The following is a 72,089-nucleotide window of genomic DNA, read 5'->3' on the forward strand; positions in this document are numbered from 1 at the left end:
CATACTGTGTTTGTGTCTTAACTTGGAGAAAGTTTGAGAGAGAGAGAGAGAGAGAGAGAGAAAGAGAAGAAAGAGGAGAAGAAAACTAAAAAACAATTGTAAGATATTTATTGATCTATTTGGCAATTTTACTAAATGTGAAGCTTTTACTATAAAGAGAAACGAGCTAACCATTTTCCTTTTAGTTCCACACACAAACACATACACATACCTACCTAACTAAACTTATTCCAAGAGACAAAATGGTGTGTGTGTGTGTGTGTGTGTGTGTGTGTGTGAGAGAGAGAGAGAGAGAGAGAGAGAGAGAGAGAGAGAGAGAGAGAGAGAGAGAGAGAGAGAGAGAGAGAGAGAGAGAGAGAGAGAGAGAGAGGCACGATCACCCTCAACAAATCTCATGGGGTTATAATGAAGGCTTGACTCTAGGATGGATGGCAAAGTACCCTCCACCCCAACAACACACACACACACACACACACACACACACACACACACACACACACACACACATTATGACCTTAGGCAAGGTTGAACATTGCAAGGTGCCATAAGGAAGAAAAACATTCATGGTAGCTCTGCCCTCAAGGAAAGGCTCTAATCCAATCAACCCATCAAATTTTAATGCTAGACTTTAACTACCATTCCCAACTTTTTCCTGAAAATTTAGCCGTCCTTGTGATGGTAATCGGGAGATTAATGCCATAAAATTGCAAAGCTTAATTATGCATTAAATCAATCTAAGCATTAACACATGCACATAGCACGAGTCAATTCATACCAACAATTAAACATATAAGACGGTCGCCTGAAGAAAACGTTTATGGAAAGAGACAAATGAATTGAAATTTGATGGCGTTATGCACTGGAAAATGCATTTAAAAAGAGACAAATACATTGAAATTTGTTGATGATGTGCACTAGATCAACTCAAACACAAGGCAACTTGAAATAATATTACATTTCATGGTCATGGCAATCCAAAGATTCTCTCATTTTGAAAGAGGCTCAAGAAATCCAAATACTAGAGAGACTCAAAATCTTTAAATGTAGGCAAATCCACAATCAACTTCCTATAGGAATATAAATTCCAAAAATGCAACAATCATTGCTTTTTGGCTAGCTAGTAGCAAGGCACTACTTGTTGTGCTCACAATGCAAGCCAAAGTCCGAACTCCAAATTCAAGACATAATTTACTAAATTGAGATGTGCTTCTATCAACTTTAACATCGATTGCAGGTAATCAATGCCAATAGATGTATGTTGCAACTTGTAGCTCAAATAAGGCTTGTGTTTTATACAATCATGTACACCCCTTTGCTAGGACTTGCCTTCTATCGACAAGGTTTCCTTTGCTTGCTGTCTCAACTCACGTAACTTGCCCACAAGACTATTTATGATCTTTACAAACTTTAAAAATTGTTTATGAAGGGATTTTATAAGGCATACACTTCCTTGGGGAAGATGCTTTCCTCACACTCTTCCTCGTGGAATGGCTTGTTGCGAAACTTGCCTACCGTTGGGAAGAGCTACAAAAGTTCGCCCATTTGGAATTCTCAAAGCAAGGCCAAGAAGGGTTGCAATTCATATTGGTGGTGCACTCATAAAGAAGGGGAATTCTCCTGTAAAGGTTTTTCTTACAGTTTGCCAAAAGAAATAATGAATTTCGAGTTTCCGAACAACAGGAGTGAAGTGGATGGCGGGCTACGATGAGCAGCAGAGAAGGAGGACCAAAGTTGCCAACAAGGGAGGCAGCCGTGCTGAGGGGCCATGAAGGCGCCGTGCTAGCGGTGCGCTTCAACTGGAATGGCAATTATTGCCTCAGCTGTGGCCGTGACCGCACCCTTCGCCTCTGGAATCCCCACAACGCCAAGCTCATCAAGATTTATAAAGCTCACGGCCGTGATGTCAGAGACGCAGATGCCTCCAGGTATCACATAAGAGCACACCACACCTGCACACATCTTTAAAGAGTAAGTTTCTGAACGCACTTTTTCTGGCTTGAAGCATGATGCCGATGCTTTTTTAAAGCCATCAAATGGTTCACCTTAACGAACTCTATTTGCATATATCCACTGTTACATTAAGGTTGTCAAGATGTAAAGATCCATTGGGTGTGTTATGGAAGCTAGAGTGGCGGGAGCAAACTCCAGCGTCAGGGTAGATCTGTGCACAGAGGGGATGTATGTGCAAAGGGGGGGATGTCACATGCTTGTGGAAGGAGCACCCAGACACTAGATACCAGCTACATGTTTTAAGCATGGCCTCTTGATGATTGGGTGATATTCCTTTGCTCATCCTGGCACATGCAAGGCATGGGTATGTCTTCTTGCCTGTAACATCAGAGCTAGAAGACCCTCATGTTAAGGCATCTGTGTTGTTTTTACCTTGTCTTTGCAATGCGGGAAAACTTCCTCAGCTCTTCTCTATTCAGGTCTGCCTTGCAAAGAGCAATGCAAAACCCCCTCTAATTCCTTGTTCTTGCATGCTGCGGCAACTGACTATCTAATCCCCATTCTAAAGAAGCAAGCCTATAGGGGAAGCCATTACTTTCTCCGCTTTTCTCAATTATTCAACGATTGTGTTTTTGGGGTGGTTTCAAGACACACAAAGCATAGTGCCTTTCAAACTTTTGTTTAGAACACTAGAACCTACGGGTCATTGCCATTTGAGCTTGTGATTGATGGCAAATGGCCTATCTTAACACATGCCTGGAGAAGAAAATGAAAGCATTTTCAAGAGAAAATTTGCTCATCCGACAAGTAACCATCTAGGGATGTGCACATAGTCCATCTAGTAGCCAAGCCGTCTCTGATACCATGAAATGTACAAACAAGGAGGATCTCCCGGCTTCCTCGACCACCTATGGCCACATGTCCGACTACCCACCCGACCATAGTCACCATCCTGCAACACCTGGAGCCGGCCCGTAGGGCGGTAGACTTTGACTTTCACCTGAAACTTTACTCTAGACTATAGGACACAAAGAAACTTGCAAATAAAACCTGTGATGGGAATTAACACTTCAACATACACGGCTTGGAAGCTAGAGTGCTACCAAGCAAACGCCAACACCTGTTGGCCCCAAAGACTGGCGCACCTCTTTATTGTATTCAAAGAGGGAATAAAACTTGTGATTTCGATCTTTAGGACCGAAACCCTAAACCTGCAAAAATACACAGCAGCCTGTATTTCCCTGTTTTGGGCTCCGTTTCCTGACTGGTCGCATCAGTAGCAAGTTCTCAAGCTCCCGCACGTGTAGGGCTACTTGCCGTTTCACTCGGATGAGATTTCTCGTGTAAAATCTCTCCGAATTTACTTGTACTTGCGGGGGATTAGCAACTAGCTATTCCAGTATCTGTGTAGGAGGCTCTTGCCTCGGCAATCGTCTATAATTGTACATAGGTCAAATGAAGAGCCCTCTTGTGGGGCATCACATAACTGCATGGAGGGGGGGAAAGACAGCAGTGAAAGCTGTGCAAGGCTTCAGTTTTTGCACTTCGCTGTACATAGAGGGTAGGCAAGCACACAGTAGCTTTGGTACCTGCAACAATCCACCATACGACTGAAAAATGCAGCCCACGTTTTATTTTAATGCCTCTATCTCTTAAGTTGGAAAATGCCCAAAAATGTGCCAAGTGGCACTCATGCATTAATTCCCCGCTTTAGACCTTCTGGTCTAAAAATATCTCAATCGGTTGCTCAGTTGACTTAGCTACAGAGTAATGAAATGTTCCTCTTGTCATTCCGGAGCTAATGACGCGAACAGATTTCATGGCCCAATATAGTAGCTCCCTAAATTTTAGGAGATGCTTCCATTGGACTCTCATTGGTCATCTTACCATCTTTCACCATTGGGACCACGTTTAAAAATGCAATGTAGCCTAGTTCTTGGGTGATTTTCTCTAGGTGACTCCACCTTGTCACTGTGCCTCTATGGAGTTAATTTCCTAGTATCCACCAACTTATTAAGTGCGTTGAGGGGACCTAGATGACTTTGAAATGAGTGTAGACACCCTTTTACTAATGGAACTCCGGTGCCGACCAACTTCTTGTCTGCGGGTGAAACTACTGTTTCACACTGGCCATACAATGTTTGGCCATTTACCACTTCAAAAAGAGGGTCTCAAAAATTAAACGAAAATCATCGGAAAGAAACCAACAACTAAGGTTAGCAGTTGCCACGTCCTCGTGACAACACCCCCTTGCTGGGGCCAACGTTCGAGAACGTGGATGTGCACCTGTAAGACCGGGCATTCCATATCACCCAGCCTCACCTCCTCGAGTTGACCTTGTGTACTCTTAGCCTTGCGGGCTAACCACTGGGACTTTGCCAGTATTGGTCAATAATCCACAAATGAGACCTTGACCTCTTTTTATGAAATTGACTAGCCACACTGGTCGGGTTCACACTACGTCCGTCCGGACAGTAGACACCAATCTAGATGGTGTCATATACTAGATCCCCTCTCCTATGATGAGGACATAACGTACTTCCCTTAAGAACCATTGATATCCTTCAAAGCTTTGATTTATTCCCAAGTAGCGAAGTTTTCAGATCGATCCTTCTATTCAATTAAATACTCAATGTAAAGCACATTGGCACGGATGATGGGTAAGGTGACCTAAAACAATCTCTGGTTCTCAAGGAATATACTCAGTTTGAATACCTTTCCAAACATTTTTGTTGAGAGGCACAATAGTGTTTGCTTCACCTAGTTTTTCTATAAGACGGCTCACATGAAACTTTGGATGCACAATAACGCCCGAATTTGAGAAGAAAGGTGCTGACATGGTGCCATAACCAACCTTTTGCTGGGCATAGAGGCATCAAGAGTACTTGAAAGGGGTGCGAAAGTACTTGCCTCAGCTCGAAAAGGATGTGGATGAGTTTGTACGCACTTGTTTGGTGCGTTAAAAGGTCAAATTTGACAAACACAAAGCACCAGAATTACTACAACCTTTATCTATTCCTAAGCGACCTTGGGAGAGTATAGCAATGGACTTTATCGTTGATCTTCCAAAGACTTAGAGTGGGTATGATGGCATTTGGACAATCATCGAACCGATTCTGCAAACAAGCTCACTTTGTTCCGGTAAAGAAGACAATGAAAGCTTATCATTTGGCCAAGCTGTTTGTCTCACAGGGGGATCTCTTCCCATCTTGAAGCAGAGGATGTTCTTTGATTTTCCATTGTCCATCTAAGGATAGCAGTTCCAGTTCCGGCTTTAGTTGACTCATGCTCATTCGGTATGCAGTAGTTCATGTGCATGTTCTAGGGCATGTGTTAGAGTTGGCCTTGACAGGCAGAGTGGGATACTTCTATCTCCAGATTGACTTCGTGTTTGATCCTCCGAATTCCCTGGATGAGGTTTAGAGGTGGAGCATGTGGTGCTAGACCCTTAGCCAACAATGAAAACAATTTGAGGAGGCTTTGTTGGAGTGTGGACCTTTCCTATCTCCATGTTCTCTCCTCCCCTGGTGGTAGCTTGGCCCTACAACCCTACAAATTTGGTCACTTCTTTGCCCTTTTGTGAGCTTGTCAGTACGAGTTGTGGGACAATTTATGACTTCTTGTGAGCTTGTCAGCACCAGTTTTAGGACAGGTTTGCAACCTTTAGTGGGCTGTTTTCTTGATGTTCAACCTTTGATGACAGGTTTGCACGTAGTGTCGACAGTTGGTGGGGACATCTAGTTCCTACTCCCACAGTCAGCATGTCACGTGCGCACTTCACTTGCGCTACATGGACATGCTTCTGTTGCAATCTAGCATGAGTCATTAGCTTAGGACTGAGCCTGGCACTTTGTGAGCCTCTAGTAGGACGTGCATGCCAAGGCCGGTCATAGTTGCATACCCTCTCTTGCATAGGACAATATTTGAGCATGTAGGTATTTGGTGCATGTGAACCACCTCTTATCATGCTATTTTTTAATAACTCATTTTCAGCCTATTATTGGCATGGTTGTGGGGCTGCCTTTGTCCGTGCTTGACTCAGATTGGGGAGGCTATGCAAGTGGCCATGGGACGCATAGAGAGAGAGGGAGCAAGAACACTAGGAGACCCGCAGTACTCACAGTCCCTCCAGCGTTTTCTCGAGCAGCATGAACCAGCTTTTTCAGCCCTAAACCATCAGCGTTTCAGATCAGCCCTTAGCCGCTGTACCGCACCCATCTAGTAGCAGATCCTCGTCATGAAGACCATCAACGTTTCAGCCAGAAGACCAGCATTTTTCAGTCAGCCTGATCAGTGTTTCAGCCCAAGACAGCTAGCGTTTCATCTTGAAGTGCCAGCAAATTTAAGGTAGATCCCTTGCCATCGGCATCGCTAGTAGATTCTGGCATTCAGCCTTAGTAGATTCCGGCATTCAGCCTTAGTGTCGTCGTCGTCGACACAGTACCTCAGTACCTAGCACCCCTTGTGCCTTGGCTCGGCATAAGGATCCACGGAACCCATCAGAACCTTGTCTCGTCGTCATTGTCATCGTCATCGTCATCGTCATCGTCATCGTCGTCGACATAGACCCATTAGTACCTCGTCGTCGACATCATCGTCGTCGACATAGAACCCATCAGTACCTCGTCGTCGCCGTTAAGGTGGTACCATACGTAATGTACGATACGTATCTGTACGTACTGTACATCATTCCGTATAGATAAAATTTTTATGTACGTAAAAATACGTACCTTTGTAAAAAACCAGTAAATGAGGGAACATTTAAAAAAAAATTCTATTATTCATTAGAAATTAAGAAAATGTATATCATGCAAACTAGTTGGGGACACATTACTACACATTATCAACTCGAGATTCACTAGCCAAGTACCAAGTAACGATCGTGTAAAACATACATTAAACATTTGTATCTGGTGACAAAAGAACGATGAAAAACCTTCAAGCATTTAATGAAAGTACCTGCTAACAATTGAACAATGAAAGTAGAGCATAGCTAAATAAAAACACCATGCTGAAATATGTGAAAATGTATGGACCCTGGTTGCTGCCATGAGGCCACCAAATTTATTTTAAAAAATAAAATTAAAAAAATCACCGTACAGTATGATCAATCCGTGTACAGTACGGATCAGTACGGACGTGCCGTACTGTACGGATTAGCATGTACGAACTAATCCAACCTTGGTCGCCGTGATCGTCGTCGACATAGAACCCATTAGTACTTCGTTGTCGTCGTCATCGTCGTCGACATAGAATCCATCAGTACCTCATCATTGTCGTCACAGAACCCATCAATACCTAAGCACCCCTCAGTACCCCGTAGTACCTCGGTACCCTGCAGTATCCCCTTAATATCCATCGATACCTTTAGTACCCGCAGTACCTTAGCACCTTCAGTACCCATAGTACCCTTCAGTATCTGAGTAGTACCCAACATCAGTAGCATCAATACCCATCAGCATCAACATTTCAACATTTAGTCATTGCATCAGCATTGTGGAAGAATAGAGAAAGTATTTACTCTGGCAACAGAGCAAGGGGGCCCTTGAGGGTTTGGGACCCGATATTCGGTCTCTCTCTCGCCGAGTTGCAGATCCCGGCCGAGGGGCCTAAACCCCAAGTGAAGAAGCATAAGCAACAGAAGAAGTTTTATCAACTTGCAAAGTCGTGCTGAGTGGACTATTTTAAAAGTGAAGTTCTCGCTAACTTATGGGACCCCATCTGTTGGGGCCCAAGTAACCCAAAGACATTAAAATAAAAAGCAGCTGATGACGTGGCAGCATTACGGACGCTCCGCAAATGCGTTGACATGCTGACGTGGCAGCTTGTATGGATTTCCGTGATTTGTGCTGTTGACGTGGCAGTTGTACGGATTTTCGTAAATCGCGCTGGTAGCTTTTGGCGCTTTTGGATCAGATGCTGTTGAGTTTGAGGCTTTTCACTGGAGCTGCTTTTCAGGCCAAGGGCCTTTAAAATTTTAAATAAGTGCAGGGGGATCAATCTCTGGCACGCTTTAGTGAGAAGGTGCAGAGCGCGAGTACCGGCATTGTACTAAGTTCAAATTGTTAGGGAATAATGTTTATAAAGGCATTTTAAGCCTTGAGTCCAAGGGCCCAAATGTGAATGGCCCTTGGACCCTTAGGTCACTTACTCATAATAAAGAGAAAGCCCAAACTCTAAAAACGGGCTCTTCTCCCAAAATCGTACTCTACTCTCTCTCTCTCTCTCTCTCTCTCTCTCCACGCCTGCTCCTGCTTCACGCTCCTCCCTTCTTCTCCATCGCCATCACAAGAGGCACCAAGTAGGCTTCTTCTTCACCTCCCCCACACGTGGTATCAGAGCCTAGGGTTTCCCACAAGAGCCATCTCGCGAGCACATATCAGAATTTTGATTTTCCTCGTTGCGCGCAGGGATTTCTACCAATTTGCCTCAAACTTGTCGCGAAGGAGTCTCCTCATCGTGTAGAACAGACCCACGGTGACCATTTCCGTGAAATTAGGGTTTCGAAAACTTGCGAACAACAGTCAATTTTTGCTGAAATTGACCAAATTCGACGTCAATTCGACACAAATTCAGCAGGGCGAGTCGCACAGGTCATACTTACAGGCATTTCCACTAGTACCGGTCTGAAAATTCAGCAAAACAGGTGTTTACAGGTCTGAATTTTGTCATACAACAGTGAATTTCAGCAAGCAATAGATGTATTACACCCTGTGGAAACCTTTGGTAAGGGTTTGGCAATGAATGTAAGCAGTTGTGGACTGATTTTGAGTGAAAATCGGTTGCTGTTTTTCTGGTACAGCAGGCTGTTTTTGGCCTATTTGCGCACATTTGGGTGTGTTTAAGTCGCTAAATCAGGGTTTTAGCATTTGCACTCACTTGGAATTGCTTCAAGCAGTGAAAGTGGCAATCTTTTGCACGTTCGGAAGCTTGAAAGGGCCCATAACTTTGCGTTATGGAAGAAGCAATGTTATAATGTGATGCTGCAAAAGAAACAGGCAAAACCGATTAAAGTGCAGGGACACTAACCTATTGACATGTCGGATGAGGAATGGGAGGAAGTGGACGAGTTAGCTCGTTCCACGATTATGCTTTCAGTGTCTGACAGCTTATTGTTCAATGTTGAGAACGAAAAGTCAGCTTGGGGTATGTGGAAGAGATTGGATGATTTGTATGCACAGCAGAGTGCGGCTAGTAAGGTTTATTGGCTTAAGAAGCTTATGGATCTCCGTATGAAGGAGGGGACGCAAATGTCGGTGCACCTCAATGAGTTCAACTCAATTTTCAGCCAACTCTCAAGTCTAAAATTTGAGATTGACGCGACGAGTTCAAAGCCACTTTTCTGCTATGCACATTGCCCGAGAGTTGGGATATTTTCCGGACAGCTCTCAGTAGCTTGAGTGCAACACTTACATATATGGATGTAGAGAGTTCTCTCTTCATGGAAGAGATGAACATGAAGAACACCAATGGGGGTTCTTCTAATGCATTGCACTTGAGGGGCAGGTCCCAACAGAGGGAGAAGTTTGACCATAAGGGCAAGGCACGCATCAAATCTCGCAGGAAAGATGTTGAGTGCCACCATTGCGGTAAGAAAGGGCATTATAAAGGCGAATGTTTCGAGTGGAAGAAAGAGAAAAACAAAGGTGCTGAAACAGATGCAAAGGACAAGGGAAATGCGAAGGACAAGGGAAATGCAAAGAAGAGCAATGTTTTGATTGAGGAAATAAACGTTGTAAGTAGCTGTGAGAGTGACAACAACAATGATGTACTCAATGCCTCTTCTTTTGATGCACATACCCTGGCTATGTGTTCTAGTGAGGACATGCATACTTGGATCCTTGATTCAGGTGCCTCTTTTCATGTGACACCTCACATGGATTGGTTTTCTCAGTACACAGGTGAGATGGAGGGCACTGTCTATTTGGGGGATAATTATGCATGTGATATAGTTGGAATTGGTAGTGTGCAATTCTCTTTTGCAGATGGTATGACCTTTGTTTTGCATAAAGTGCGTCATGTTCCACAACTCCAGTTCAGGGCAGTTGGATGATGCAGGCTATCACACCACTTTTGGTGATTGCAAGTGGAAGATATGTAAAGGGTTACGGATTGTAGCCAAGGGCTGCAAAGTGGACACCTTATATCCTTTGTACGTATCCAGTGTGTGTGACCATGTTGTTGCCGTAACCGAGCAACTGAGTGTTTCTTTGTGGCATGGCCGGTTGGGACACATGAGTAAAAGAGGAATGGAAACTGTGTCTCGTTGTGGTTATTTGCTGTGTTTGAGGTATGCTGATTTTTCTTATTGTGAGCACTGTATTTATGGTAAGCACACTCAAACACTGCACAAGAGATCTCTTTCTTTAAAGTCTGACAGGTAACACTTAATCCATTCAGATGTATGTGAAATGCTCCAATTGTCCTTAAGGGGAAAGAAGTATTTTGTCTCGTTTATCGATGATGCTACACATAAGGTGTGGGTGTATCCAATACGTGCTAAAGTGATGTTTTGGATACTTTTAAGAAGTTTCTTGCGTTTGTTGAGAATTATACTGGCAAGAAGCTTAAGTCTTTGCGCTCAGATAATGGTGGAGAGTATGTATCAAAAGCATTTATTGACTTTTGTGCCGCTAAAGGCATTAAAAGAGAGCGCACTGCTCCTTTTCATCCCTCCCAAAATGGAGTTGCAGAGAGGTTAAACCGGACTATCCGGGAGAAAGTTCGGAGTATGCTGTCACATGTTGCATTACCTCATGGTTTTTGCGTAGAAGCTGTGCAAACAACTATTCACTTGATTAATCGCTCACTGAGTAAGACTTTGGGTGGAAAGGTGTCCGAGGAGGTGTGGTCCGGCAAGCCACACTCATATGCACATTTGCGAGTGTTTGGTTGCGAGGCCTATGTTCACATCCGGAGTGAACTGTGCACCAAACTTGAACCCAAGTCTAGTAAATGTATTTTCCTAGGATATGGTGAGGATGGTGAAATGGGATATAGATTATGGGATCCCACATTGCGGAAAATCATACACAGCAATGATGTCATCTTCAATGAAAATTGCATGCATAAACAGCCCATAAGAGTCGAGAAAGTGCGGCAGGTTGTTTTTCGTGAAGATGTGACTTATGGACAGCCAAGAAGGCCCAATGTTCAGCAGCAAAGCATGCTGAAAATGGTGCTGAAAATCAGCCAATAGGTGCTGAAAATCAGCCCCAAGAAGTTGCCATTGATGCACCACAGGTTGGGGAACAGGTTGATGGCTATAGGCAGCCCGTTGATGTGATGCAACCGGCTGAACAGCCTGCTGTTTTTGATGACTTACAGGCTAAAAATCCACTTGCTATGGATCATTGGGTGCGTAGGTCTACTCGGGTGACGAGGCCTCCCGATAGATATGAACCGTCTCTGGACTATGTCATGCTTACTGATTGTGGTGAGCCGTCTTGTAAGAAATGGTTCAAAGCAATGGTTTCGGAAATGCAGTCTTTGAAGAAGAACCATACATAAGATTTGGTTGATCTGCCTAAAGAGCATAAGGCTCTGCCATGTAAATGGGTTTACAAGACAAAGGTTACATCTGATGCCTCTTGCACATTTGGTTGCTAAAGGGTACAAGCGAAAGCATGGTGTTGACTTTGATGAGATTTTCTCTCCTGTCGTGAAGCTTGCCACATTACTCCTTGTTTTGGGTCTAGTTACTTCTCAAGATCTGGAATAAAAGCAAATGGATGTAAAAACAACGTTTTTGCATGGTAATTTTGCTTGAGATAATCTATATGATGCAGCCAGAAGGTTTTGTGTCAAAGGGACAAGAGAAAACAGTTTGTAGACTCTTGAAGAGCCTGTATGGTTTGAAACAGTCTCCACGTGCATTCACAAGTTTGATACATTCATGAGGTTTCAAGGGTACCGAAGATGTAATTCCGATCACGTGCATGGTATCACAAGTTTGATACATTCATGAGGTCTCAAGGGTACCGAAGTTGTGATCTCGATCACTGTTTGAATACCAAAAAGGCCAGTGATAGAAGTCTTCTACTGCTGATTTTGTATGTTGATGACATGCTTGTTGCGGGCAGAAATGTCACTGAGTTGAATGCATTACAACAAAGCTTATGGAAACGCTTTGACATGAAGGATCTTGGTAATGCTAATCATATTTTGGGCGTGCGTATCTCTCGAGATAGACCCAACAGGCGTCTGTATCTATCTTAGCGAGATTACATTGATAAGGTGTTGCATCGTTTTCATATGGAAGGGGGAAAGGCAATTGGTACTCCGTTGCCTCCATATGTAAAACTTACTGCACATGATCGCCCAAAGACAGATGATATGCAGGTTGAAATGGCCAACATTCCTTATGCATCAGCCGTTGGCAGTTTAATGTACGCTATGGTTGCTATAACCGGCCTGTACAACGTAGAGGGCGGTACTATTTTAATTACCTGTTAACTTTACACAGAGCATTGAGAAGAAAAGAGAACACAGTTGCGTCCAGTGACTAGAATGTCACTGCGCACACGAGACCTACCCTGTAGGCCCCTTTCGGTATTTCTTTATTAATTTAAGGTAGACGATCCGACCACTTAGCACAAGCTTTCACAAAGCTGTCCAAACCTGACGAGGGCTGAAAACGCAGTTTTCGACCTGATTTCGGCAGCATAACGATGCAAAAACCCCTGTAGGTCAAAAGAACCTGTCTAGGGCGGATTCCCTCGCTATCTGGAAGCTTTCTGGTGAGCTGTCACAGAAATTCAGCGGGCTGTAATTCTCTGTTTTTCACTATCGGGTGCCCAAAAGCCTGTACACACATCCCAAGGCTCTCATCAGGCTCCCTTGTTGTTCCCTTGCAGTTTAGGTGCGAAACCCCAAACCTGCAGAAAAACACAGCAGGTTGTAATTCCCTGTTTCGGATCGTTTGTAGCGGAGCGAACACACCTCCACGTGTCTCAAGGGCTCCCGCACACAATGGGACAGTTTGTGAATTGGACGAGATTTTACGCGAGAAAACTCTCCAAACCCGCAATCTTTCGCGATGGAACTGTGCTACCTGTGGGGATTAGCAATTAGCTAATCTGATTCCTGTTCAGAAGGCTCTTGCCCTGGCAAATGCGCATAAACCCCCAGAACTGTACATGTGAGTAGCCCAACTAGTGGGGCATTACCATATGTGCCAAAGGGGAGAGAGAGATGCACGAGAGTAAATCATCGCGCTACATGAGACAGAGGAGAAGGGCAAGCTTTCCATTAAAGCTGTAGACCTGTACCCACTACTCACACACACACACACACACACACACACACACTGTAGGTCACTTATGAGTAAAAAATCAGCCCCTCTCTCTCTTGGGTGCTTCCTCTAGCTGAGGTGTCCTGCCGGCAGCTCTCCTCCTGCCAAGTGTCCAGTTTGCCCCTTTGAGTTAATTCTCTAGTTCCCACTGACTTATAAAATTATAAGTGACTTTCCGAGTGGCCCAAACTTCATTTGGTGCACACAGGCTTCAATACTCATCAGAATTCAGTGCTAATTGGCCTAACCAGTCCCAGATTGACCGACCTAGACTCCCGATGTGAGAAACCTGAAATAAATAAAAATATGTAGTACTTATTTATGGAAGGCAATAGGAAAAATACACCTCCAGTTGACACACCCCACCCTTGAAATACTGCAAGCGACCTCGCTTGCATACCAATAATACATGCGGTATCTCTTGATATAAATAAATAAAAATATCTAGTACTTATTTATGGAAGGCAACAAGAAAAATACACCTCCAGTTGACACACCCCACCCTTGAAATACTGCAAGCGATCTCGCTTGCATGCCAATAATACATGCAGTATCTCTTGATATCACACATATTCTATGATGGGAATCCAAGATATACATGCTTCCGGAAATGTAGCGTTGGACGATTTAACAATCCCACCAACTTGGCTACGATACATATTTGAAGCATAGAAGTCTTCTAGTGTACTCTCAAGCACAAACTTCTCTAGCTAAATTCTGTATGGAAAGAGTAGATACAATTGGTTAACTACTCTCTTGAGCATCATGAACCATGCTCTTGCCTTGCTCCAAAAAGGCTACATCAATTCACTGTGGGTTCAATCTGAAAGGCTTCAAGATACAATTGCAATAGCTGAGGTGAATCAACCAATCCAGACTCTTCCATCCATTTGGCATCCAACGATGGATAGTGTAAGGTGCAGCGGAATGAATGTTGTATTTTCTCAAGATTAGTGATCTTTATTTGCTCAAGGTTCCTTTAAGTTCTTAGGGAAAGAGAGAGCTTTCTGTCTGTAGAGTGCTGTGGTCACGAACAAAATGAGTGGATATTGTGCGTGCAAGTGAATGAGACTGAGAGAAGGAGAGAGAAGAGATACGACACCGAGAGGTTGTAAAACCCTCCTCCGAAGGCCCCACTCTCGTCGGCGAGAGTGGTCTACTTTGATTGCACAAAGGTGTACAATGCGTATGCAATGGACTGATGCAATGGGACTATGCCGACGACGACGACGATGATGACGACGACGACTTGATGGCTGAAATCTGGGATCTTCTAATCGCTGAATTCGGGGACTGTTTCGGTGGCTGAAAATGACTGTTTTGGCTGCGTTTGCTTGGCTGAAAAATGAGGTTTCTTAGGGTTGAAAACTGATGGTCTTTACGGGCTGAATCTGCTACACTTTAGGTGAATAATGCCGGTCTTAATTTGCTGCTGAAATTCAAAAACGCCAGGGGCTGAAATTGGTCCTTCTGTCGTCGGGGTTCTGCAAATGCAAAACGCTAGGCTGATCTGCTGTGTCATGATGACGCCGGGGCTGATCTGCTGTGCACAAATCGTCAAGGCTGATCTGATGCAAAAATGCTAGGTCTTTTGTGGAGAAAACGCCAGAGTAGTCGCGGGGGTTGGTCTTGCTGAGAAGTTGCCTATTGAGCAAGGTGCTTCTGTTGCCTCTTCTGCCAGAAAGTGCTAACTTGGGTTTGCTTATATATTAACTTAGCAAAATTGCCCTACCTACTTTTGTTGGAAAGTCACTTAAAAATAATAAGTGAAAATACCAATAAATAGGAAAATAGGCTAAATGCACTGGAAAATTCCCCTAACTTATGCTAATGGATTCTGATGGGAATTCCGATGATCATGCTGTGTGCAACCGGAGGATATGCATCTATGCTAAGTGACTGGGCATGCACGGTCTACGAATAGACTCACAAAAGTGCTAGATCACTGCTAATCTAGACTTGACTGAACTGACTGAACCCTGCTGTGGTGTAGCTTGTCCACGGACACATAGGGTTGGGATGTGTCACGTGACAGATAGTTCTTGAACTTTACCAAATAGCGTCTTGCAACCTTTCCTCTAACCGTTCTTTCCTTATGTGCCAATATCTGTTCAGGAACAAGGATCTCATCCAATTCTTCCACTTCGGGTTGTTCCTCATCAAGTATATTCTCTGGCACATTACCAACAAAGGGTCTTAGAAGGCTGACATGAAAAGCATTATGTATTTTCCAGCCTTCTGGTAGCTTTAACCTGTAAGCTACTTCGCTAATCTTTTCTAAAATCTGAAAAGGACCATAATATCGCATACTGAGCTTAGGAAACAAGCGATCCTTGCCTTTCGTTTTCCTAAGCCTGGCCTTTTCAAAGCGCAAAAGCACCCAATGACCAAGTGAAAATACAAGTTCACGACGGCGACGATCAACAACTTTCTTTTGCTTAGCCCGAGTCTTCTCAAGAGCAATCTTTATCTTCCTGTATGTTTCATCCACATCTTGTACATACTTGTCTGCCTCAAATATCTTGTCCTTAGTCGACAAAATGGGCGGGACTTTCTTCCCTCCTTTCACTATCTCAAATGGTGCCTTACCTGTTGACGTATGCACAGTGTTATTGTAAGTATATTCAACCAATGGAAGATGGCGTTCCCAGGTTGCCTTGTGCTCTGACACATAACATGTGAGCAGGTCCATGACAATAGAATTTTCCTCTTCTGATTGTCCATCAGTTTGCGGATGAAACGAAGAAGAGAACTTTAGCGTAGTGCCCATATTCTCAAACAATGCTTTCCAAAAAAGACTCGTCATGCGTGGATCCCTGTCACTGACAATTGACTGAGGTATCCTGTGATGTCTAAAGATATTGCTCATGAATATCTTGACCATGTGTTCTGACTTTATCTTCTTCCTCATAGGAATGAAATGGGCCTGTTTACTGAACCTACAAATGATAGTCCAAATCCCATCATTGCCTGTTTGCGTCCTTGGAAGATCAAAGATAAAGTCCATTGCTATGCTTTCCCATGGCCTATCCGGGATTGGCAATGGCTGCAACAATCGCGGTTGCTTTTGCTTGTCAAATTTGACTTTTTGGCAAACTAAGCACGATCTTACAAATGTGTCAACATCTTGACGCAAAGTTGGCCAATAGAAGAATGCCTCAACTCTTTTCACTATCGCATCAATTCCACAATGCCCGGCATAAGGTGGAGCATGACTTTCCGTCAAAATCTTTGGTCGTAACTGTTTAGTAATGCATAACTTTTCATGCATCATGAGAAAGTCTTTCTTAAGCATATAGTGCTCATGATGTTTCCCATCAACAAGCTCGTCATAGATCCTTGCAAAATCTGAATCTTCAGCATATCGTGTCTTCATTTTGTCTAGTTCACAATGGTACGGAATTGACACTGCTGAAATTTTGGGGCTTTCGTGACAACGCATCAGCCATCACGTTCTTTTTCCCTTGCACATGCACAATCTGAAAATGGAACATTGACAAGATGTTTGCCCATCGCATATGCTTCTCAGACAACTTCGTATGTGTGAGAAAATATCGCAAGGTTCGATGATCTGTTTGGACAACAAAATCAGCCCCTAGCAGATAGTGTTTCCAACTAGTGAGAGCATGAATTACTGCCAGCAATTCTCTCTCATAGACTTGCAAGTTCCTTTTAGTCTTCTAAAGAATTCTGCTCTCATATGCGACTACTCGGCCATTCTGCATTAGAATTGCACCCCGACTATGGCCACACGCATCATAGTGAACCACAAAAGGTTTTGAAAGATCTGGCAAAATGATTACCGGATCTGAAGTCAGCTTCTCTTTCAAGTGTTTGAACGCTAAAATTTCCTTGGCTGTCTACTTGAAAGTAACTCCTTTTCCTTGCAATGCATGGAGTGGAGAAGCAATCTCAGCAAAATTTCGGATGAACCTCCTGTATGAGGAACATAAGCCTAGAAAGCTTCGAATGTCATGGACGGACTTCAAGTCTGGCCATGACCTAATTGCTTCCACTTTAGCGGGATCCATGCGCCCCATCCTTTGAAACAATGTGCCCAAGGAAGCGAATGTCTTGCAAGAAGAATTCACTCTTCTTCACATTAATGAGTAGCTTGTTCTTACGTAACTCATTGAAAACTGCAGTCAAGTGATCCCTATACTCCTCTTCAGACTTCGAGTAGACAATCATGTCATTAAAGAAGGTACCCACGAAGTTTCTATGTGGTGTAAAAATTCTGTCCATCATCCTATTAAACGTGGCAGGAGAATTTGTGGGATTGTCTCTCTGAGTTCAATTCAGTTCTTTCAAGTGAAGTAAAGTAACCTTGTGTTTGTGTGCGGAGTACTAGATTCGAGCTAAATCCTTTAAACACTTCCGCTGCACCTTACATTGGTATCAGAGCTCTGTGCGTGCTTCGGCTTCGCAAACTCAAGGGAAGAACCCCAAGTACCCAAGAACTATCAAGAACCCAAAAGAACCTCTCTCAATTATTTTTTCCTGAAAGAATCTTTGAGTCCCAATTCCGGACTTATTAGCTCCTGTCTTCATCGCTATGTCTTTGAACGAAGATCGACATCGGATATACAACAATCCAGATCTTGAGGATTAAAATCTACTTGCCTCTTATGCTGATATGGAAGGAGTTGAAGACAGGCTTTGTAACCCTCTTTTGCATTTGCATTCACATGTAGCATGTATCCACTTCCGTCGACAAGAAACCCTTGGAAATACCTCTGAGCACCCTTACCTTTCAGCTTGACTTGCAATGTTTTCATGATAGGACTATTTGAGTGGTAGTACTTGCTCGCAAGGCAGAGTTAGCATGAAGGCTGGTATTGTGCGACAGTAGTAAGGCTACCTAGCAACTCGGTTGGTCTGTGCTACATTGCAACAGGACCTATATCCACAGTACCCACGATTTTGGAGGAGTTTTCATTGGTTATGCATCGATAAGCATCAGAAGCAATCAGCATCAGAAGTACAGAAGAATCCAAATATATAAGTTCGGCAGTTGTGCCTCACCTATAACAAGAGGTGATGCCACATGCTGTCACAAGACGGGCACCACGTGCCAATAGAAAAGAACAGACTGAACAGACTGAACAGACTTTGAGCACTTAAATAACAACTGAATTGAGAGAGAGAGAGACGACACGCGACACCGAGTGGCGGAATTCCACCCAAGAGAGTATTGGCCCCAAACCTTGTCGCCCCTTTCGGGATTTCTTTATATTGCATCAACTCAGTACAAGCTGGTACTCCAGACTCTGCACCTTCTCCAGGAAGCATGCCAAAGAATGAGCCCATGGCCTCATATCTAAAGGCTCTAGGCCCAAAAGTAGTTTACATAAAAAGCTTCAAACTCAAAAGCATCTGGTCCAAAAGCAATACTCAAAATCTGCTAGCACGTTTTACGGAAATCTGTACAACTGCCATGTCAATGTTAGAGTTACACCACCGTTGCTTCGCCATTTTGTACGGCGAGTGATTGTCTTGGGTTGGCCACCCATCGCACATCATATAGATTGCATGGGCGGGCACTTTTAGCACGTGTCCGGCTGATCATTTTCTAAGCCTGGCTGGGTGCACACATTTTTAGCTATTTTTGGGCTTTTATGTTTTTGCACCACTTACACATTTTTGCCCTACCTCAACCTAAGATTCTTTAAATAAAATGCTTAGGGTCTTGTAGTCCTTCAGATTGTATTGAAAGCATCATTTGCAGAGCACTTGTGTTTTCTCTCTCTCTCTCTCTCTCTCTCTCTCTCTCCAACGTTTTCGACATGCGTGGCTCACACTCTTTCGCTGCTCACTCTCACATGGTATCAGTCGCCAAGACGGAGCACTCCAGCATGATTGCTAGAAGCGTGCCATGCAGACAGAGATGGACGCTATCGAGCGGAATAAAACCTGACCTTGGTTCCCAGGCCCAACAAGCGGAAAGTGGTTTCTACGAAATGGATTTTCAAGACAAAGTACAAGGCCAATGATTCCCTCGACAAGCACAATTTGAGACTTGTTGCTCGGGATTTCACACAATGACCAGGCGTGGACTTTGACGAGACCTTTGCTCCCACCGCTCGCATGACTACCATACGCACAGTGTTTGCTCTTGCAGCCAACTTTGGTTGGTCTATCTTCCAGATGGATGTCAAAAGTGCGTTTGTGAATGGAGATTTGGATAAAGAAGTTTATGTGGAGCAACCTCCTGGGTTTCAAATACGAGGCAAGGAGGATTGGGTCTATTAGTTGTGGAAAGCATTGTATGGACTGAAGCAGGCTGGACGACATGCTTGCGCTATTCGGACATGCTTATGCTACAATCTAGCATGGACACCTTTGTGAGCCTCTAGTAGGACGTGCATGTCGAGGCCGGTCATAGTTGCATATCCCCTCTTGCACAGGACCACACTTTTGCATGTAGGCATTTTACTGCATGTGAACCACCTCTTGGCTGGCATTATTATTAAGCGATTCTTCATGTTCCTAGATCGTGGGGTCCTTTGGAGCGTGTTTGACCCATCATAATCCTCCTATAAAAGCAGCCCATGGGGCGCTAGGAGAAGCAGAAGAGGCAACAGAGGAAGAACCTGCAGATGAGCGTTTGTCAGCCAACGTTTCCAGCCTCCTCTCCATCAGCATTCAGAGCCCAGCATGATTAGCGTTTTCAGCCAAGACGGCCAGCGTTTTCAGCCAAGACAGCCAGCGTTTTCAGCTTTGAAGCGCCAATAGACTTCAGCCCTAGCCTCGTCATGGTTGTAGACCTTAGCCATCGACATCGCTAGCAAATTCTTGCATTCAGCCATAGCCTCGTCGTCGTCATCGTCGTCGACACAGTACCCTAGCACGTAGTACCCCTTGTGCCTTGGCTCGGCCCTTGCCTAGCTCAACATAAGGATCCACAAAACCCATTAGAACCTCGTCGTCGTTGTTGTCGACATAGACCCATCATTACCTTGTCATCCTCGCCATCGTCGTGGACATAGACGCACTAGTACCTTGTCATCGTCGTCGATATAGAACCCATTAGTACCTTGTCGTCGTCGTCATCGTCGTCGACATAGAACCCATCAGTACCCTTTAGTACCCATCAGTACCTCAGTAGCCTCAGTACCCGCATTACCCCAGTACCCATAGTACCCTTCAGTATCTCAGTAGTACCCAGCATCAGTAGCATCAATACCCATTGGCATCAACATCTCAGCATTTAGTCATTGTATCAGCATTGTGCAAGAATAAAGAAAGTATTCGCTCTGGCAATAGAGCAAGGGGGTCCTTGAGGGAGGGTTTGGGACACGACATTCGATGTCGTCTCTTCTGTGTGTGTGTGTGCATGTGTGTGTGTGTGTGTGTGTATGTGGTGTCTCTCTCTTTCATCTAGTTCGGTTTAGTTCTTCCAAGTGAAGTAAAGTAACCTTGTGGTTGTGTGCGGAGTACTAGATCCGAGCTAAATCCTTAAAACACTTCCGCTACACCTGACAAATGGACAGCTAGAGATAGCCAACTCTGTGGTTTTAGACCTGTTAACTAACTCTGAAAATAACTATAGTGGGAGAAGTATTTACCATTTGTGGAGTTTGCTTATAACAATACTGTCCACACTTCGATGGGGAAGGCACCATTTGAGCTTTGTGATTCCTTTGGAACGACGTTCTAGAATATCTGTACTTGGATGTACCATTTTCTCATAGATCTATTACTTTAACCTAACAGTTGTAATGTGCACAAGAACTGCAATTTTAAACAGAAATTACTCAGAAAATAAGAAAATAGTTAATTCAGCAATAAGCGTGCCATCAATCTCCCATTTTCTCTCTTCCACCTGAATTATCTATCCCCATTCTCTCATTGGAACTATCTGTGTAGTGTGTTTGCAATTATTGACTGGGATTGCAAAGTAAATTTGTCATGAGTAGTGGGTTGAAGTAAGGATAATACTTTGAGTTTTTGTTTTGAGGATTTGTTGAATGTACAAGTGCACACAATAATTACTGGTATGCTTGTTTTGCTTTTCACGGTATCTTTAGTACCAATTAACTTTTTTGCTTATTTTCAGGGACAATGCAAAGTTGTGCTCATGTGGAGGTGACCGACAAATTTTTTTTTGGGATGTTGAAGGGCGAGTTATTCGAAAATTCAGGGGGCATGATAGTGAGGTTGTCACTTTATCCACTCTCTGCATGAGCATGGTGGTAACCAGTGTGTTTAGAAAAGCTTGATGTGGTTTCCTCCGGTTGCAGGTGAACTCAGTGAAGTTTAATGAGGCTATTTCAGTCATTGTATCTGGAGGATATGATCGTTCTATCAAGATTTGGGACTGTCGTTCTCAAAGTGTGGAGCCGGTTCAGGTTTATTAAATAATTATACAAGCTTCTGCTACATCATGTTTTTCAGCCATCAAATTTTAAGGTAAGATGTCGTTTGATTTCAGACGATAGATACATTTTCAGACAGTGTTACGTCAGTTGTGGTTACAGAGACAGAGATTTTAGGTGGCTCTGTAGATGGAACAATTCGAACTTTTGACATCCGATGTGGCAGGTATAGCTTTTTAGAAGCAAACACATGAAAGTTTTGGTAGAGTTGAGCTGATGACGTTTTCTTATATAATTTACTCTGCCTTCCATATTACCAGAGAGTTTGTGGACAACTTAGGACAGTCTGTCACAAGCATCTTCTTATCAAATGATAAGAAATGTATTCTGGCAGGCTGTTTGGATTCAACACTTCGTCTGATAGAAAGGTTCTTCATAACTTATTTAGTGTTTTAACTCCTGATAATTTTTTTTTCGGATTTCTTATTCAATAATTTTCCCTGTTTGAAGATCCACTGGTGATCTACTTCAGGAGTACAAAGGTCATTCGTGCAAGGTGAGACTTGATTGCATGTAATGGACCGCATTTTTGCAATGCTTACTATGAGCTTTATAGGCAGGCCCAAAGAGGGGTCCACACTTAGTGGTACGATGCACATCTCATTTTTTGACTTTAATATCAGACCAGGAGTAAGAAAAGGCTCTGGGTACAGACTTAGTTCATGTGCTCAAGCTTATCTGCCATTGTTGACCTGTCTTTTACACTTGCACAAGTTCCTGTGCCTGCTATACATCCTGTTTGCAAGTTTCACACTTTCCTAGTAATTTCTAGGTCGGATTTTCATTTTATCAAGGACTTGTGTTTATGAAAATTAGATGATGGACTGTTTTCTCTAATTGACAAGATTGCTGACCTGTGCATATGTGGGTAGGTTTACAAGTACCTTTGCTTCACATTTTTTCATCTTTGAAGACAAGTATGAGTTTTTTCTGCAGAGTGCTGCACTGAAACTGAAGGGACCGTGTTTGTTTCTTTTCATATTTCTCCCAGTCATACAAGCTGGACAGCTGCTTGACAAATACAGATGCTCATGTTGTCAGTGGTTCAGAAGATGGAAAAGTGATGTTTTGGGACTTAGTAGATGCTTCAGTCGTGTCGTCAACAAAAGCACATGCTTCAGTGGTAAGAAAATTGGTATTTGTGAGAATTTTGTCTGTCCGTAATGCTTTGTTTTATTGTAAGGTAATGCAAAGTGAGATGCTTTCTGGCAGTCTTCTTTTAGTTCATGTTTTTGGCTACAAGATGAGTGGTGTGCATTATGAGCTCGAGGCTGGCCATCTCCTCTCATAGGCCAAGTGCCCTTTTGTAGAGATGTGTGTGTATGTGTGCTCATGCCGGGAGGGGGGGGGGGGGGGGGGGGGGTGGGGGGGGTTGTCGGGGTGTGTTGTACAAACGGTTGGTTTTGTACCCTTTGTATTCCATAAAGGCAATTGCCGTTTACAAAACATGGCCAAGGCTGAAGACAAACAAGCAGAAAAACACGCAAAACATTGAAGAGAAAAAGCCAGAGGAAGGAGGGAGGATAGGATGGAGGGTTCGATTGCTGCGGATACCAAACTGGTGAGCCAAAACTAAGTACGCTGTCATAGACAGCCGGTGACGCGGAAGACATGGTCAAAGGCGATAGAACATCCTTGCACAAAGCAGGGAGGGGGTTGACAATGCAGAGGTGAGACAAGAGGTAGGGTAGCTCATGCTATATATAACAAAACCGAATACACGTTGTCAAAGGGAAAACACAAAGCACTTTACAAAATAAGCCATGCCACATGGGGAAAGCCCTAAATGATGTACAGAAGTAATGATAAAATCAATGGCAATATCTAGGACAACTCTGGCTGCTTAATGCATCTTTGATACTAAAGCGATGTGAGAGCTTATCAATCGAGCTTGTAACACCTAACTACTCTTCATAAGAGGGTTATGTAGGCCATTTGGGCCTACAGGGTCTGGCGAATAGGGTCACAAAAGTATCAAAGTAAGACCCCCGTAGGCTTTCGTAGTCTATGGATGGCTCTAAGGTTGTTGTGTCCTGTCACGTGCACACCAAACCCTATGTGCATGTGGACAAGCTATCTCAGGTCTAGGGTTTAGGTCAGCTGCACACCTAGTGCCAATTCCCGATCAGTTTTGGGACAATACATTTTACAGAGAATTTAGCATTTTTATTAAATTACCAATTTCCAGAGGTCGTGGGCTGCAGGACAACTGCTCGACCCAGTTTTTCACAGCTATATAGGCAGACATGGGGCGCCCAGTTTTAGCAGAAGAAGCATAAGAAGTCCTAGAAACTTGCAGTGCACCTTCTCAGCAAGACCGGCAGAGAGCCCTAGCATTATCAGCCAACAAGATCCACCTCGCGTTTTCTGTAGCGGATCAGTCCCAACGTTTTCTGGCATTTCCTGTAGCAGATCAAGCCTAGCGTTTTGCAGTTTCAAGACGCCAGATCAACCAAGCACATCAGCGTTTTCAGTTTTCAGCACTTAGCCATTGCAGATTTAGCCCCTAGCCTTGCAGATCTCACCTACCTGCAGCAGATCCTTGCTGTACCGTCGAGTCAGCTAGCGTTTACAGTTTCAGCCTGCTGTTTTCAGTTTTCAGCATCTCCTTTTTCAGCGCATCGTCGTCGAGTCATCGTCATCGCCATCCTCGTCGATGCACTGTCAGTTTTCAGCAGAAAGTCAACGTCTTGCAGATTTCAGCATTTCAGCCCTAGCGTTTTCAGTTTTCAGCCCGTCCTTGTCGTCGTCATCATTGTCGTCGACATCGTCGGCAAGTCCATTGCATCTAGACCATTGTACCAAATTTGTGCAATCTATAGCATAGACCTCTCTTGCCATAGAGAGGGGGGCCCTTGGAGGAGGGTTTGAGAACCGCCTGGTGTCGTATTCTTCTCTTTCTCTTCTCTCAGTCTCAACACTTTCATTCAACAATAGCATTTGTGATCATTGCATTCTCTCTCTAAAGAAAAGGAAGGCTTTCCCTTCCGTAAGTAAAAGGAACCCTTGAGCACAGTTCGGAGCACTCATCTTGAGCAATATCAACATTCACGGGGCTCTTGGAGGAGGGTTTGAGAACCGCCTGGTGTCGTATTCTTCTCTTTCTCTTCTCTCAGTCTCAACACTTTCATTCAACAATAGCATTTGTGATCATTGCATTCTCTCTCTAAAGAAACGGAAGGCTTTCCCTTCCGCAAGTAATAGAAACCCTTGAGCACAGTTTGGAGCACTCATCTTGAGCAATATCAACATTCACTTCCGCTGCACCTTACATGTCCACTTTGTGCACATAGCTAGTATGCTTGTAATGCACAAATAAAAGAAAGCAAAAGCACCAAACTGGCCAATGCCATCTCAAAACTTGTAACAACCCAAGAGCACAAGGCGGGAAAGTTTGAAGGAGATGTGTTGGCAGAGCTGCCTCCCTCTCCACTTGCTTTCCTCCTGATTTCCTCATTCAAGATAGAACCCCTAACACCATCAAAGGTCAAATTGGGGTTATTGGATAATGGAACCACCAATGTTTCCCATGACTCAGGTAAGGTCATAAGCAAGAAGATAGCTTTCAGCTTATCATCAAAAGGGGGCAAGCCTGAGTCCTGTAACTGCGACAAAGTACTGCGGACAACGACAAGTGCTCTGCATCGCTCTTGGACTCATCTAGTTGCATGCCAACAAGTTTTTGCATCAAATGCACTTGGTTGACAGCAGCGTAACCGCGAAACACGTTTCACCAAGGGTGAAACGCGAAACGCCTGAAATGGGCGAAACGTTTCACCTACAGGGTGAAACGCCCTAGGTGAAACGTTGTAGAAAAATTTGGGGGTTTTTAGGCGAACAACGTTTTCACGCTTTGGGAACTTTTCAGAAGGCCGTTTTGGCTGCTAACGTTTAATTTAGACTCAAATTAATCTGCCCGCTTCTCTCTGCGAACTCACGCGCGCTACTCGACTGAGGACTCTCCTATCTACAGGGACTCTCTCTCAAGCTTCAGCGAATCGGTAACTCTGTCTCTCTCTCTCTCAAGATTCGGCACATGTGACAGTAGACATTGAAATGTCTACTGTCACATGTGCTGAATCTTGAGAGAGAGAGAGAGAGAGAGAGAGAGAGAGAGAGAGAGAGAGAGAGAGAGAGAGTCGAGAAGTGCAATTTTTGTCGCAACTTACAAGTGCAATTTGCAAATTGCACATGTGACATGTGTGTATACAATATGTGTGTGTGTTTGTGTGTGTGTGAGAGAGAGAGAGAGAGAGAGAGAGAGAGAGAGAGAGAGAGAGAGAGAGAGAGAGAGAGAGAGAGAGAGAGAGAGAGAGAGAGAGAGAAGTGGAATTTCCGTCACAAGTGCAATTTGCAAGGGATTTGTAAATTGTGTGTGCACTGTGCGGGTGCAATTTGATCAAGACAATGGCACCAGCGTCGAGTCTTCGAATCACGAATGACCTCATCAGGAGTCATGACTCATGAGTCATGACATCATTGACATGTGCCACACGTGTGTACACAATGCACATGCAGGCAGCACTGAGCAACATGCTTTGTGACATTGTGTGCATTAGTGTTGCGCAAGTGTGAATGGCTCAAGAGTCAAAAAGTTTTATGGCTGAATTTTTCGTGTGTGTATTGCAGGGCTTGGAATCATGGTGAGACAAGGCAGACAACCAGTAATTGAGCGGGATCCATGGGAGTCTACAGTTTCCAAATACCATAAATCTAGCTCTCGCAGGGTTATATGTAAACTTTGTGGGGATGTACTTACAGGTGGTGTTACCCGCTTGAAAGCCCATTATGCTTGGATCGGAAGCAAAGGGAGAGATGCATGCAAATGTGTCTCTGAAGAGTTATGGCTTGCTTTTGGGGGTGAACGGGCAAACTACATAAGTAGTGTCATGCCCAATCTTCAAGCCTCAATAGGTGAAGAGGCCCTCTTACAGAAAGTCCAAGATGAAAGGGCTAAATTGGCTGCTTCTCACCATCCCTTGCCTATGGCGGCTACTGCTTCTAGTACTCCAGGAGCCTCGACTTCAAATATCCCTCCTATTCGTCGTGCTCCAAATGTTTCTGCTAGTGTGGAGGATAGCAATGCAGGAGATGCTACATGTGCTAGCACTCAAGATGTGGACAGGAGCCATGCTGCTCCTTCTATTAGCACCACACAGGCAGCTCCTTCCCAGCACGAAGTGGGGCAACTTGGAGTAGGTACTGGTAGGAAGAGGGCTTGCACATCGGCACGCTCTTCTACATTGCATGATGTTTGGGCTCCTAGCTTGAAGAAGGCAGCGGAGATTGCCGAGGAGCGTTTTTTCTACCAATGCAACATTGCATTCCATGCTGCACGCACAGGGGCCTACAAAAGATTTGTGAATGCTGTCTCAGCCCGCTGTAGCTGCGGGGGCGCCCATCACTCCAGTCGGATCTGAGGCTCTTCGTACTAGTAGACTGACACGTCAAGTAGACATGGTACATGAGCAATTGCAGGGCCATAGAGAGTCTTGGGCAGTATATGGATGCACTATCATATCAGATGGCTGTAAAGATGTGCGAAAGCGTCACTGGCTCAATATTCTCGTGTCTTGTTGTACTGACACAACATTTTTGAGAGCCATTGATGTGTCAGGAGCTGGCATAAGCATTACTGGTATGTTTCTTATTTTGATTTTTGTGTCACTTGATAATCAAAGCATAGAGCTGCGAGCATGATGCATCATGATTCATAAGAAGTGCTTCTTACAAGATTCAAATGCAAAATGTGCAGGAGAGCTTATTTTTGGACACATTCGAGATGCTATCGAGGAGGTCGGTCCACAACATGTAGTGCAAGTGGTAACTGACAATGCAAGCTTATGGGCGAAATGATCGAAGCAAAATACCCCCACATAGTATGGAGTCCGTGTGCAACACACTCCCTTGATCTTATGATGGAAGATATTGGTGCACTACCATGGGTGACTTCACTAGTTGATAAAGCTCTACAACTTATAAACTTCATTCATCGAAAATCATTTGCCCTAGGGTTGTTCACTACACATTGCAAATGGGCTCTCAAGAAGCCAGCAAAGACCCGATTTTGCTACATCTTTCTTGTCTTGTGCCGGTGAGTTTCTCAAAGGTTTTCTAGTCTTTGAATCTCCATTTTTACAAGTTATGTGAAGTGCAAATATTCATTGTTTTATGTACAGCTTGGTAAAATGCAAAGATAACTTGCACCGAATGGTGGTAGATGAAAGGTGGTTAAATTGGCCAGATTCTACCACTCCTGTTGCTGTGGCAGTCCTTGATGGGGTGATTTGCAACAATACATTTTGGAGAGAGATTGATGGCCTTCAAGCTGCTCTCCAATCGATTGTTTGCGTTTTACGCTTATGTGATAGTGAGGGATCCACTCTGGATCTCCTTTATGAGTTCATGACAAAGTTGAGGATAGCCATACATGATTGCACATCATTGAGCCCAGACAGGTAAGGTTTTTGAAACGCTTTTTCTGTCAAGTCTTAACTCTGGAGTCTTATGACATTATACATATCGTTGTTCACATGTGATAATGTGAATTTGTGACATGTAGGGTGAGCATCATGCTCGACATATTTGATGTAAGATGGAATTGGTTTCGCCGTCCAATTCATTGTGTAGCCCACATATTGCATCCTGCTTGGAGATGTGAGGCTCAAAGATCCGATCGTGTGCTCTTGACGGGATGGAATGAATATGTGGAGAGAATCTATCGAAACAATGGCCATGCGCAGAATCGACTAGAAGAGGATCTTTTGGAGTTTAGAGGTAAAGATCTCTGTAGGCTTCAAAGCACAATCAGAAAGAGCACATTTAAAGTCTTGACATTTGTCTCTTGATTCTTGTGGGACATATAGGTGGCAGGGGAAATTTTTCTCGTGCAATTGCCAAAGATGTTGAAAATCAAGCACTTCCAGTTTCATGGTGGGAAAAATTTGGGGGTCTTACACCCATGTTGCAGTCTTTGGCTTTGCAGGTCCTCTCCCAAGAGGTGAGCTCATCCGGAGCGGAGAGGCTATGGAGCATAATGGGAGACATACACACAAAAGATTGAAATAGGTGAGCTTCTCAATTAGAATTTAGCTTTGGTCATACACTCTATGGTTCACAAGTCTACGCATTTTTCCTAACTTGTTGTGTTTTAACTTTTCCGTGGGCTCAATACTCCCCAGCTTGATAGGTTGGCATTTGTTAATGCCAATCTCCGAGTATTGGAGAAGGCGGGTGGATTGGATAGCGCAGGCCTGTCAGTTGGCTACCAAAGCAAGTGGATCATCGACAGATTATAGTTGAGGCAGCTGATAGCTCGCATCTTCAGCCACATACACCTTAGGATGATGTGTATGATTTCATCCGTGAGGACATGATGAGGTTCTCACGACAGACTCGTTCGACTACACGTCGCCTACGTGGGGAGACCACGATTGCTACTACTAGTGCTCGGCCTGAGAGAGCTACCCGAGCACGGAGGTCCAGACCCAGACGCAGTGTTGCAGAGCTTACTTCTACTACCAGGCGACTTACTCCGACTCCTTCAGAGTGTGAGAGTGATGAGGGGATTCAGTCAGATGGATCTCAGTAGGCTCTTTTTGAGTCTAGAGTAACGACACACGAGCGCTCAGCTTTGCGTATTTTTTTTTTTCCGAGAAAAAGATCCTTCTATTAGTTAATGAAAACTGCCCATAGGGCTACATCCACCTCTGCAAGAGAGGGCTACAACAAACATGATGGGGAGACTCTCCCAATGAAAAAACAGCATATATACAATGGGGCTAAATCAAGAGATGGGAGGAGGGAAGAGCCACATAGGTGGACAGTAGTGCCATTTGAGCACCCCCTGGACCATGGTGTAGAAAGGCCCAGGGCGCTAGAGTCGAAGGAAAGCCTTGCGGCGCTCCCGCATGCGGTCGGAGCTGCCCTGTAGCCCCTCAAGCTGTCCTCTGAGAGTATGGATCAGCTCTAGCCAAAAGTCACGAACAGTCTCTGCTGATGGCACAGGGCGAGCCTCAAAGATGCGGAAACAACGGGCCTGCCAGATGAACCAGAGAGCTAGGCCGCTGATGAGCTCCCAACACTCCTCTCTATCACTGCACCACTCCTGTGGAGTAAGGTCTGCAGCAGGCTGGAGTGTAGGTCGCCCCCCCTGTATCACTATCATCCTGCTGGTGGAAGATAGCTCAAACTGAAGTGCCGGGCCTGTGAGGGTGGACCAAGCCGCTGCCCCCCAAGTGTACTGTTGAGCCATGGAGAGGGCAGGCATCAGCCGAAGAACTCGTAGCCACACTTGCTGGGCCGAGGGGCAGTCCCAAAGACAGTGTCGCTGACTCTCCACCAACTGGTCACAGGCTGTACATGCGGCCGAGAGACCACTATGCACAAGCCAGCTCCCTACTGCTGTGGCTTTGTGTGCAACCAACCACTGGAACAAAGTGACGCGCCTCGGCTGTCTGGAGTCCCATAGCCTCTGCCAAAAAGCTGCCAAGAACTCAACTGTGAGGCCCTCCTCCTGCCAATGACGTGCTGCAGCGGGGCGGGCCTCTCTCTGTGCTGCAAGTATATGACGTCCAAGCCGAACAGTGTACTGAAAGAAAGGGACTCCTGGGCGGTCTGCAGAAGAGAAGGGGTCCCTCCAAAGCCACTCACCAGGATCCCACTGTACTCGTGCCAGTGGACATCACTCCCAAGCCCATGGCCTCCAGTGTCCTGTCTCAAGAGCTGCTGGGTTAGGGTCTATGACGCAAGTCCTCCCACAGATGCCCACAACTCGGATCCTCTGGAAACAGCACTCTGCTACCTGCAGGGCCTCTACTGCAACTCGCTGTAATCGTCCCCCACCCTGAAGCTCGAAGAACAGGGCTGGGACAGTCTCTGAGCAAGCCCTGACTGAAATGAGAACCTCCAGTCGTGTGAAGGCTCCCATCCACCGGGGTGCTACTGGCTCGAAAGGCGTGAGCCACTCAGCTGGAACTGACTCAGAGATGTCCTGACACATGCTCTGAACCCCTCTCATGCCCTGTAGCTGGACAGCCTGCACCTCCTCTGACAAACCTGTGAACTCTAGCCAGTCACCTAGAGAGCGCGCTGGACCTGCTGCCATGGGACCCCAAGAAACATGAGGCCTACTCCCAACCAAGTGGCCTCTCTGAGTGCTAACCATGGGGTTCCAGACGAGGGGCTGCCGTAGGTGCTCCTCTGTGCACGTCGGTTGTCTCTGCTCTAGGCCACGCCGTAATAGCTCCCAAGAACGTAGCAAACTCACAGCGAATCGGTCCTCCAGTCTCCTGCTCAAACCAACTCGGCGCGACTCTGTAAAGATCCATCTGGTCGAAGGTTGCCAAGGGCCTCCTGACTGAGGCACCCTGGCACGAAGCCTCTGCAGCAAGAACTCCTTCCAGGGCTCCTCGCCTGGAAGAAGTCCTCTGGCGACGAACTTCCCAAGAAGGGCTCTGCTCTGCTGTGCTGGATCAATGATCCCAAGCCCTCCCTGCGAACAAGGAAGTGTGATGACTGACCAAGCCACCTTGGCTCGGGCAATCTGAGTGTCGCGACCTGACCAAAGGAAGTTCCTGATCAGCCTCTCTACCTGGCTGATGCAAGAACTCGAGAAGATCCAGCACGAAGTGATGTACCACATAGTCGCCAACAACACCTGGTTGGCAACTACTACTCTACCAGCCAGCGAAAGTCGTGCTGAGCTCCAATGTAACAATGTAACAGCTTTCTCCTGATGGACAGGAGAAGAAGAGCAATCTGCTGCTCGGGGGACAAGTCCAAACCAACCTGACAACCCAAGTACCGAACTGTAGTCATGGAGGAATCCACCTGAAACCCTCTCCTGGCATCCAATTTGGCACAAGAGCACTACCAACCGAGAAAGCCACTGTCTTTCTCCAGTTGATCAGTGCGCCCGATGCATAGCAGAAGGTCTCCAAAGCCTGTCCACATCTGTGTAAATTGGCCTCCTGGCCCTCTAAGTACAAGGTTGAGTCGTCTGCAAACTCAGCGTCCAGAAGCTCATCTCCCCGTATAGGGAGTGCTAAGCCCCTCAAACCAACCTGCTGTGACACCAAAAATCTGCTCATCGCCTCCGCATAGAACAGAAAGAGAAAGGGGGCAAGAGGACAACCTTGTCTGACCGATCGTGTGAGCATGAAGCGCTCACCTCTACCTCCTGCCAAAAGCACCTGACTGTGAGCCTGTCTGTATAAAGCTGACACCCCTCTGATCCAAGCATCTGAGAAGCCCATCCTGTGAAGCGTGCCCTCTAGAAAGTCCCAGTCAACTCTGTCGTATGCCTTCTCAAAATCGAGAAGAAGAATCACAAGGTCCTCCCCACGGAGACGTGCCAGGGCAAAAGCCTCCCAGAAAGTGAAGATGTTGTCAAGGATACTGCGTTCCTTGACAAAACCTATCTGAGTCCCATGTATAAGGCTCTCCAAAAGTGGCCGAATCCTCAAACTCAGAGCCTTGGCAAGAATTTTGTAGGCTGAGTTGAGGATGGTGATGGGGCGCCACTGTCGAATCTCATCCAAGGAGCCACCCTCCTTCGGAATGAGGTAAATCAGGCCCTCACTCATGCTCTCCGACATCACTCCTGTGTGCAGAATGTACTGAAAGGCACTACAAAGATCTGGGCCAAGCAGGTCCCAGTACTCCAAGAAGAAGCTGGGAGTCAGCCCATCCTCACCTGGACAGCTACCACGAGGGAGGGCCCTAAGAGCCGTGTGCAGCTTCTCAAGGTGAAGAGGTATCTCTAGCCTCTGGCGCATCTCCTCAGTCACAAGACAAGGCATCTGCGCCCAAACCTGCTCCCTGCATGCATCCTGTCTCTCTGACTGGGGCTCAGCCGACAGAAGCTCACGGTAAAAGTCAGTAGCAACTGCACGCATATCCTCAGGCTCACAAACAACTGACCCATCGGGTCTCCTCAGCTGATTGACCTTGGCATGCGAGTGCCGAGGTCCCACTGTCTCAAAAAAAGCACCTGTCACTCTATCACCCACCTGAGTCCACTGAGATGCCTGTCGATGAAAGGCAAACTCATGGCGCCTCTCCTCTGTGCAAGCAAGCTCCTGTCGAGCCTGCTGTAACTGCTCCTCCAACCATGGACTGTCTGGATGCTGCTCCTGCATCCTCTGTAGTGAAGCAATGCCTCGTCTGAGACGCTGCTCCTCCTCTCTCGCTGCAGCCCGTCGAGTCAAAGACTCCTGGAGAAAAAAGTGGCTAAGTTGAGCTAGGCCTAAGGCCACTCTGTCTGCAAGTAGAGCCTGGCTGTCCATGCCCTCTGTCCAGAGAGCCTCTACCCTGTCTCTGAGTGCTGAGTCCAACAAGACCCGCTCTGGGATGCGAAGCATCGTGCTCCCACTCCTCTGCCTGTCTGCCACTGTGAGGATCACTGGTGCATGGTCCGAGAAGGATGTCCCTGCTAGGATGCCCACTGATCCCCCCAAGTCACTGAAGTGGTCACTAGTGTAGAAGCGATCTATCCGCGATAGATTCACTCCTCCCACTCTGCGGTCCGATCTAGAGAAGGCAAGACTCTCTGGAGGCCTCACAAAGCCAGAATGCTGCCATGTATCCGAGACCCTCAAAGTCATACACAACCTCTCCCAAGCTGCTACCTCGACTCCATGTACAGTAGCATGGCTGCCTCCGATCCTGTCAGAGGGGTCCTCCAACATGTTGAAGTCCCCTCCTACACACCAATGGTCAACCTGTGGCAAAGACTCAACAATCTGTGACCAAAACTCTGCACGAGCACTCGCCACATTGGGCGCATAGATGTTCAGGAAGCCCACAAGGCCACCCTGAACCTGCAAAGTAATCCACTAAGCCCTGCCTGGCACAATAATCCCTCTGCCCACAATGGCCTGCTGCAATGAGTCCGCAATAGTCATACATACCCCACCCTGGATGCCTCCAGGTCCAAAAGCAGTTGACCAAAAGGTATCATAACGTCCCCGCAAAATCTGACCACATCGCCGAATGCGGCTCTCAGACAAATGGTGCTCCTGAAGCATAAGGAGATCAATCTCTCCTCCCACAAGGCAACGCTGAAGCTGCTGACGCAATCGGCCCCGCTGTCGCTGAAACTGGGGCCCACCTAATCCCTGCACGTTCCACGAGACGATCCTCATGGGGAGCGAAAGAGAACAGATGCTGCCGCAGCAGCAAGACGGGCTATCTTCGAGGCAGGCTTGGATGGGGAGTAATCCGCATCCGAGCGTCCTCTAGATAGGCGAGCCTGTAGTGAGTGCCTGGCCCAAGCCCAAGCAGAGCGAGCCGTGGGCAAAGCAACCTCCTCTGTCCAGGAGTCCTCATGAATGTATACATAGCAAGGCAAACACTGCGTATCAGCAAAAAAGTACACCAGAATGTGTCTACATCCTGCTGAGTCTGGGGGTGTCACCGCAAACTTGGCCAGTGGCCACAAAGTTTGCAGCAAATCTGTAACTCCAAGTTCTCCCATGTGGTGAGAGAACTCGAGAACCTGTGTATGCAACCATCCCACCACTGAGTCTAGGGACCACTTTGTCTCGGTCCGACCACAGAGGGGAAAGGAGAAACCAACTGCTGAGTCCAAGGCCTCTGTCCCCCTAGCGGCGAGGAACAGAGCGTGGACCCTGAAGCAGGCTGCCTCGTGGTCTGCTGCGGAATCGCCGAGAAAGTGAGTGAATCTGTAATCGAAGAAATCCCAGCGGCGTCGGAGGTCAATGCTCGTCAGACCACGAGGGATAGCTGCAAGGGAAGATGTCTGAATCTGCAGAGGGGGCCGCAAGAAGGGCTCACCCTCTCTCGCTAGGCGACTCGTGGCAAAGGCACTGCCAAGAGATCTCCTAGCCGCCAGCGAGGGACCAGTCTCCGGGGTCGACTGTGGTACTGAAGCAGGAGGAGGGGGGGAAGGAGCTGGGAAGAAGGAGGGGGGGGGGGGGGGGGGGAGGCGGAGGAGAAGAGAAGCGGGGTGGGGCGACAAAGACATGGGGGTGAGGTGGGGAGTGGGCGGGAGCAGAGGGCAGGGGAGGGGATGAGGAGGAAGAGGGGAAATCTGAAGGTGGGGTGGCTGGCGAGGGTGAAGCGGAAGTGGAGGCTGGCGTAGGGGGCTCCTCCTGCTCAAGAGGACCAAAGCGGTTCCTCGTGGGAACCCACTGCTGCTGAGTAGGCACCTGAGGGCCACTCTGAGTGCCAGGCTGCCGTTGTGGCCCCTGGCGTCGACGGCCACGGGCCTGCTGCCATCCCTCCTCCGCTGGAGCCCTAGGCTCGGAGGGTGGCTCAGAATCTGTGCGCTGTGCCGCTAGCTGTGGCTGCGGCCCAGCCTTGGCAGGCTGGGGCTGAGGCTGAGGTGCAGGTCGTGGCCTCCTCCGTGGACAGGCCTTCGCTAAATGGCCCATCTGTCTGCAAATGAAGCACTGGTTCGGGAGACCCGAGTACTCCACACTCTGTCTAAACCAACCCCCACTCACCCGAGGCAGAAGGATGACCTTCGGGAGCGTGTGGGTATCTTTGACCAAAACTCGAACTGAAGGGATGCCAGCCGCCTTGGCAGCTACTGATGCTGCCGTACGAGGTGTCTCCAGGACAGTCCCGATGGCGGAGCCAATCCTGGAGAGAAGTGGAAGGTACTCCCTCCGTAAACCCGGAAAGCAGACTGAGATGGGGATGTCTGCCTCCTCTACTAGCACATCCGAAGTCGGGTCAAAACCATGTCGCCACTGTCAAAAGTGGGCGCGTGATACTCGGATGGCCAGTGGACTCATAGCTATAACCTTGGAGGCCATCTCGGAAGTCTCGAACTCGATCTGGTAGTACCCCCGTCCGAGGATCTGGACATCCAAAATCTTGCCCACCTCTGCGAGAAGGCGGGCCTGGAGAAGGTCTCGCAGCTCTCCTCTGCTAGGACGGGTGCCGAGAACCTTGCAGATGACAGAAGTCGCCTGCAAGCGCTCTACCTCTGCGGCAAGGCTCGCTTGCTCTGTCGGCGAAAGAGCAAGTCGAATGGTGGGCTCAGCGGGGTCGGGCGAGGGGGCTTCAGGCGAGTCCCTCTGTGGCGGAGCTGGAGCCTCCATCTGTGTCTACTGCTGAGTCGAAGAAGCGGATGGTGAAGAAGAAATGCAACCGAGTACGTCGAACACTAGTCCGAAGAAAAAGCGATGCAGAGCCAGGTGCAGAAAACCTTCGGGGGCAATGCGGACGGGGGGGGGGGGATGGAGGGAAGGATACGGTGGCGAGCGAAGGCTGCGGGGGGGGGGGGGGGGGGGAACAGCCAGGGAATGGGGGGGCAGCGGGCGGGTTAAAGGGCAGCTAGGGGCGAGAGCGGCGGGCAGCGGTGGCGGGCTGGGCTGGGCGAGGGAGGGGGAGATAGTGCGAGGGCGAGAGGGGGGGGTAGGGGAGGCAGCGCGAGGGCGAGGGGGGGCAGCGCGGGGGGGGGGGCTGGAGGCAGTGCGAGGGCGAGAGAGAGAGGGGGGGTGAGGGGCAACGATGGCGTAGGGGGGGGGGGGGGGGGGGAGCGTGCAGCAGCAGCGAGCGAGTTTTATAGCTTTGCGTATTTTATTATGATATTTTATCATTTTGTCATGGACATCTTTTTTTGTGTATGCCATATGGGCTTTAGCCTTTGACTCGATCACTCCAAGCTTTACTCTTTATTGTCTTGTAAGTTGAGCAATGTAGTTTGTCGAGTTTCATCTTATTTATATGCAGATTCGACATATGTTCTCGTCATTCTATGTGTTCGCTATTCAATCCATTGTTTTGTTAAGTTCTAACTTCTACTTGTAATGTTCGATGAAACTTAAGTGTGCAAGTAGATGTAGTCTCTTGTCACTCTGAATTTTGTTCATTTTCAGTTTGTTGAATGTTCCGCAGCTTCCGCTTTAAATTTTGCTTAGAATGTAACTGTCGGATCAATGATATCTTAGAAACTAGAGTAGATGTCAATTGTCATTGATATTGTTTGCATTATCATATCTCTCTCTCTTGCATACCTATTATGTATGTATATAATTTTATATATACATAAAATCGGCGTTTCGGTCAAACGTTTCACTTGAGGCCTCTCTCTTGGGTGAAACGTTTCGGGTGAAACGCCCCCGTTTCGGGGTGAAACGTTTCGCGGTTACGCTGGTTGACAGGCGTTGTATTTTCATACATTCCCTTTAACTTCTCCCACACATCAAAAGCAGTTGTGAGACCTTTCACATCAATGATTGTCTCATTGGTCATGGCCATTCTAATGTATGTAACAGCCTTCCTGTTCAGGCTAACCCATGCTTCATCCGTCATATTCTGTGGCTTTACCTGTTCAAGTGCCCCTTCACAATCCTTAAGAAATAGGATTCCCTGGATCCTGTCTTTCATAAGGTCGAAACCTGTTCCATCGAACCTCCTAATCTCGAAGAGATTCTTCACATCCGAAGAAGATGAGGCCATAGTTGCACGAATAAGAGGGCTAATACGATGAATTTTTGGGCAAAATGCACAAAAACCGGAGTATAGCCTCGCAAAGGTGTGCACTACAGCTCCAAATGGTCACAGGAGCAATTTGGGGCAAAATAGGTCGATTTGGGCACAAAAAACAATTTCTGAAATTTATGCGCAGGAAATTTCAGCGAGCGAATTTGTGCTCAAAAACAACAAATTTAGTTGTTTTTAGCCTCACAGAACATACATAAAGCTAATGCACAGCCTTTAGAAGCATGTAAGAGCAAAAGCCCCAATTTGTAGCATCAAATTGCAAGAAATCGAACCACAAATGGTCATACCTAGCCAAAATTTGTCAAACGTGCGTAGATTGCATCAATTTGCACTTTCTCCAATGTAGTTGCATCATAAAAACACTTGCAAAAACCTGCGTAAATCTGAAATTTGCCGAAAACACTCCTTTTAGGACCTGTTTTTCGGCAATTTCAGTGTTTTCGGGTAGCGGGGACTTAGCAAAAGTGTTTCCACACCTTAATACATCATTTGCAAAACCTGTATTTTGCTGTCATCACCTGTAATTTGCTGATTTTGACCTAATTTTAGCCTGTTTTAGGTCAATTTGACTTGCCGGGAGCTCTCTAGTGTCCGGGGACGAGTCTTTTAGCGATGAAATTGCAAAATCTCGCGTGAAAGTTGACCTCCTTGGCTGAAAATCAGTGTTTGCAGGTTTGGGAGCAAACCCTAATTGGGCTCTGATACCCGTTGATGAGCGCGCGGCGGTGTGTGCAAGTGAAAGAGCACGCGAAGAAGTGCAGGGTGTGTACCTTGCAGAGGAGGCACTGTGTTGCAGGAGGGGAGCGCTAGCAGAACGAAAGAGGGAGAGAGAGAGGTAGTGCACGATATTGGAAGAGGGAATAAGTTAGTGAGTTAAAATGAACTCACATTCCCTTTATTAAAATTTATAGGACCAATTTAAAGTTAGTGGCCAAGTTCACATTCCCTTTATTAAAATTTATAGGACCAATTTAAAGTTAGTGGCCAAGTTCAATGTGAACTTGGCCAAAGGTTAATAACCTTTAAAACTATAACCATTTGACCTAATTTCAGCCAGTTTTAGGTCAATTTGACTTGCTGGGAGCTCTCTAGTGTCCGGGGACGAGTTATTTGGTGATGAAATTGCAAAATCTCGCGTGAAAGTTGACCTCCTTGGCTGAAAATCAGCGTTTGCAGGTTTGGGAGCAAACCCTAATTGGGCTCTGATACCAATTGATGAGCGCGCGGCGGTGTGTGCAAGTGATAGAGCACGCGAGGAAGTGTAGTGTGTGTGTAGAGAGAGGTGGCGAATATCACGTGACACATCCAACTCTATGTGTCCGTAGACAAGCTACAGCATGATCAGGGTTCAGTTAGTCCAGCCAGTCTAGATTTAGAAGTGATCTGGCACTTTCGTGAGTCTATTCGTAGACCGTGCATGCCCAGTCACTTAGTGTAGATGCATATCCTTTGGTTTCACACAGCATGATCATCAGTATTCCCTTCAGAATCCATCAGATTCAGTCAGGGGAATTTTCCAGTGCATTTAGCCTATTTTCCCTATTTTTGGTATTTTTACTTATTATTTTTAAGTGATTTTCCAACAAAAGTAGGTAGGGCGATTTTGCTAAGTTTGTATATAAGCAAACCCAAGTTAGCACTAAATGGCAGAAGAGGCAGCAGGAGCTTCCCGCTCAACAGGCAACTTCTCAGCAGAACCTGCAGTATCCTCAACACCTGCAAGGCTTTGGCGACCTCCCTCCCCAAGCCTAGCGTTTCCAGTTCCCATCACCATCAAGACCCCACGATTTCTTGGCGTTTCCCTTGCAGTCATCGCCAACAACTTCAGCACCCTGGCGTTTTCAGCCATGATCGCCAGCTTCCCCAAATAGCCAGCGTTTTTACTAACGCTCAGCCAACAGATCAGCGTTTTTGGTTTTCAGCCATTGTCGCATTAGAACAGCAGCGTTTTCAGCCCTATTGGACAGCAAACCATTCAGCCCTAGAAGCATTGCAGATACCCCTATTTTCAGCCCACGAAAACGCAGCGAAAACAGTCATTTTCAGCCACCGAAATAGTCCCGAAATTCAGCAGATAGAAGACCACCGATTTCAGCCCCAAAGTCGTCGTTGTCATCACCGTCGTCGTCATCGGCATAGTCCAAGTTGCATCAGTCCATTGCATACGCACTGTATCACTTTGTGCAATCAAAAAGTAGACCACTCTCGCCGACGAGAGTGGGGCCTTCGGAGGAGGGTTTTACAACGCCTCTGGTGTCGTATTTCTCTTCTCTCTCTATCTCTCAGCCTCATACACTTGCACGCATAGTGTCCATTCACTTTGTTTGTGATCATAGCCCTAACGGAAGGCTCTCCCTTCCATAAGAACTAAAAGGAACCTTGAGCACAGTTTGGAGCACTCATCTTGAGCAAAGCGCAAACAATCATTCTGCTGCACCTTACAGCGAAAGCCAGCAGGAAGGAGGGCGCTAGCAGAACGAAAGAGGGAGAGAGAGAGAGAGAGGTAGCGCACGATATTGGAAGGGGGAATAAGTTAGTGAGTTAAAATGAACTCACATTCCCTTTATTAAAATGTATAGGACCAATTTAAAGTTAGTGGCCAAGTTCAATGTGAACTTGGCCAAAGGTTAATAACCTTTAAAACTATAACCATTTGGGCCTTTAACCCAACAAGACCCTTTTCCAAGAGGTCTTTCACTTGGTTCATAATCTCTTCATTCTGTGCTCGGCTCACACGGTAAGGTGGCCGGTTAGGTGATGTGCTTCCAGGTATCAGATCAATGGTATGATCTTCAGGACGAGCAGGTGGTAACTCTCCTGGTAGGCCCTCTGAGAAGCAATTGGCGTGAGAGGAGAAAATCTTGGCGTTCTTTATCAAGTTTAGACATATTTGTCCTATCCTTATCGCTCAATTTTTTCATAAAGATCGAGTAAACAAACAGACTGGATTTCATTAATTTTGAAATGGCCGAAGCCAATACAATAGGGACAGACTCGTCTTTCAGTTTAATATCAAGTACAATTGTTCTGTCCTTTTTTGTAGTCAAAGTCGCTTTTGTCGCCCGATAATCGACCACGACGTTGTTCTTGTGGTACTAGGGAATCCCTAAGAGAACATCACAACCCTCCAAAGGCATTATGAAGAAGTCCTCATGTCCCAAATACCGCTGACAATGCAACGGAAGTTTGCCAATAACAGGTGTAATGGCTACGTCCGTGCCGGGTGCCGCTAGAACTGCCTCTGCAAGTGGTCCCATCCGATCGGGAGTAATCTTGAGCCGTGCCGCCAATTCCGGTGAAATGAAGTTGGCCTTGGCTCCTCCATCAAAGAAAATCAGGGCCTCTTGATCTTTCACTTTGCCCCAAGCTCGGCAAAGTTCTGTACTCTCATCCATGGTGTCGAGATCGGTACCCACACAATCTGGAACCAGTCCTGTTTTCATCTTGCCTTTTCGTCCACGTTCCTTAGCTGCTCTCGAACTCTCAGGCCTGTCGTCGTCCTTATCATTCTGTCCTTTCTGTGCCTTTTTAGGGCCTTGTTCCCCGCATCCAAAGCACTTCCTCTCTTTGATGAATCGAGCTCGCTCCTGAGGAGTAAGCTTGGGTCGTGCATCCTTTTTCTCTGGGTTGCTCTTTTTCTTTCTACTTTCATTTCCAGAAGTCTGTTCGGCTCGCTATGTCATGTTCTCATCTGTGGGGTAAGTCAGATTGCCAGAGTGAATGGCAAAGCCCAGCTTCGCATGACTCATCAACTCCTGAATAGAAGCTGACTTCTGCTCCAAGCAGTGATCTCGGATCTTTGTAGGTAGACCCAAGGTGAACTGCTCAATCTGTTCTCTGAACGTGATCTTCTTGAATGAAGAGGCGGGTAGAAAAGAGCTCTAGAATCTTTCACAATAAGCATTGATTGTATCTTTCTTGGTCATCCGAAGATGGTTCCAAGCAGCTCGTATATCTCGTTCATATTCTTGCGTCAACCAAGAAGAAATAAAAAGCTTTTTGAATTTCAGCCATTTAACTGGCGTAGTCTTGTTTAAAAGAAGCGTGGACCACCAAGTACGGGCATTCCCCTTAAGGTAAGAGGTAGCTCTCCAAATCTTGGAGTTCTCTGAATAGCGTCCTCCCGCGAAAGCGATGTCAAACTGTTGTATAAAAGACAAAGCCTTCGAAGCATCTTTATATCCTGAAAAAGTGTCAAATTTGATCGACTGTCCACCTTCCTTAAACTCTCGGACTTTCTTGCTTTTATCTTCCAGAAAGTCATACTGGTTGGCTTTATAAAAATTCTTCTTGTTCGCATAAAAGTTTCCGTCATCGGAGTCTGAAGTGTCTGTAGGTGAGTCCTCAGTAGAACTGTCACTCAGTGGGCGAGATTTAGGCTTCTTTGTCTTTTTCTTGCCCTTTCCGAAGCTTTGTTTCTTGCTTCGCTTTTTGCCTTTTCTGTCTTCTTCGCTCGAATCTGAAGAGCTAGAAGAACTGTCAGAAGAAGAAGAAGAAGAACTAGGTACTCCTTCAAAGTGAACACGTTTCTTCTGTTTCTTTGCCTTGTCAAAAGTCGACTGACGACTTAAATATCCCGGGAAGTCAATGCTTTTCTTCTGCTTTTTGCCGTGCTTTTTGGCTTTCTTTCGCGCGTCAAAAAGCTGAGCAATCCGTGCATCAACCACCTCTTCTAATTCCTTCTCTGAATATCTCTTGTGAGCAGAAGGTTTCTTGAGAGTGGGTTTCGGGGTGGTGTAGTGGTTTTCTGCCACTGCTCATGCACTTCCTGAAAAGAAGTCTCGCTCATATATTTTGCAAATTTTGGGTTCTTCGCAAAATTGAGCATCATCTTCGTTGCATTGCCGATCAACTGGCGATGCTCCATCTCTCGCCGCTCCACCTGAGTAGGCCGAGGCGGGCCATACTCTCTGTCGGAATCTTCGTTGTGATCCTTGCTCGCATCTCCAGATGTAGAGGGTGTCGATTGATCCTTGCGTGAAGCCATAGGTGCCGCGGGAAAAAAATTGGGGATCGGATTTCTCGTAGAAGAGAAATCGGCCGTGCTGTGATACCACTGTAACAGACTTGGACACTCCAAGTCAAGAATCAATTGCGACAGCACCAAATAACCACTTCAAAACAATTCACAGATCACAATAGATTTGCACTGGCCCGGCGGAGTTCCGTGCCTAGAGATATTGGCCCCAAAGACTAGCGCCCCTTTCGGTATTTCTTTATGTATTAATCAATGTCAAAGTACAAGAGCGGTTAGGGTTTCACTCTCAGACTCTGCGTCCAGATGCTCTGAGAAGTGAAGGCCCAAACCACCTATTTAAATGTTTACAAGGGATGCCCAAAAGCAGAGCCCCAAAAGCCTGAAAGCAAAAGCCTAAAAGCTTCTCTCTCTCTCTCTCTCTCTCTCATTGCGTAGAGAAGAAAAAGCAAGCCGCCGTACTGCTGGCCGTAAAACGCGCCGGAATTCACGGGAATCAGTACCAATTGCCACGTGTCATCTCCCCGGCAATTTAGGGTTTGCTGAAATTAGTGTTTCTGGCAGATTTTAGGGTTTGCAGGAATTTTAGGGTTTCTGGCAGAAATTAGGGTTTCTGCTGTCCGTAGCCACGTCATCACTTTGTGATAGCCACTCCCCGTCTCGTGTCGTGCATCTCTTTTTGTTCACTTGTTATTTGAAGTGATTAAAATTGCTCATTCTGTTCTTTTCTGTTGGCACGTGGTGCCCGCCCCTGTGACAATGCACATGGTTTAGCAATCGTCAATGGTATCGAGAGATTCCCTGAGTCGAGTGGTTTTGCTTGTTTCCCCCATCGTCACAGAGCTAGTACAATGGATTATGTCAGGAATACACCTAGTTTCATTCCATGTATTGATGATTTTGTGGTGGGCCCTCGGCCAGTTGGGGTGGTAGTGGATCCTGTAGTCCTCAACTGTACGCTTATGTTCTCTTACAATATAGTTGCACCATCGTAGGCACCCAAGCCCACTCGCTATATATTCACAAGGGAGACAAACTGTGTCTATAGTGATGAGATATACGTGCGCCTCTGCGTGGAGGAACCATGGTGCCCTCTGCCTGAGCTGACACAGGTTCTAACAGAGACACTACATGATGCAACAACACAGGCCTTTCCACATAGCCACCCTTCAGAGAGACCTTGTTCTGGAAAGATGCCCCAGAACAGTTGGTATGATGAGGAGTGTAGAGAGACAAGATTCAAACTATAGAGGGAGGTGCTCATGGGCTTTATCACTGACAAACAGGCACGAATTATCTTTCGAGTCTTTGACGTCTTGTGCCACGAAAGAAGAGAGCTTACCTGGCTTAGCTAGAGAGAGATTTATATAAGTAATTCTTGAGCTAGGAGGCTTGGAGATCGTTTCATGAGCACTCCCCATCACCAGCTATTACATCTACGGACATATGGGGTGAGTATGCTACTTCTCTCTACATTGCCTTGGACCAACAGCCATTGGCAGATCCACAAGAGGCATGCCTACGCACTTGCCCTTTCTTTACTACGGAGATGGTAAAGAAGGCTATCGAAAGGAGGAAGACCGGGAGAGCATATGATCATGATGGCTTTGTAGCTGAGCATTTTTTACATGCCAAGGATCTTTTGGTTGATCTTCTTGCGTTGATGTTTAATAGAGCTATGTGTGAGGGTTTATACTTGGAGCATGTCCACGGTTGGTACCTATTTTCAGTTTACCTGGGAATTATCGCACTATCATGATTGGACACACACTAGCCAGATTACATGCATCCATCATTGAGCATGAGCTGAGCAGATGGGTAGAGAGAGAGGGCATCCGAGTGCCAGGCCAGGCTGGTTTTAGGAGGGGTTTCACATTCTCACACTATGAGCTATCATTGAGGAGGGAAAATTTTGTGGGAGGAGGATTTATTGTAGCTTTGTGAATTTCCGCAAAGCTTTTGATATAGAGCCGAGGGGGAGATTGATACGCAGAGTGCAGGAGCTGGGAGTGTCTGTAGAGCTCATATGGGGGATCATGGCCTTGACAATTATAGGACGATTGATAGAGTTATGAGATACCAGGATCATAGATGTCTTGGACTCTATCTACCGGAGATTAAGCGACATCGAGTAGGGTTACTGAGAGAGAGAGAGGCTCACAGACCAGAAGACAAACCCAGACGATCACAGTGTTCTTCCATCCAAAGATTTAGCAGAGATGAGAGCAGCCAGACAGGAGGGATACAGGGCATATCACTAGTAGAGGTATAATGAGTGACTGAGCAGCAGAGCTGGGGAGATCTAGGATCAGGTCTATATTGGCAAGACATGGGAGACACCCTGTGACTGTCACCATGGAGGAATGGACACGATCATGCACCTACCGATGCTAGTCATCTCTGGATTCTGATACGCACACACCCACCATTTTGTATCTGTTCTCTGAGATACACATCCACCTTTTGTATATGTACCCCTCAAGCTTTTGTACCCACCCTTCACAGTTTCTGTTCAGTTAGTTTCTTTCTTTTTATCTAGACCTTGTATCAGATTCATCATGATGTAACTCTTTGGTCTCAAAGGTCATTTTGGCCTTAAGAAGACATTAATAGAACATTTTATTTCATCTCTCTCTCTCTCTCTCTCTCTCTCTCTCTCTCTCTCTCTCTGTGGACTATGCAGCTGAGGGCTACTAAGCTGGTAAATTTGATGTAAAGACAGTGTGTAATCTGTTGTGAGAAGTCAGCTTTGTGGAGATCTTTATTTTTTAATATTGACCTTACAAATTTCTTGGTCAGGTGACGAGCGTGAGCCACCACCCAGCTGAGAGCTGCATGATTACTTCTTCTGTTGATGGGACTGTGAAGGTTTGGAAACCATGAAAAAGAGCGTCTTTGTGAAGTATCAGTGTGGAAATGTGGCTAATGATCGGCCGCTAAAGCCAGAGTCTTTTATGTGGGAAATGCCACTTGAGAAAGTAGTCAATAAGGATTAGCTCAAAGATGAACGTTTGGCGAGAGTATCGTCCCACCAGAAATGGCGCGAGTATTGTCCTACTAGAAATTATCAGATGTTTTTGTGAATCATTTTTGCTCAGGTGTAAGGATAGTTTTATACTAAACTCTACTTCTAGATATAACTTACATGATGTTAGTGGGGGAATCATAGAACTGCCCTTCTATATAACCACCATGCCAATATTTTATGTTTTTTAGATAGGTAGTAGGTTTTTGGATTCATGGTGGTATAACAAGAGTAAACAGGTAGTAAAATTTTGATTGAATATTCCAAGGCACTAATGCTACCAATAGGAAGTTACACGATATATGATTATTCAAGTAAAATTAAATTTTCCTTGCTCAAAATCATGTTAATTTTCTTGTATAGCTTAGCAATTGAAATTGAATGATACAAAACCAAGAGAAAAAACAGTCGGATTATATTTTTTGAGAGGCTCAAAGATTTTTTCTTAGATAGCAGTCATCAATAGTCAGGAGGCTTGAATTTCATTAATTGGATACAATTATGGATAGCTTATTAGTATACACCTTCATTTTTGCTCTTAATACCTCACCTCTCATGGAGTACTTCAAGTTCTTACCTAAACTTAAAACAACAACAAATGGAGGTACTAGGTATGAGAAAATTTTTGAGTGAGTGGAAGGTAGGGTGATCCTGTAGCTCCTTGTCTTTTGAAATGATCTTCCGCTTAGATGCTAGCCCATAGTAACGGCATCAACGTGAGTAGGTTGTTGCAATAGATAATGCAATCTAGCAAGGTCTATTCATTATTGTAATAAAATGTCAATATGGAAGATACAATTGCCTCAATGAGCATGGAGGCTATACGGTATAGTGAGTCTTTGACAAATTTCTTACATGCAGTCGTTCTAGTCTCTTTATTAAATAATATCTACCGATCAACAATTTTGATGCAAGTAGTATGTTTTATCATGGCATGCTTGCAAAACGCATTTCCTCTTATTTGGAGTAAAGATGAGTACTTGCCACAAAACCATGTAACTTAGATGCAACCGTCCAATGTTTCTATTAATATCTTACCAATATGCAAACTTGATGCAAGTAGATGTTTCTTGGTGCAAATTATGGCACACTTGTAAAACACATCTACTTCTTTTTGAGTAAACATGAAGTTATTCTTGCCACAAGAGCCATGCTATACTTACAAATTGCAAACCATATTTTTGATGCCAATCATCCTTTCATTACTTAAGCCAACCCAAACAAGTGAATAGAGTTAGTTAGCCATGCTCTCCAAAGCATTTAAAATCAATGAGTTATCTAGGGTCTAATAAGTTTGAGTTCTTGTCAAGCCTCACAGGATGACACATTGACATCGACCTCCAAGCCTAGTAGATTTGCTCAAGTGGAGTTATCTACATTGAATTTGACTAGGGGTAGAGAATCTGAGTAATCTACTTGGAAGTTTTGGGCATGATAATTTTTGGACACAATTTAACATGCCAACATGTTAATTGTGTCTAGAATTTCTAGAGCATGCTATGTATCTTTTGCTCCTAGGCTTCCTTGGGAGTGCATTGCACAACACTTTGTTGGTGCTTTTTGATCAACCGTTTCATTGGGGTAGATAGGGTGTTGACCGTCTATGAGCCGTTAAACAAACCTTGAGCAAAACCTTGTATAATTTATGAGGAATGAGACCATTGTTCACCGATGAGCTAACTAATTCTATTGTGTTTAGGATTGCCATAGCTTTTTTCTTTTTATACTCAATAAGCAAGGTTATTCCCATTGTCCCTTTCCACAACCCATGGATATCTTATGTATGGACTATGATTTTGTCACCTGGCTTGTTTAAGGATGTTCATTTCTTGTCTTTGTAGCCATAAGGATCATTGGTGGGTGCTTATGCCAATCCTCATATTTGCAAGGGGAGATCTATTCAACTTATTGGTTTTTAAAAGTTTCATCACTATCTTCCATGGAGTGGTCCAACATCAGTCACAACCTATTCAGGTCAATCCACTCATGAGAGGGAAAGCTTCTAATCACCTCCTGTTATAGACAATGTTTTCTTCCACCAAGTTTCAAGCAATTGTTTCTCAGTTCTTCTATGGGTGGCAATAGGTGTTAAAATGGCAACATATGATAGGATGGCATTGTGCTCACTACCTTCTTGTTGCTTCTTTTCAGATCTATGTTCTTCATCATGTAATTTTTTCTCAAAAAGATAGTGGTGGCATATCTTTTAGTCATTCAGATGTCCACGTTGACACTTTGTAGAGAGGATGATGTGGCAAATGTTGTGAATTTGGACACATGTAAACAAGATCCAATAAAGGGTATTATGAACTTAGTATTTTTCACAAAGTGGCATAGACTATCTCACTTGACTAGTAAGGTGACGTGCCCATTGAATGCAACGGAAAGATTGTTTTGGAGGGACAGTGACTTTTTGGGGGGGAAGAAAATTGTATAAATAGTGAAAGGGTCTAATGGGCATAATTTTGGCAATGAAAACATGTAAGGCGACCCTATGCATCACGGTCTAGTAGGGATCTTCCGTTAGGGATTTGAGCATTTTACACATCTTTATCCATTAGCAAAATTTATGGACCTAATTCCGCATAGGCTGTGAGGGATTCTAAAACACTTGCTGATATTTGGATGGCTAAATGAAAACTAGTGGGGTATTGATCCCGTACACACCCAGAGATGTCATGACGTAGACGCGTCCAGAGAAAGAATAGCTTTATTTGGTAGGATAAGCCCGCAAAAGCAGTTTGTTAAGCTTGATAACCAATTGAGCAATCGGTTCCGTGTTGTTGCTGTCACAAGGCATTTGGTTGTTGTAGTGCAATTTGGGTAATGTGCAAAATTCTGGATCAGCAGGGTCTTGAGGAGGTCCCCATTTCCTTTGACATTTTTAGACTGCTGGACAAACCATGTTGTGGCTACCCCTACAAATAAAGTTCTAGCCTCCATGGAACGGCATTGATCATGCCACCGGTGACAGCTCGCGACATTGTCAAAATGGTCATGCAAAAGTTACTTGTATAGAGGAATTAAAAAATCCAACATGTGTTATATAGCAAAATAGACCAAATGCTACGAAGTGCCTATTTTGAAAGCATTTGCACTAATGAAAGCTTTTCAAAAAAGACTAAGATTCTTTGTGTAGTGTTGTTTGTAGTCGCAATAAATATCAAAATGATCTCAAATCAATCCTATAAGGACGGTAGGATCTACAAATTCTCTCATAGATTAAGTCTCCATAAGAATGCTTACAAGATCACCCTGCTACGAGGGTGCTAGCAATGCTACCTTGTGTGCCAAAGCATACTTTGATACCAATTGTGTGATTCCAGGTTGCAAAAATTACACAAATCGTGGAGAAGAAGGAGAAGCTCATTGATACACAACATTAGAAATATTATTAGTTAGTGTGCTATTACAAAGATAAGAGATGCTCGAGGGCTATGAGCACGTATAGAAAGAGGGGGAAGAAACTCTTAGCAACGGGAAAATCCCTCAATGCTCCTAATTGTCTTCAAACACATTAAGGGGAAAGCAACCTTTGGATGATGGGAAAACCTACCCCAACAGCCCTAAGTGTCTTCAAACACATCGATACCATATCATTATAGCATAAATAGGTTGTCAGTTTACACTTGTCTCTATACTTTTTAAAAGTGGCTAGTGGAGGCAAAAGGCCTTTTATAACTTTCCAAAAATTATCAAGCCCACATTGACCATAATAGTAGAGCAATACATCTAAGGAGATACCCACAAATTTTTTGGGGAGAGAGATACCAAAAGGGGGAAGTATATGCATATATTCAAGTCTACTTACTCTAATAAGCCTTACCAAGCATAGATGCAACCTCTTCAAACAAAGGGTGGTTTAATGGATCACCATATGTTGACTTTAATGAAGCCTGAGCACACTTATGTATGTATGCAAAAAATGATCACATGCAAGTTGAGGTTTATTATTTGTTTCTTTTTTATAAAAAACTTGGCATGAAAATAAGGAAAAAATGTTAAAAATATCCATTCAAGCAACTCCCCAAATCTACATGGAATATAGAATATCATCCTTACATGAGAGGGGCTAATGCACCCCTCCGCACACCTCCCCCCAAGAAGACTCGTATGAGAAAACGTGTCAAAACAGGGTCTCTTTCTACAACCCATGTGCAATGAATGAGTTGCACATAAGTACGTAACTAAATAGTTACTCCACTTAGGAGCGAGTGATATTTGAAATAATGTCATATGAGGTATGGGTGTTTGTTTCTGGCATTGAAGACAATCTTTCACAACCAAGGGAACATCACTTCTCATTGTTGGCCAAAATACTCCAAGTCTCAAGATCCACTGCATAGTTTGGTCTTCCGCAAAGTGAAGCCTTCTATGGTAATGTGTGCTCGAATTAGGTATTGGGTTTTCTCCTCAAGATTAATACACAATAGCAATCTTCCATCTCGATTTCTAATGTATAGCCTTCCAGCTAGTAATTGATACATTGTCGATTGCCCAATTAATCTGGGTGTAATAGGAAGTAGTATATTCAAAAATATTATCGAAGATAGAGAGCTTAGCAGCAGCAAGTACAAAATGCTCAAGTTCGCATTGAGGATGCTGCCACCCTTGCTGCATTCATTAGGAAAAATATGAGCCACAAAAGGGCCCTTTAGGGTCAAAGATGCTTTTGGTATAAACTCTCTACACCAATGAGAATGGGCTTGCGACCACGGTCCCACTACATTTGCATTTTTTTGAATGGCCATAACTTGAGCATTTTAACGTCAAATTTGTCGATCAATAGTGCATTTGGATTGCATTGCTGAGCTCTTTCGATAGATATGTTACATTATATAGTTTTGAGGTACGTAGATATGGGCTATCCATGCACCCCCTTTTATGTACTATTGTTGGCTGTAATTTGATTGGTTGCTCTTACAAGGCCCCTTTGGAGTTCATATTTTTCCTAATGTGCCGGAAAACATCTAGGCCGATGGATGATGGAAGGAACTCATCCGCAATTCCAGGTTGTCACCACTTCTGGATGCACGGTGTGCTCAACCATTATTCACAAACTTGAGGGCACATCTCAAGAAGCACTGCTTGACTCAGGTAGTACAACTCTTCAGTAGACCTACTAGCTCTTCCCACTAGCACCACAAAACCTATTTTAGTACTCTTTGGTGACAATCAACAACTTTATCATTCTAATGTAGTCGCCCACTGTACCTTTCACATAGCCAATACTACATTCATGCATACTTTCTATGTCCTCCCTAGGCAATTGTTCCCGATCACAATTGGTTGTGATTGGTTTGTTCAAAGCGCAATTCAAGCTGCATTTTGACGACACCACCTCATCCTTCCAAACACACTCACTCCCCATCCCACTCTTTGACTCACAATCAAGTCAATGGCCCCAACGACAAAATAGACATGTTCGCCATATCAAAAAACATAGGGCCTCAAACCTTATCTTACAATAAGCCCAATATATCTTTCAAGGAATACTTCAAGATAGCTTGCAACTTTTTTTTTTTGGCAAAACAACATGTGAGTGGTTATAGTATTAATAACCAAAAAAATACAATACTGACCTGCTCAATCCAAGCCAGCGTGACACAAGATCCCTAAATGACAACCAGACGGCTAACATGGGAGTCACCCGACAAATAAGCACCTACGACCCATGGCTGATACGGGAGCCACTCATCAAGGACAATCATGAACGACTGACAAGGGAGCCACCTTGACAACTTAACATCGTACACTAATAGTCCATTCTTTAAAGTTAGACTAATGGAAATGTTTGCTACCCCAAAGAATGTATCAAAAACCTAATTCACCAGATTTTTAACTAGTATCAACCACCTCAAGGGATCAATATTATCTTTGTGTCTTAGCTAGGAGTATTTTTAAATCCAGTTACATAAAGCCTTTGGTCCTTAAATGAGGGATACAACAAATTCCAATGGAGGAGGAAGTCGTCTGCAAACATCTTGGCCAGGAGCTAGTTGTTATCGAGAAAAATTAACCCTTGTAATTTCCCCCGCTCAACAGCAGCAGCTTCGAGCATCATTATCAGAGGATGCAAACCAATAGCAAAGAGAAGAGGGGCCAGGGGGTATCCTTGCTTGATCAATCTTTTGGCTTCAAAGGAGCCCACAATTTTATCCTTGATTAAGAGCTCAGATTGGCTACCCGTACCTTGAGTGTGTATAAGCTGATAAAGGCATGGTCCAATGACCAGTGATTTCATGACATCTTCAATGAAGGACCACACAATCCTATCACAAGCCTTGTTCAGATCTATAGCTGAAGCAGAATGCACTCTTGCTTTGTGAAGGCTACGTACTCAATGCCAACCAATGCTGTCAAGATGTTGTCATATATTGACCTTCTTTTGATAAACCCGTACTGATGAGGGTGATGAACCGGTCAAGGAGGGGGGCCATTATAAGAATGACTGCCTTGGCAATGATTATGTATGCCACCAACATGATAGTTATGGGACGCCAATGCTTAAGCTGCAAGTAGCAAACCTATTTTGGGATAGGCTTGATAAGCCCTCTTTTCACAGTGAGACCCAAGGACCCGTTGACCAGAGCCTGGTTAGCCGTACACGTGGCCTTGAGGTCCTCCCAGAACTCCTTGAAGAATTCAGTGGTAAGACCATCCTAACCAGGGGATTTTTCCTTGCCAAGAGCTTGCAGTGCAAGCAAGCATTCATCTTCCGAGAAGGCCATGTCAAGATGATTGGCTTTAGGTTGAAAAACTTTCATGTTGACACTCTCGAGCAAGGTCAATCCGGCTTCATCCAATTCTTGAGGGTATTCACCTCAAAGTTGTATCCTTTAGCATTTTGATCAACCATGCTTCCTTTTTCTTCAACAAAGCGGACCTTTTCAGTCGACCTCGCTTTATTAGCCACAGGGGCTGGACCCCTTGTCAAAGCACCACCCCCATCAAAGCCCCGTTCTTAACCAAACAACCAACCAAGAGATATCTTAAATCAATTTTTTTTGAGTGCTATTATTTACATAGAGATATGATAAATAAACATGACATTCATTGCTTGATTGGTGTGCTATGAGCATGAGGTTTCTTAAAGAGGAGACATGTCTTCTCTTGAGGTGTACAGCTTTTACACACATTAAAAGTTAGCATGCAAAACTTCATAGCTTTGTAAGAAGCTTTTATGGAAAGAACATGTGACAAAAAGAGGACGCCACATTAACTTGTTGTTGACATCACAAAATGAAGTGTAAAGGCTTTGTAAAGACATTCTTCTCAAAGGAGGCAACACATTAAGATCAATCCCAATTGAGGACTTTATCTTTTGGCCATTGTTATCATAAAATGATTGTACGTGGTGTAGGTTAACGTGCTTCAAGTGGATATTTTAAAATCACCAATTTCATGATCAAAGCATCTATTCATGTGCTCACAAGGTTTCATTCTTTTGGAGCCTTGTCTTGTTAAGATTTAAGACAAGGAGGTCAAATCCTTTGATAAAGCTACACATGCTACGATAAAGTCTACTCCAAAACTATGGAACATGTCTATGGCAAGTTCTAGTTTTGTTTTATGTGACAACATAACATGCATGTATACTTGTCAAAAGTTCATTGTGCCCAAATTATTGTAAAAAGATGCAAGATGCAAGATGCAATTTATCCAAGCTACCCAATAATTTTAAGCTAACCAAGAGTACTTTGCAATACATCTATATCAATCGTAAATGTGTTTGTTCTAAAAAGTCCAAAAAAATATATTATACAAGCTATGAGGATTAACACTATGTTTGTGTTTGCCGTTAAAATGGCTTGAGCCTTTAGATTAAATTGCTTTTAAATCCTAGTTTTTTATTTTCCACATAGTAACATTTTGGTATAATACCATTCATCCCCAAAAAGTGCATTTAAAAAATTACCATTTTCTAAAGTAGTAAAAGATTACAAAATTAGGTTTAAATATGACGGCATACACATTCTAGAGACTTCAAATGAGTTGATAGTCTTTGTTCAAAATATAGTATATCTGTAGATTCTCATTCGACTATATATACATGTATTATTTTGTAAAATCTAAATGTGCTTTGTGCATGATAAACTTTTAGTCATGGGATGGGCCAGCTTAGAACTGAGAGGCATCACAAGAGAGGTAGTGCAAAAGTGCAGCAGAACAATAAGGACATTGGAATGGGGTGAATCAACTAGATACTTCTAGAACTCCATCTCGCACTGGGGACGAGACCTGAAATAGTAGCTACAATGGGAGTGTGTGTATAGTTGGGATTCTCAGTTGAGCAATGATTGTCTCTTCTGTTTGATAGGTTAGCCCCACTCACACACAGTCTCCTCCTTTTTCTTCCTCTCTCTTGCACGCACACATCCACACTCACACTCTTTCAAAATTGACACCTAAGGTTTATTTTTAACTATGGCCGTGGGCTACTTTGAGTTTTGAAAATTATAATTGAATCTCCTTCACAAAAGGTGTCAGAGATTCTACACATTATTCTAGTTTCCTTACTCTTGGATCTTGAAATTAGTTTGTGACATAATCAAGGTATTGGACTTGTTTTTGACATCAAGTAAATTTTTAGAAATTTTATAGCAAAATATCTCTTTCTCGAAGCTACTTATCTGACTTTGAAACTTCTTCATTTTCTTGGAAGGCTGATTTTCTTATTTCTCAAAATTAAGATAATGTAGGCTTCATTCTCAAAATTACATTATTTGGTACTACTACCGAAATTAAGTCTACAAGGCTTTATAAAATCGTTGTAGAGTTTATTTTTATAATGAAGATTTTTTCTTGCACGTACAATCTCTGCTCTGCTCATGGTTGGCATCTCCATCTTACATCAGCAATGCTTTGAAATATTTTAAGGAATCAAAATGGGATATCAAATTTTTGAAGTGCTTTCTGCTCAATTAATCTAAAAGGTGACCCTTGACAAAAGGACTTTTCATGTGATTTTTTCCCCCTTTATTGGCTTGTAAAAAAATGCCTTAGTGAAGAAGGGAGATAGTTATATATTTGATGTGAAGTATTGACTGATTGAAATTTTTTTTTGTATTTTAGTTTGTAAAATTGTTCTTCTAATTAAGAGCCTCAAATGGACACATTTCATTAATATTAGTCTCTTTACCAAAATAGGACAATTAAGTGTCCTCTTTTTAAGCAATTGAATAAAATACCATGCTTATCTAAAAAAAACAACTTATGAGGGCATTTTATAAACTGCTATTAGTGTTTGTAAAAAATGTCTTTTCATTTTTTTGAGCTTTTCATGGTAAAGAAATGGACCCTTAAAGTGTGCTCTCACAACATTGCATGTGATGTTCTTAAGAATATGTATACTAAATATAAAATGACTTTGTGGTATTAAATTGTGTAAAGGTGCATGTATCCAATACACAACTTTCATGCATCTCAGCATGCTTGAGATAAAAATACTTTCATGCACCTCAGCATGCTTGAAATAAAAAACTTTTATGCTATCTAATCAATACTTAAAATGATAGTTATTGATGTATGTGCAAATTATAAGTACGGGATGATACAACATTGCAAAATTATTCACATTGATAATTCTCATTTTTCATATGAGAGACATTTAGATATTAAAATGATCATAAATCAATTTTTTTTATCAACATCAATAAATCATAGCAAACTCCTCCAAAAAACCAATTAATCTCATTTACGTAAGATTGGATCCCAAAATATTTTGTAATTGATTAATACTAAAACCACGATTCTTTGATTTGTGCTTTGAAAGACTGTATAATACATGCTAGCCAACATTTTCAAAGTTATAGTTTTTTTCATTTATATCTATAGTAGGCACAAAAACTATGATTTGAGGATAATTTTTCCTTTTTCAAATTTTAAAACCTATTTGAAATGAGTTGTTAATGTGAGAAAAAAATTTCTTTTAAAGAAAGTTTTGAGAATTTTTTTCATGGTTCTCTTAATATAGGATTTATTTTGATATATCAAAAAATTCTCAATTTTCTTCATGTTGCTATCTAAGTACACAATGAACACAGCCTCACAATTTTATTTCTACTTACATAACATAAACCTAAAGGTTTGGCAAGAAAATAGGACACGTTAGTGTCTTGAGACATTTGAATGCCGAGTTATAAGACTATTAGTATTAAGGTAATGCCAACGTGGCATTTTATCTTGTTTTCTTGCATGTCATTCTTTTATTTTTGGCCTCTAAAGGCTTTAGTACCCAATGGGCCATGGTAGTTCAATTTTTCTTGTTTGACATGTGGCCGTGTGAATGAATAGAAAGAGATCCTAGCCTTGTAAACGATATTCTCCAAAAGTTCAAAGGTGCATTCATTTTTTGGCATGCCTGCAAAGGCTTTTAGAGAATAAATGAATAAAAATTATATAGGTGTTTGATCCCATGATATGATATTGATAAAGGTCTTTTCATTTAAGGATTTCAAAAACATTTATTTTATTAATTAATTTATTATTTTTTATACTTATCAAATTTACTTTTTTTAATAAAAAATAATTAAAAGATTTTTTTGTTTCGATTTTTTTTTAAGAAACTTATTGAAAAGACTAACAAAAAATTATAGAGTATCTTTACATAAATAGTTTCAGAAGAGATCCTTTCCTTAAAAGGAGTAGACACCTTGCAATGCCAAACTTGGATCCCTCAATTGCTTTCTTTTTCTCTTTCCTATGGTTTCACACTCCCATTTTTGATAGTGCTTCTCTCCTCTAATTTGGTGTCTCTTGGGCAAATATTATCAAATGACACTTCATGAGTGTCTTTCTCAAGAGAGCTTCCCTTTGCTCTTCAAACAGTACATGCTTCACTAAGGCTGGAGCTAGTCATCTATGCATATACTAGATTTATGTTATGTACACAAAAATAAAAGCCTTTTGTGCTACAAAGGGCACATACATGGATCACAAATTGCAAGGTGTCAATGAGGGGGAGATTTTATTGTAGAGAAAAGTGGTGAATGTGTGTAGAGGATACGAGGCAGATAGCAAGGGGTGGTGAAGGAAGAGAGCTAAAGTGGCTTAGGAAGCCCTAACAAAAACAATATTTTGTTGGTATTTCATATTTAAGCTCGAATAAGGAAGAGGGTTGAAATAGCCCAGGAAGCCCTAACAAAAACAATATTTTGTGGGTGTTTCATATTCAAGCTCGCCTCACCAATTTAAAAAAGTCATTTCTTTTCCTTTGCTATATCTGATTGGAGGTAGCCCTTGTGATTTTATCACTTGTTTTCAAATTGTGGAGACCTAATCACTTTGAGATTAATCACTTTGGAATTAAGACATGTGGTGAAGGGTTTTGATTTTCAGTTGTATCCAATAAGAACCAAATATGCAAAGTTCTTTTTAGTCAAGGCAAAAAGAGTGAGGCAAGTTAAGGCAGCGCCCGTTGTACATGCCAAAACTGGGTTAATGTCAAATTTCATCTCATATTGTAAATGTTAAACCAAACATCCTTTCAAAGTAGGTTTTTATCTCTCTCTCTCTCTCTCTCTCTCTCTCTCTCTCTCTATCTATATATATATATATATATATAGTCATCTTCTCAAATACATTAACTAGTTTGAAAAAAAAATCTATTCAATATGCTTGGATGCTTTTTTGGTGAAAATAGTGATATGCATGAAAGGCTTCAGTCTCCATCCATGGTAGAGCAAGATGCATTGTAAGGAGTCTCCATCCATGGTAGAGCAAGATGCATTGTAAGGAGGCAAGCTTTTAGAACCCTTTTGATGAGGCAAACAATTAATAGCTCCAAGTTTTTTTAAATGTGAATTTCTAAGATTTGTAAGTAAATTTTCATTGAAAATGATATTACCCATTTATATTTTTGGTACTTTAATTGTTATGGCTAAAGTTTGCACAATTTCAATCATAAATAGAAACTAATAGCTTAAATTTTGTAAATCTAACCCTGTACATTAAGGGCTAAGTAAAAGGTTTCTTTAAACACTACCCTCTCTCTCTCGTTGCCTTGTCAGATACCATTATGATTTTTCACCTTTTTAAAATAGAAATTTTAACTCTCATGACCCCTAAATAGTCACTTTTTTGCCTTTTAAAGGCTCTCGTGACTTCAGCATGTTTATCAACTCCCAGCATGTTTATCAACTCCCAACAATCCTTGGGAACAAATACTTATAAGGGTCTTATGAGATCTACTTTGATTCAAGAGATCAAGAATTTACACAAAAGCCTCTATTGTTCACACAACACTAGTGTTAAGATGGGAAATATTTAGCAAGAATCCATTTTTTTTCATAAAGAAATAAAGGTAAAAGCTATGGTAAATTTTCAATAATAAAAACAAGATATTTTTCTACCTTTTTATGACCAAGAGTTCCTTGGTAGGTAGTTAGAGGGGCATGAGAATTGAGAAATGACCACTAAGGAGGCTCATGAAGTATCCTTCTTCACACCTTGGATTATCCATGATAGACATGCATATAGGTAGAGAGAAAACTTTGCGATCACTTCTAGCAAATTTTCTTGTAACTATTGCTAATAGATTGGACAGAGGCTAGTTCCTATACATTTTGTTTTCATATCTAGAAGCACACCCACTTCTTAAAATTGCAATGGAGAGACGTAACAAAGCTCAAAAGACAAATAGAAGCAAAAAATTGAGTTCAAGATGGATGCAAGGCATCAAGAAGTAGTTTGGAAGATATTGTGCAACCCACTTGCTTCATGATGCATCACTATACCTGTAATGAATGAGAATTTCCTACAATGCCAATGTATCATGACATGAGAAACACTAGATGATTTCCGTTTCCCAAAAGTATAGAAGCATGCTCTTCATTGACTCTGTCTCTCCCTCTCTCTCTCTCTCACACACACACAATAAGTGAGAGAGAGAGAGAGAGAGAGAGAGAGAGAGAGAGGGAGAGAGATAGCGAAAGAGAGGGACACACACGCACACACACCCACACATACACACACATATAGATAGAGAGAGGAAGAAAGAGGTATATATATATATATACATAGAGAGAGAGAGAGAGAGAGAGAGAGAGAGAGAGAGAGAGAGAGAGAGAGAGAGAGAGAGAGAGAGAGAGAAATAGATATAGAGAGAGGTAGAGGAAGATAGAAAGGGAGTGAGAGAGAGGAGATAGGAAGAGGGGAGAGAAAGAGAGAGAGAGAGAGGGAGAGAGAAAAAAGGCTCACTGCACAAGCTCGCTCAAAAAGGATTTGCAGTGAGTTGTTTTTGTCAAATATGAAAGTGAAGCAAAAAGAGGGAAACAAATTGCTCCAAGAGGAAAAAAGTTCCCTACAAAAGCTCGCTCCAAACCCCTACTCCAGTGTCTTGATTGCAAGATTCAAGGAAAGGATAGGAACCAGTTATCAAAACGAGACCAAATTGCAAGCCATGAACTCGAAGAGGGATTTTCTCACAAGAGCTAGGATGGATTAATGAATGTAGCATTCATGGTGTGTGCAGGTGTGTGTGTGTGTGTGTGTGTGTGTGTATACATATATAATCAAAGAGAGTAGAGACACAATATAGACTATGAAGTAAACCTTGATCATGAATTAAAAAAGAGAGATTGCAAGCCTCTTATATAGGCATCATAGAGGATGACACCATGGGGTGAAACATCATCATATTAAGTGGAGATCTACACACACTACCATAGTGACTCACATGGTTTATGCCACCTGGCCTATGACTTAACAAGGGATGGTGCACCATAAGAGTCGATGCATAGGATAAAGACCACATGCCCAACAAACATGCCCTTGGGATTTGGTATAGTGACCAACTGCATAGAGACTAAAATGCCACACATGCTATTGGAGTCTCATCGACTATGTATGCCACACAAGCTACAAAATATCTTAATGGATCATGTTATCGTAGAATAAATATCCCTCCCCTCAAACAAAGAATTACTTAGCACAAAGATAACCTAGTTATCCCAAAAATAGACTCAATGATGAGACTGAGGATCACTCATATCCTCTACAATTGTCGCTTTCTCTTCATTGTTTCTTTCTTTTGTGTTGTAGCACCTGCCTTGCTCCTTGTATTCTTTTTTTTTTTTTTTTGCTGTTGATTGCTGTTTCTACTATTGCACCTCATTCATGCTTGCCTTTCATAGCCCCCCACCTTCTTTTATTTTTGACACAATGTTTCATGCTGTCAACTTCCTTCCCTTGAGAAATACCTTCGTCTTTGAAGGTATTTGTAATACATAGCATTTTGTAGATGTTAATTGTAATGGAAATGGCCTATGAACTTTGAGAACAACGGAATTAAGAGACCTAGAGTGAGCATTTTTGTGAGATTACTTTGAGAACATAGAGGGTGAACTTAAATGATGGTAGCAACATAAACATAGTACTTAATTAAATAGGCATGACCAATACTTTTGCAAGAGAGAGTATTAGAGAACATGACAATAGTTGAGGACCGGATTTACTTGGAGCCGCCCCCCCCTCCAAAAGGCGTTTGTATTATAGATTCTCCTATCAAGAGAGACTTGGTACAATACAATCTTTGTATTCCTTGTGACCTAGGTGATGCAATGAAGATGAAAATATTCATGCATACGAGCATAAGATAAACTTTGCAAAAAACATTAACTATCCCAAGCCTCAGTCCCAAGGCCTCAAACACCTTCGAAGGTGGAGAGAGCGGTGGAGAGAGCTAGCGGGGAATGAGGATAGGGAAGAGGAAGAAGAATCATTCTTAGGAGGAATAAATAGTTCCTCACTTATCATCACTCTTCTTGCTTAGCATAGCATAATAGCATAATAGTGAAATGAAGAAGATGGCAAGCTTAAGCATTGAAGCATGGCTCTTGGTTGGATTTGCATTCCATAGCCAAGAGTGTTGGTGTAGGCTCTCAACTTCTCAACAAGCTTGGAGAAGGAGAAGGAGCTCTTGCACTTTGCACTTCACACAATGAGAGAGAGTCTGTGTGTGGGTGGAAGAGTATACGCCCTGTCATGCTTGGTTCAACCCCCCCCCCCCCCCCCCCCTCTCTCTCTCTCTCATTAATTAATTATATCATTTGGACATGTGTCCTTTTTTCTCTCTTTGAGAGAAAGAGCTTAATTATTTATTTTGATGCATCTAAATTCTCATTGGACCCCTTTAAAGCCTATCCAATAGAATTCAAGCACATCATGAGGGCCAAATTTGGAGGATCTTGACATGTGTCTTTTATGCTTCTTAAGATATCATGTGTGTTAGAGAGGTGTAAGAGTGGTCAAAGGATTTTCGGTCTTCCATAACTGCTACATATGATCTCCGATTTGAGCGGAGATTATGGATCTAGAATTTATACATCGAGCTCTTTCCATAGATATGTTACATGAAATACATTTTCTCGCTAGATTTTAAATTTTTATTTTGGGGGGAAAATTTGAATTCAAAGAAACTAGCCGTCTTACGTGTTTGAATTCAAAAGTTGTCGTTTGCTTTCTTAATACTAAAGATTTGACTCCTTTAAAGTGCCAAATAAAGAGTCCCTCCAAAGTAGAGTGAGAAATTCTAGTTGGTGTTTGAGAGACATCGTTATCACAAGCATGATTCTAAGCATGGATACTATTTAAATTTGTGCACAAAAGAGGATTAGTCTTATAAGACAAAAACATTGTTCATTTAGAAAGCATCTACATTTGCTTACTCTAGTGTAGCATTGAAAGCATTGACAAGGTTCATACTATCCTTAAGCTGTATATTCCTTGCATCCATTTAGCATCTTCAAAAAGATAATTTTTGAACTTAATAAGATACCATTACCATGTAGTACCTTGTCTTCATGCCGAAGGATAGCTTCGGGTTGTAGCACCTCTTCTTGGTCTTTGATTTCTAGAGGGTCTTCAATAGTTGGTTCTCTTGGTGTCTCTCCTTTGTAGGGCTTAAGTAGACTCTCATGAAAAGCATTGTGTATAAGTGAATGGTTGGGCAACTTGAGTTGATAAGCCATGTTATTGATTGGCTTCAAGATTTGAAAAGGATCATAGTATCTTTTTGCTAGTTTAGCATAATACTTTTGATGGCTCGTAGGATTTTTACCCGTTGTTTGCCTCAATCAAGCCTTGGGAGACTTAAGTAAGACCCAATCATTTTCTTTGAATGTTAAGGCCCTGCTGTACTTGTCAGCAACATATTTTTTACTTTGTTGAGAGATGGATATAGCCTCCTTAACCTTTTGAAAAGATTCTTGTAGGTCACAACTATACTCATCAGCAACGAAGATCTTCCCATGTATTTTAAGTAGCAAGGGACTTTTAGGTCTTCCCTCTATGATCTCAGAAGGTGCTTTTTTTGTAGTAGTATGGATAATATTATTGTACGCATACTCTACAACGGGTAAGTACTTCTCTCATTGTGAACGTTGATCTACTTTTGTAACATAAGTCTTTAGTATATCGAGTATCGTAAGATTGACTATCTCACTTTTGCCATCCGTTTGTGTAATAGGCATGGCTGCCTAGTACGAGACTGTGCTCACAGAAATGCAGAGAGAGAGAAGCACAACACAACATTAGAGAGAGAGAGAATAAGAATACATCAGATTCCATAGCCTTTGATTATGAGAAAGCCCAATACAACGTACAAAGGAAACCATTCCTTATATAAAAATAATGAGCACCCTTTCATATCCCCGTAACCCTTCCTGATTATGCCTCTTGAGATCCCCTCCTTCTAAGGGCTTATTCACACATGAAGGTACACGAAGACATGCCGGACACTCCCAATGTGATTAATGCGGTCATGTGCAGCCATGTGCGGTCCGAGCACATACACTTGGCACGCATGGTGGATTGTGCGAACCCTCAAGTGCATCCCTTGATTGGTTTTTGTGAAATTCGAGAAGTGTGATGCAAGAATGATTGTCAAGGCCGCTTCCTGGCTCTTTGGCTCTTTGCTCCTGGACCAACCATCTTCATCTACCCGCATCTTGAACTTTGACCAGAACTCTCCGGATCCGCAAACCTTGGATACTGCAACTTGTGCTCTTAGTTTGCCGCATCATCCACATGTACGTCCAATCATGCCTTTTGTTTTAAGATGTCTGCAGTGCTGCTTCCTATCTCCGTGGCTTCATGAGATCCTTGCTTTGCTGTACCCTGACTACCCAAGTCTTCAGCTTTCTTGGCAGTAGCGGTACAAAGACTATGCTTTATCATAAGCCCATTGTGTCCAAATTTGGATGTCTTCCTTAGCATCTTCCAATCACTCTTCAACACTCCCCTTCAAGTGCGCGTGCTCGCCATGCTCTTTTGCGCTCTTTGCGGTGTCTTCAGATGCCTCATTTGCGGAGTTTGTGGCATTCTTTCCCTTGCGTTTCAGGCTATCCGCAGTCACCTTCACACTCTCTGCGGTTTCTTTGCTCTTCTCCTTGGCAGTCTTTGCAGCAATCTCGGACGAGTCTACAATGTTGTCTACATACTTAGCTGCCCTATCCTTTGCACCATCAGTGTTCATATGTAATCTGCCTCCCGAACCAGGTGCGCTATAGAACACTGCATACTATGGATTGCATCCTCCATTCTGGCAGTGGCGCTGCTGGTGGCGAGCGGGCCCGGAATAAGGAAGCGGAGTGAGAAGGAGAGAGTGCCCTTGTAGAAAAGCAAGGGACGCTGCACAGGGACGATTACCGGCTGGCGGGCACCGCTCATGTATGACATGGGGTGGCCGCTGTCATCAACCTGGCGGAGGATGTTGGCAGAGAGGACGACAGCAATACGCATGCATGGTTCCTATCTTATTCACATTCTTCAGCCCCTCTGTCCTCTCTACTCTTAGCTCTAAGTCCGCCATCTCTGCTCGTGTTCTTGCTCTCGCTCACTCTGCCCTTCTTTGTACTCCTGCAGCCGCCTCAGATACCCACCACCCATTCGCATATTGGCCCCACACAGCAAGCCGCCTAGCATGATCCTCGGATGGACTAGGCATTCATGCGCGAGAAAAGAGGGAGAGGAAGGGCTCGCTTGAGAAGGGCAGAAAAGTTCGACGTGTTTTGGTTGCTTTGTAGGCGATGGTGATGCGGCTTCAGCACAACAATGCTCATGGCCATGGCCGGCAACCCTTTGCCGCTTCATACAACAAGGAAAAAGGCAGTTTGCCCCCAACGCCTTGCTGCTTGCAGCTAGCATTTGGTTCAGAATTTTGGCGTCAGTAGTTGGAAACACCTCCTTCGTGAACAAAGGGGAGTCCGTTCTGCGCGTGGTCGCCAAGTGTAATAGGCATGGCTGCCTATTATGAGACTATGCTCACAGAAATGCAGAGAGAGAGAAGCACAACACAGCATTAGAGAGAGAGAGAATAAGAATACATCAGATCCTTATATAGAAATAATGAGCACCCTTTCGTATCCTCGTAACCCTTCTTGATTATGCCTCTTGAGATCCCCTCCTTCTAAGGGCTTATTCCCACATGAAGGTACACGAAGACATGCCGGACACTCCGAATGTGATTAATGCGGTCATGTGCACCCATGTGCGGTCTGGGCACATACATTTTGTGGGTGATAGGCCGAAGAGAAATTCAATTTTGTACCTAGATTTTCAAAGAGACCTTTGTGTTTGAAAATCTAAGATATGAAGAGGGTTGCCATTTGGTGTGCCTTAATAGTCTTTTTGACAAGAATAAAGTGTGTTTGCTTGCTAAACGTATCAACTATTGTCCATATTCTTGTATTCCCATGGATATACTTGGGTAACCCAAAGATAAAATCCATGGATATACTCTCCCATGGTGAATTAGGGATTGGCAATGTCTGGAGTAATCCTTATTCCCTCTATCATACTTAGTCTTTTGGCATACCACACATTTTGAAACATACTCTTGTATGTTCACTTTCATGGTAGGCCAATAGAGGTACGTCTCTACTCCTCGAAGAGCAGGTTGATGGCCTCTATGCCCGGCATAAGGAGGAGCATGGGATTCATGCATGAATTTCTCATGAAGGGAGTGGGTAACACAACCTATTTCCATGGAGAAGATAACCATTCTGGAAGGTGAATGGTTTCTCTTTCTTCCCCAAAGCTAGGGCTGAAATTACATCTTCAAAGTCAGGGTTAGTAGCACTCATCTATCATAGAAGATAGATCATTGTGAGTTGCTATGGACAACGCATTAACTTTTGGACGTCGTGAAAGTGCATCGTCCACTTGATGTGAGCATATGAAAATAAAATTGCAAAAGAAAATGTGCCCACTCATTTGTTTGTCGAAAAGCTTGGTTTGCGTCATGAAGTACTTGAGACTTTGGTGGTCTGTTTGTAAAATGAGTGGAGTCCCCATTACATTGCTTCCATGGATCTAGGGCATGTAGAACAACTAAAAGATCTTCCTCATAAATTCCCAAGACCCGTTCATCTGTAATGAGCCTTCGGTAAGACTGCTCCAATGCAATCATCACAAGCATTACATTGGACCTCAAATGGCTTTGAGAGATCCGAAAGCATAAGGACTGCTTGAGAGGTAAGCTTCTCTTTGAGCTTGTCAAAAGAAATTTTATCCTCAACAATCCATGAATACTTAACGTTCTTCTTTGTTAAGTCATGTAATGGTCCTGCTATTTGAGAAATTTTTGCTATGAAGCGTCTATAGTTTGCACACATACCAATAAAGCTTCTTAACTCATGTAGATTCCTTGGATTAGGCCATGCTTTTATTACCTCTAATTTTGATGGATCCATACGGATACCATTTTGAGAGATAATATGACCTAAGTATTGAATCTCTTGAAGGAAAATTCACTTTTCTTTTGGTTGAGAAAAATCTTGTTCTCCCTCAATGCTTAAAAAATCACTAGGAGATGTTGCTTGTGTTCCTCCAAGGACTTGGAGTAGATGATGATATCATCAAAGAACACTTCAGTGAATTTGCAATAGGGTCTAAGATTTTCTCCATTAGACGATTGAACATGGCTGGTGCATTAGTCAAGCCAAAAGGCATAACTAGATGTTCATAAAGACCAAATGTTGTACGAAACACAGTCTTAAGGATATCTTCATTCACTATCCTTGTTTGATGATGGACACTTGAAAGGTCAATCCTACTAAATTAGTAGAGCCTTGTAGCTTATCAAACATATCTTCTACCCAAGGTACGGGAAATCTATTTTTTATAGTGATATGGTTTAGTGATTGATAGTCCACACACATGCGGTATGTACCATCTTTCTTTTTCACTAAAAGAACTAGAGAACAAAAGGGAGAGGAGCTAGGCCTCACCATCCCTTTGTCTACCAATTCCTGTACTTGCCTCATGATCTCCTCTTGTTGAGCTTGGGAAACTTGATAAGGAGGCTTGTTACGGGGTGAGCTTCTTGGTAGGAGCTCAATTCGATGGTCATCATCCCCTTATTTTGGAGGTAAGTCCATTGGGATATCATCGATGAACACATCTTGGAATCCATTTACAAAATTAGACAAGTCTAAATCTTCTTGATTCCTAACAATTACAAAATTTACAAGTGGTATAGTACGACCAAACTCATGAAAATCTATATACATGTTGTTTTCCCTATAGATGAAGTAGATTCTCATTTTAGGGAACTTCATGTTGGCAGCCATGCGGTTGAACCATGGTGCCTCTAGGATAACATCCTCATGTTGAAGAGGAGAGATGAAAAATTATTCTTTGTCGATGTAGCTTTGGACATGAAGCCTCAACTTCTCAATCAAGCAAGTAATGGAGGCTTGTTGTCCCTTAAAAGCTGTATTGGCAGTTACAATATCTCCCATATTGAAGGCTTGAATGCCCAACATGGTGGCCAACTTTGTTGATATGAAGTTGTGAGTAGAGCCAGGGTCAAACAAGGTGAAGGCATCATGCTCCCTTACCTTTCCCCAAGCATAGGAGAGAGGTGATCCTTTGCAATGAGCATCCTCTTTTGGAGCTTCGATAGTGGAAGCTCTAGGTGTCTCATTGCGGGCATTTCTCTTGGGGCAAGAACGATAGCCATGTCCTTTCTCCCCACACTTAAAACATTTGTGGTCCTTGCGAAAAGCTTCAAGCTCTTCAGGAGAGAGTTTATTTTAACCTTTGTAAACTCCCTTCTCCTTGGACCGATTCTTCTGGAAATTGGTTTGGGAAGAACTTTGGGCATTGGTTTTTCCCTTTGCATCACTATTGTCTTTGCTTTCCATGGGCTTGAAATTCCTTCTAGCCCCTTGTTGAAAATTGATGCGCAAAGCAGCCATAGTGTGGTGGATTACTTTAGTGATAAAACCAGGCCGTTGGGAGCTGACGTACTCAACCATCTCTTCAAGTAATCCCGCATAAAACTGTTGCTTTTGCTTGGCAAAGTCTATCTTTTGAAAGATAATAGCCTTGAGATGTAAATCCCAAAACGTGTCCACATATTTGTGGATAGACTCATGGGAGAGAAGCTTCAAACTCTACCAATCAGTAAGCACTTTGTCCTTTGCATCTCTTGCAATGTATTGCTTCATGATGGAAACTCGTAGAGTTTTCCATGTCTTTGGGGCTTTTCCATTGCCATGAAGGCTAGCCCACCATTGATGAGAAGATTTTTGGAAGTGCATAGCTACGTGACGTATCTTAGAGGACTCTGTGAAACCCTTGTCTCCAAAGGCCGCATCAAATTGTTGGATGAAGGCCAATACTTTGTCAGTAGCACCAAATGTGCCATCATAGGTGAGAAAAGAGATATTCTTTCCTCCCTCTTTGAACTTCTTGAGCTTTTGGGACCTTTGCCATGTAGGTTAAGATTTGTGATGTCCTCCCCTCTTGTATTCTCTAGGAGAATAGCTATTGCTTTTGTGGGAAGAGGAGGAAGGTGAAGAAGAGGGTGACCTCTTTCTTACTCTTTTCTTCCTTTGTTTCCTCTCTTCCCTTTTGGAGTGATGAGCAAAAGGACTGTGGGTTGCCGTTTCGGAGTCGGCGATCATCTAGACCGCCGTCTTCGTGGAGCCACATCTTCAGAGGAACTTAGGGATTCATTACTTTCTTGTTATTTGGATTCCTCCTCTTGTATGAGAGAGAGTCTTCTTTTAAGGTCAATCCTATTGAAGTAGGTAGAGCCTTGTAGCTTATCAAATAGATCTTCTACCCGAGGCACGGGAAATTTGTTTTTGATAGTGATATGGTTTAGTGCTCGATAATCCACACACATACGGTATGTACCATATTTCTTTTTTCACTAAAAGGACTGGAGAACAAAAGGGAGAGGAGCTAGGCCTCACCATCCCTTTGTCTACCAATTCTTGTACTTGCCTTATGATCTCCTCTTGTTGAGCTTGGGAAACTCAATAAGGAGGCTTGTTAGGCGGTGAGCTTCTTGGTAGGACCTCCTTGTTTTGGAGGTTAGCCTAGCCCATAGAGATATCATCGATAAAAACATCTTGGAATCCATTTAGAAAAGTAGACAAGTCTAACTCGTCTTGATTCCTACCATTTTCATTTGATAAATCATTAGCGCCACTAGTGGATTCTTTGACAAAAATCATGTACGCAAAAATCGAGCTTTCATTGACTTATCAAAAGTCGGTGAATTTACAAGTGGTACAGTACGACCAGACTCATTAGCATCTATATACATGCTCTTTCCTCTATTGGTGAAGTAGGTTCTCCTTTCAGGGAACTTCATGTTGACAGTCATGCGGTTGAACTAGGATAGCATCCTCATGTTGGAGAAGAGAGATGAAAAAGTCTTGTTTGTTGACATAGCTTTGGATATGAAGCCTCAACTTCTCAATGAAGGGAGTAACGGAGGCTTGCCATCCCTTGAAATTTGTGTCAGCAGTGACAATATCTCCCATCTCAAAATCTTGAATGCCCAACTTGGTGGCCATCTCTGTTGATATGAAGTTGTGAGTAGAGCAAGGGTCAAACAAGATGAAGGTATCATGTTCCCTAACCTTTCCCCAAGCATAGGAGAGAGGTGGTCCTTTGCAAAGAGCATCCTCTTTTGGAGCTTCGAGGGTGGAAGCTCTAGGAGTCTTATTGCGGGCATTTCTCTTGGGGCAAGAACGATAGCCATGTCCTTGCTCCCCAGACTTCAAACACTTATGGTCCTTGCAAAAAGCTTCACGATCTTCAGGAGTGAGTTTGTTTTTACCTTTGTAAACTCCCTTCTCCTTGGACCGATTGTTGTGGTTGTTATTGGAATTGCCTTGGGAAAGAATTTTGGGCATTGGTTTTTCCCCTCGCATCACTTTTGTCTTTGTTTTCCATGGGCTTGACATTCCGTCTAGCGGGTAGCAACCATGGTGTGGTGGATTACTTTGGTGATAGAACCAAGCGGTTGGGAGTTGACATACTCGACCATTTCTTTAGGTAATCTCGCACAAAATTGTTGCTTTTTCTCGGCATAGTCTATCTTTTGGAAGACAATAGCCTTGAGATGTAAATCCCAAAACTTGTCCACATGTTTGTGAACTCATGGGAGAGAAGCTTCAAACTGTGCCATTTGGTAAGTACTTTGTCCTTTGCATCGCTTGCAAGGAATTGCTTCATGATGAAAACTCGTAGAGTTTTCCATGTATTTGGGGCTTCACTGTTGCCACAAAGTCTAGCCCACCATTGACTAGCCAATTTCTGGAAGTGCATAGCTACATGGTGTAGCTTGGAGGACTTCGGGAAGCCCTTGTCTCCAAAGGCCGCATCAAATAGCTGGATGAAGACCAATACTTTGTCAGTGGCACCAAAGGTGCCATCATGTGAGAAAAGCAATACTCTTTCCTCCCTCTTTGAACTTTTTGAGCTTTTGTGACCTTCGCCATGCAAGGTATGATTTGTGATATCCTCCCCTCTTGTATTCTCTAGGAGAATAGCCATAGCGAGGAGGAAGGTGAAGAATAAGGAGAAGAGGGTGACCTCTTTCTTGACCTTTTCTTCCTTTGTTTCCTCTCTTCCCTTTTGGAGTGACAAGGAAAAGGACTGTGTGTTGACCGTTTCCTCTTGGGAGGAGTTGGCGATCGTCTAGACCGCCGTCTTTGTGGAGCCACATCTTCTGAGGAAGTTAGGGATTCATTACTTTCTTGTTATTTGGATTCCTCCTCTCTTATGGGAGAGAGTCTACTTTTGGGGGTCTCATCAAGAGGCCTCCTAATCTCTCTCTCCTCTTGGAGAGGAAGGAAAATCCCATAAGCACAAAGTTGTTGAGTAACTTTGGCTTGCAAGGCAGGGTTGCCCATAGCTTGCCACAACCTAGTAACAAGATAATTGACAAACATGGGGGGCATTATCATTAGCACCTTCATGTGCAAAATCAAAATTATCAATGTTCATTCTACTCTCTTGGTTATTGTGAGCCATGTTAATTATACTTATGTGTTTAATTAGTGTATTCTTTGGCAATTCAAAACCTTAGTTGCTACTCCTCTTAGCCTTTGAAAATCAACACTTAAGTATCTACACCCACGCCTCAAATTGATTAATTATAGAGAGTAATGGAGTGGGTCTAATATTGCAGAATTATCAAGGACTAGCTCCTTTTAGACTTCTTATGGCTCAATAATGGTAAAGCTCTTGAGGTATGCACCATATCCCACACAGTGGGCTCAACAAAATAGATTCCAGTCCCACTTACCCTAACATAATTAACAAAATCAACCATTAATAGGCTACTTAAGCAAGAAAAGAGAAACCAAATGCTCTGATACCAATGTAATGAAAAGGGTTTATGAACTTTGAGAATAGCGGAATTAAGAGAATGAGAGTGAGCATTATATGAGATTACTTTGAGAATATAGAGGGTGAACTTAAATGATGGTAGCAACATAAACATAGTACTTAATTAACTTGGCATGAACAATACTTTTACAAGAGAGAGTATTAGAGAACATGACAATAGTTGAGGACCGGATTTACTTGGAGCCGACCTCCCCTCCAAAATGTGTTTGTATTATAGATTCTCCCATCAAGAGAGACTTGGTACAATACAATCTTTGTGTTCCTTGTGACCTAGGTGATGCAATGAATATGGAAAGCTTCATGCATCACGAGCATAACATAAACTTTACAAAAAGCATTAACTATCCCAAGCCTCAATCCCAAGGCCTCAAACACCTTTGAAGGTGGAGAGAGCTAGCAGGGAATGAGGGCAAGGAAGAGGAAGAAGAATCATTCTTAGGAGAAAGAAATAGCTCCTCGCTTATCATCACTCTTCTTGCTTAGCATAGCATAATAGCATAGTAGTGAAGATGAAGAAAATGGCAAGCTTAAGCATTGAAGCATGGCTCTTGGTTGGATTTGCATTCCATAGCCAAGAGTGTTGGTGTAGGCTCTCAACTTCTCAACAAGCTTGGAGAAGGAGATGGAGCTCTTGCACTTTGCACTTCACACAATGAGTGTGTGTGTGTGTGTGTGTGTGTGGGAGTATACACCCTGTCATGCTTGGTCCACCTCTCTCTCTCTCTCTCTCTCTGTTATTACTTAATTATATCATTTGGACATGTGTCCTTTTTTCCCTCTTTGAGAGAAATAACTAATTAATTAGTTTTATTCATCTAAATTCTCATTGGACCCCTTTAAATCCAATAGAATTCAAGCACATTATGGGGGCCAAATGTGGAGGATCTTGACATGCGTCGTTTATGCATCTTAAGATATCATGTTTGAATTGAACACTTCAAGAACCTTGGTCATTTAAGTATGAAAATAGTATATGCTTCTTGATAGATCATGTTTCAATTGAACACTTCAAGAACCTTAGTCATTTAAGCATGAGAAATCACCTCAAGCTTGGGTAAGGTTTCCACAAACACCTTAAGCACCTTAGTTAGCAAGCACGATGAGCACCTCATGCTTGGGTAGGATTCCCACCTCAAGGTCAGCCCTAGCTTGCTTAAGGTCAAATGACTTTTTAACACTAACGTTTGGAGGTATTTAATGAAGATAACTTAAGGTCTTTAAGCTCAATTATATAGCACTGCTCTTTAACATACCATTTCTCATTTGGACCCCTTTAACCTTGGCCCCGTTGTCAAAGAATTGGCGGTCTTGCCAGGAAGGTGCCGGGCCTCTAGCTGTGAGGGTTTGTGGGGAGACTGTGAAGCTTTTCACTTAAGCAAGCTTAGGGTTTGTAGTAAATACATTGTGTATAGCCATTGGAATCTTACACACAGACACACACATACGCACACGTGAAACCCTTAAAATAAAACAAAGATGAAAACATCAAGGCTTTGATCGTATCTAATCAAAGGTAAGATGAAAAGGTTCACTGATGCATTTATAACAACAAGTCGTTGTGCTCCAAATAGACTGCGAATGGTTCTTTGAAACTGTAACTTAGTGCTTACAAAGATGTAGATATTTTTCCTAGCGATAGGAATGAGCCGTGTATACAAGTCTTCTTGGTTCATAGTAATATTAAGAAAGCAAGACTCAACCCCTAGAAGAGAATAAATATGTGCACATCGAAAGAATTAGAGTAGTCTAGTAGTGGCAAAATAAGAGGATGTGGAGAAAGAAGAATTTCTTGCAGTCTTTCCGGCCCAAAGAGAAACACAATTCTCTGTTGGAAGTGGATTTTACGGCTAATACAAATGTTAATTCTAATATGTTGCACAAAGTGAAAGGGTTGAAAAGTCACACCATTGGGGTTATTCATCTAAGAAATCTCAGAAAGCAGTCAAAACAATGGAGGAAAGAGATAAGAGAGACAACCAACACACAAAGACCCACACAACTTAATCCAAAGAAGTGAAGCACACCTCAAGACTTGTGATATGGGATGATTTGGATCAAAAAATGTGATAGATAACTCAAAATTTGGATCGAAAGGACTTCTTTGCGTTTTTTGACAATTTTCTAAGTTTTCCTTGTATTGTAGCCAACTTGATGAAGTAGATAATGTGTAGTAGTCCCCAACACCGTTTGCAAGCCACCAACAATGCGTCTTTATTGACGAAAGAAGGTTACATAGAGTGTATGAGTATTACAAGTGAGGAGATAGAAGGCTTGAGGCATGAAGTAGCAAGCTCAAGATGTGTTGGGCTGAGATTGAGAGAGAGTTTT

The 72,089-nt window shown here is 43.4% G+C and overlaps 1 protein-coding gene and 1 pseudogene across 3 annotated transcripts; both read left to right on the top strand.

The window, feature by feature from the left end:
* The first annotated feature begins 1,596 nt into the window (after positions 1-1,596).
* Positions 1,597-45,277, top strand: LOC147436540 (Transducin/WD40 repeat-like superfamily protein). Of its 2 annotated transcripts, none has more exons than XM_086489412.1 (8): positions 1,597-1,925; positions 21,303-21,402; positions 21,487-21,594; positions 21,678-21,787; positions 21,882-21,989; positions 22,072-22,117; positions 22,558-22,744; positions 44,876-45,277. In XM_086489412.1, exons 1-8 carry the CDS (start codon positions 1,705-1,707, stop codon positions 44,902-44,904), a joined length of 909 nt encoding a protein of 302 aa, XP_086345538.1. In that variant the 5' UTR covers positions 1,597-1,704; the 3' UTR covers positions 44,905-45,277. The 2 variants fall into 2 exon arrangements, with proteins under 2 accessions (XP_086345538.1, XP_086345537.1); XM_086489411.1 differs by having other exon boundaries at positions 1,600-1,925; positions 22,613-22,744.
* LOC147436541 (uncharacterized) lies at positions 25,812-29,234 on the top strand (annotated as a pseudogene). Its single transcript, XR_015185199.1, has 7 exons — positions 25,812-27,259; positions 27,377-27,421; positions 27,589-27,715; positions 27,801-28,079; positions 28,184-28,398; positions 28,488-28,688; positions 28,786-29,234. The product of XR_015185199.1 is annotated as an uncharacterized LOC147436541 (transcript).
* Positions 45,278-72,089: the final 26,812 nt, after the last annotated feature.

The sequence above is a fragment of the Adiantum capillus-veneris genome, chromosome 18 (genome assembly GCF_014529385.1).
Source record: "Adiantum capillus-veneris isolate H3 chromosome 18, ASM1452938v2, whole genome shotgun sequence".
In the NCBI taxonomy this organism is placed as follows: Eukaryota; Viridiplantae; Streptophyta; class Polypodiopsida; order Polypodiales; family Pteridaceae; genus Adiantum; species Adiantum capillus-veneris.

Excerpts from the sequence above, each read along its gene's own strand:
- LOC147436540 (XM_086489412.1), top strand. The coding sequence starts at position 1,705 with ATGAGCAGCAGAGAAGGAGGACCAAAGTTGCCAACAAGGGAGGCAGCC. Across the intron at positions 21,990-22,071 it reads ACACTTCGTCTGATAGAAAG|ATCCACTGGTGATCTACTTC; the intron begins GTTCTTCATAAC and ends CCCTGTTTGAAG. Across the intron at positions 22,118-22,557 it reads ACAAAGGTCATTCGTGCAAG|AGTGCTGCACTGAAACTGAA; the intron begins GTGAGACTTGAT and ends TTTTTTCTGCAG.